Below are 72,089 nucleotides of genomic sequence, written 5' to 3' on the forward strand. Positions count from 1 at the left end.
ATTACTATTCTTCTGTTATTACTATTAACAGGAGGCTGTGGATGTAATAGGGACGCAGAAGATGTAGGTTTGATTCCTGGGTTGGAAGATCCCCTGGAGGAGGAAATGGCAACCCACTCCAGTATTCTTGCCTGGAGAATCCCCAGGACAGAGGAGCCTGGAGGGCTACAGTCCACGGGCTGCAAAGAGTCAGCCACAACTGAACTACTGAGCACGCATGCATGTAGATGTCACAGCAGGAGACACAGGTAGCTACTTTTTGCTTTGCCTATTATATTTATTTTGCATCCAGAGCCGGCAGCTTTGGATGCGCTGACAGCTCACCTAACTTGGGGTACTGGTCTCTGATCTTTGTATCTCTGTTGGTCCCTTCCTCCTCTTTCTTTGCTGGTTCCTCCTCATCTCACAGACCTCCAAACACTGAAGTGTCTCAAGGCTCCTCTTTTATTTTTTTATCCACCTTCAGTATGATCTCATTTGATCTCTTGGCTTTCAATATCATCCAGATGCTAACAACATCAACATTTGGATCTCCAGGCTGGATTTTAGCTCTGAATTCTATTGTATATTCAACTGCATACTTAAGACACATCTCTAATAGGATGTCTGTAATATGATGTATCTATTAATTGGGTACCTAAAAAGCATCTCCACTCTAACAAGTTGGTATTAAACTCATGATTCATGATCCCCTCCCCTGCAAACCATAACCACTGTTCCCATAGTCTTTCTCATTTTAGCAAAAAGCAATTCTTCCCAAGAGCTGCTCAAGAGGAGAAGCTCGAAGTCATGGATTCTTCTCTTTTCCTCATACCCCATGTCCAATTCACCAAGAAGTCCCATGGCTTGAACCTCTAAGAATCTTCCTCCTTCTTACCATCTCGACCACTACCATCATAGTTCAAGCCATGATCATCTCTCACATGGATTACTGTCATAGCCAATAAGAGACTACAATTGTTTTTCAGCATGTATGTCGTGTGATTCTTTTAAATGGAAGTCAGACCCTGTCACTCCTCTGTTCCATACCTTCCACATCTTGACATCTCACCTTCCATACAAAGCAGAGCCCCTCCATTGCTCTAAAAGACCTCACGTGATTGGCACCAGCCACTTTCAGACACCATCCCCTTCCACTGTACCTGCACCCATTCTGTTGTAGCCACACTGGTTTTCTTGCTGTTTCAAGTAGATCCTCTTCCTGCTTATGTCTTTGCACTATTGACTCTCTGCTTGAAAAGTGCTTCCTCCAGATACAAACAAAACTTGCCTTCTCATTTCTTTCATCCCAGGTTATCAGCAAGACCATCTTAAATATAAAACATAGCAACCACCCTCCTTACCCCTTCAGTCAACACCTCCTGTCCATGGCACTTATCAATATCTGACATATTATGGCTTTACTTGTTTATTTAAAGTAAATAAATGGAATGATGCTTTGGATTTCAAGTACTGAGAACAGAAGTGCCCCTTTAATTACCAATCTTACCTTCCCAAGGTGGTCTTTCCCCTTCTTGCATTTCCCAAATCCTACCTATTCTTCCAGACATAGCTGAAATCCAATTCTTATAAGTAAGACCTCTGACCTCCACTCCTGTCAGAGGTGTTAGGTCCTTTCTTAAATTCCCAGAGTTCCCACCATCCAGTCCTTGGTTCATTGTTTATGCAGTTTGGACACCTTTTCCACTGCTGCATGGAATAAGTATCTGAATATTTTACTGTTTGGCTTTGTATAAGCTTATATTTGAAATCCTCCACTGGATTAGACTATACACTGGTTTGGAGTGAAGAAACTAATCCCTTGGGTAACTCAAGGCCTTGACCATATCTGATACTCAATAAATGTGTATTTCTGTCAGATTTTATTAACTTGCCAATGAGAATAATAGACAAAAATCATGAATTCTACCCTGAGGAAGTATATTTACTCTGTATTCTTAGTATTTTTTTTATTTTCTTTAATTTCTTCCCCTCAAAGAAATTAGCTGTGAATTAGGTCTCCGATGGTGTCTGCAAAGACATTAGTAACATAAGCTCTTTTGTGTGGGTCTGGCTTAAAGATTTTCAGGGAGAAGAAATCAAGTTGAGAAGGAACAAAGAAGAATGTGTTTTGAGAGTCTTAAAGGGAAGTGGTCAAGAAAGTCAGTGTTTCAGGAACATATTTATGATATTTCCATTTATGGTAGGGTAGCAGCATAGTGAGTCCAGTAAAAGATGTGTTTGTAATTTGTCTCTTGGTAATTGACATACCTCCAGAGTGATTCTAAAAATGTTATGTTCCCATTTCATTTGGAATTAAATGTCATAATTGCCATGTGTTCATTCTAAGGCTGTTAGGATGTTGGAAATCAGAACAGAGATTCATGCGGGGTAAAGAGAGACCAACCCCTGATGTGGGCGGGTAGCCAGCCTCACAGGAAACCCATTTTGATCATTGTGCTGTGGAAGGTGAGGTGGAAGGAAGGGCTCTGGATGTGCAGAACTTGTGTCCGCCTTCCTTGAAGGCCATGGGCAGTGATAAAAGAATTACTCATCACAGAGCTCTGTTGAATTGTCCACTCAGGTCAGTAAATACTGCCATTTCCACTGGCTCAGTTTGTGGGAAAAAAGAAGACAGTCAAGAAAGAGGGAGAGAGTGGGTGGGAAGGGAATTTTGTAATTTGTTATAGCATATTCCCCTACCCCCAATATTTTATTGTGAAGATTTTGAAATATACAGAAAAGTGAATGAATTACACCGTGAACACCTATATGCCCACTTAAATTCTACAATGAACATTTTGTTAGAATTATTTTATTACCTATCTCTTCATCCCTCTATCAATCTGTCTCAAGAAGAGCATTCTATGAGTTTTGACAAAGGCTTTCACCTGTGTGACCCAAACCCTTATCCAGATATAAAATATAGTCTTCACCTCAGAAAGTTCCTCAGGCCTCTCTCCAGGGAGTCCCTGCTCCCACCTCACTCCCAGAGGCTACCGCTTTCCTCTATTTCTTTTTACCGTAAATTAGTTGAGTTTATTCTAGAACTTTTCGTGAGACTTCTTTCACTGAAATTTTGAAATTCATTCATATTGTTATGTATATCCATTTATTTTTTAAACTAAAATAATCTCTATTCATTTTCACATTTTCAGAGAATCAGGTTAGCAATATATTTAGAAAGTAGTAGGGAAAAAGGGAAAATGAAGGGTTTTTTTTTAGGAAAGAGTTGAAAAGGACCCTAATGACAGCTGTATTGGCCCTTAATTTTCCATATGAAGTGATAGAGGACCAGTGATGGCTCAGGGTTATGTAGACTAAGCTGAACAAGAACCCAAGTCTCTTGATTTGATGCTTGAAACAGTTCGGGAGCAGCTGAGTGGGGTGGTTGTTTTGAGCTGAAGCCATGTGAGACTCGAGAGTTTCAACAGAGATTTGCTTTAGAGGATGTGAAACTCCACTAACCTCATGTGACAAGAAATCCTCCGAGGCCTTGGTGTGGAGCCAGGGTGGGGAAGTCTGATGCGGCTTCGGGTTACCAGCTCCAAATCTGAACCACTGGCTGAGGGTGACTTTCTGATTTGCAGTAAAATGAGACATGGGACAGGGGAGCTTTTCCTTAGCAGCATACACAGGCAGGTTAATGCTAAAGGAACAAAAAGCCAAGAAAGGCGTCTTCAGCCACATTGTCCTCCCATAGGAAAGGACGTGGAGCTGAAAATAAAACATCGGGGGCAGGGGGTTGGCGGCGGGGTGGGGGGCGGGGGTGATACCATGCTACAGACAGAGCCTTTGTCTCCAATTCAGCCCAGAATGACAGTGACCTGGTGGTGCCTGCCTGCCAGCTGTTGGCTGGCCTTTGTGAAAGTCCCCGATGTCCAGGCCAATGCTTAGTGGGCAGGTATCCATAGCATGAAGCCAACTGGCACTGCCGCCACCTTTGTTGGTGAAATGAGCCCAGTGTCAGGGAACTAAGGCTGCTGGGCCACTCTGGCTACCAGCTGGCAGGTGCAAGCCCCAGGGGCAGGTGCCCTAGGGAGACAAGGCTGGTGTTGCCATGGTAACTGATCAAAAAAGGCCATTTCTCCTTCAAGGTCGGTTTGACCTCTTTTCTGCCTGGGGAATGTGGTGAGGAAGAAGAGACTGTGGCAACTCTGACTTGTGTGTGAATGCATTTCTCGTCTGTTTTGAATGCATTGCTTCTCATTGGATCTTATTAGTGTCGCCTGCTGGGCAAATCTGGGGACTGGTGGATCTCTTGGGGGATGTTGTCGTGGCCGGAGATCAGGTCACCAGAGAAGTCCCAGGAGAGACAGTCCAGTGTAAACCAAGCAAGACTGAACAAAGAATTCCAAAGGCGTTTCTGAAGGGCAGCCAGTCAGGTTGGACGGGTTCTTTGGGCTATTCCGGGATAAGAGATTAGTGCTGACTGTTTGCGGCTTGTCACCCTAGATGTCCTTTGGCCAGCCTGTCCTGGGCACAGGGGTGAAGGGACCCTTGTCAGCTTGCTGGGTGCCTCAGCAGTTTGACACAATGAGTTCATTGTAAAGAAGCAAACTTTCCTTAGCACCGGTGTCCTTCTCTCTGTAGCTCTTACATGCATGCCTTTACCTCAGGCAAACACAGATTCTGGCTTGGATAGAACAGTTTCGTTTAATGTTTGTATTTCTGTGTCTCAAACTCTGGTTCTGACTCAGGTCACTAGGTTGTGGCAGGAATTTTCCCATTTCCCATCTCGTGTGTGTGTTCACATGATGAGCTTCACTTTCCGTGCCCGTACTTAGGTTTCTATTAGGAGAAATAATAGTGTTATAATGGTGGTGGGGGGCTTCCTGAACTCCTGGAAATTTTTACTCCTGTCTTCCCACTGGGAGGCTGTCAAAATTATTCAGGTAGGGTGGCACTCTGACAGTAGGAAATGCTAGTGACTCTTGGTAAATCATGGGCTAATTGCTTGCAAATATAACCATGGAAATAAGCCTCTGTCTCCTAATGTGTGAAATGAAAAGATTAGATTGAAGGCTCTTTAAAACTTTGCCAGCTAGTTTTCTAAGATTTTTCATTTCAGCATGGAAAAGAAAAGCTCTGAATAGATTCAACAAGTAACAAGCTGACCTAACTTACAAATTTTTGCCCTAGGTCCTATATTTAGTAAATATTTATAATTCATCTATTAATATAGGCACTTGGGATACAGAAACAGGAAAGCAGCATTTTCTATCATTTTCTTTCTTGGAGGATCTCATGGTCTAATGGGGAGGGATAGCAGGAAGAAATTATTCTCAAATTTGGCAGAAGTTTGGGGACTTCCCTGGTGGTCTAGTGGTTAAGACACTGAGCTTCTAATACAACCCTGTTTTACAAGTTCGGTCCTTGGTGGAGAACTAAGATCTCACATGCTGCGTGGCGTGGCCAACACACACACACACACACACACACTGACTGGCAGTTTTCAAAATTCTGTTTGGAAAAGAGTTAGCTTTTGGTTTGGAAAAGCACTTTAATGGGCATGTTTAATGTGGAAAGATGAGCCCTTCCCTCTTCTTCTGAACTGGCAAGGTCAGGACAAAGGGATGTGAAACATTTGCCTTAGATGCGGAAAGAAGGGGATGCCAAAAAACTTAGTGATCAAGATAAATACTATTAGAATGTAACACTTAAAAAATAAAAAAGTCCATGATGAACAAAGGGTGCAAATTTTAAAGGAAGAGAGAATCTGATCCTGCAAGTGTATAATCTTATCTCATTTTCCTCACCCTAATTCTGGTCCTGGTTCCAATAAAACTTTTTATTTAGAAAGTAATCCAATTTGACTTTTTAAAACCATTGCAGTAAAATATCTCAAGATTTAGACAAGAGTGTTACAGAGTTTAGGGTTTTGGAGGTTTTTCATGAGAAGGAGAAGGCCCTTGAGGGCATGGGGTTCCTGGAAGATGGTGGTGAGCACAAATGAGAAATTCTTCATAGTAGAGAATGACTGATAAATATTTATGAAAGAATGTTTCGAAAGGATTTGACGTTGTTCCTTACACTGTGCTGCAACTACCCACTCTGTCCCCTACCCCTCAGTGAGATGTCTGACACATACAATAATCCACAGATTCATACTGCTTTGAGAAAGAGGAAGGAAGAAGGGTGGTGTCCAGCACGGGAGGAAGTGGTCTAGTGAGAGGAGGGCAGATGGAGGAACCAGGCAGGATGGAGTAAGGCCCAGCTCAGGAGAAGCTTCATCCCCTGAAATCCACTGGAGAGAAAATGGAAGGAGTCTGGACTTTGCAGATTCAGCCCATGCACTGAAATATTGCATGCTTTGCAATATAAAGGAAAGAGAAACCTCAGGTAACAGACACTGGGGCTACACCTGTAAATCAAAAATTGTGTGACTGTACTGGATCTTTGGTTTATCCCTCCAGGTCCACTCACCCAGGTCCACTCACCGTCTTTCTCTCTGCTTTCTTCCTGGGAGGCTTCCCTCTACGGGTCACGTTACAGGGCTTTCTTGCTCCTTGGCTTCCAGCTGGATTTGGCCCTTGACAAACACCAGTAGACTTTTGGAAGAAGCCAAGAGAGTGAATTTGCTCCTTTCCTGAGGGTTTGCTATAGGCTGGTTCCAATTCCTGCCAAGAATTCCTCTCATTCCTTTGCCAGGCTCTGAGAACCACTCCTTCCTGTTACCCTTTCAGGCTAGAGTTGGTACCAGCCCCTCCTGTTCCCTGGGGATGCACTATCTTTTGTGATTTCCTTCCATACTGCTTCTTTGTAATAAGCTGATACAGACCCTGACTGATACAGATGTGAGAAGTATTAAAAAGGGTTGTACAGAGTATTATAGTTTGGAGGTGGAAGAAGCAACCAGTTGCTCAGTGGGAGGAAGATGGGTGGGCACAGAGGGCTTCACAGGTGATGTCTGAGCTGAGTCTTATGGAATGAGATGTTTTCTCTGAATTAGGTTAAACCTCAGCCTGAAAACAGTCTTACATCTGTCAGGCAGGTGTTGGTGTATGCAAATCTCAGTGGTCTGCATGGTCTTAAAAGACAGTGATTATCCAGCGGGCTTAAAAAGCACAGAAAACTGAAGCAATAAAATAGCAAACACCCATATTCCTGTAACTCCTATTGATAATCTGGCATGCTTTCTTCCAGATTTTTTACAGAGTTGAAATCACACTCTGTATAGCATTTGGATCCTAGTTTTCTCTAACATTACATAATAAGCAATTTTCCTAAACTGAAAGGTGCTGAGAATACCTGCTCAGAGGCTGCTCCTTTTAGAGATAGCACAATAACCTTAAGGAACTGAATGCTATTACATCATATTGACATACTCTGACTTTTAATAAATAATGCTCCAGTAATTTTGCATTTTTATATCATTATTTCTTTTTGCATTTTTATGTCATTAAAACTTTTTACTAAATTAAAAAAAATGATACTAAAAAACCTGACTACAGGCATACCTGTACTTCAAGATGGCTGAATTACTGTAGTGTTTTGGTGGGTTGTTTTCTTTTTCATAATACTGAGGAAGATTGAGTTTTCTTTTGGTGGGTGAGGAAGAGAGGAAGTGGTAGCTGGGACTCCATTCTGAGGGTATGCCCAGGAACTTGGCCAGGTAAGGATTCCTTACGAATGGACATTAGCAGCAGTGACGCCCGAGTTAGACTTTATGATGTACTGTATAATTCCTTTCCAAGTTTTCCACACCTTCAGCATTAGTCCATGCAACATGGACTTCTGTTGACAGCGACTGGAGAGAAGAGGCAAGAACAGCAAGTGTGCAAAGGACAAAGGGTTGTAAAGAGTGGACAAGAGGGTCAGGGCTGATTGGGAGGATTCTGGACCAGGGGTTTGAGGAGAGAGGTGACGGGCTCTCCCCCAGGGGAAGCATCCTGTAGCTGATTTTCTGAAATATTGGGCTGGCCCTTCTGCAGTTCTAAGAACTATATCTGGATATCAAAAGAAAGAGCAACCCGAAAGCCGGATGGACTTGTTATATGTCATCCCGACAGGAGGCACTTAGTTGTTTAGTCATGGCTGGCTCTTTGTGACCCTTTGGACTGTACCCTGCCAGACTCCCCTGCCCATGGGATTCGATAGGCAAGAATACTGGAGTGGGTTGCCATGCACTCCAGTGGGTTGCCATGCACTCCATCCTCTGGGGATCTTCCTGACCCAGGGATCAAGCCTGTGTCTCCTGTGTCTTTGCAGGCGGATTCTGCATCAGGGAAGCCCAATAGAAAGTAACAGGGAAACAAAGGAGGGGATGGATGAGGAGATAGTGTGAGGAATGGATTTGGTGACATTGTGTGGGAAGACACTGGGTATTACAACTAGAAGAGGGAAGTAAGATTTTACCAGAAGAGTTGTCACAAAATGAGTGAGAAGAGTATCAGTATCAATCAGTTCACTTCAGTTCAGCTCAGTCAGTCGCTCAGTCGTGTCTGACTCTTTGCAACCCCATGAATCGCAGCACGCCAGGCCTCGCTGTCCATCACCATCTCCCGGAGTTCACTCAAACTCATGTCCATCGAGTCAGTGATGCCATCCAGCCATCTCATCCGCTGTCGTCCCCTTCTCCTCCTGCCCCGAATCCCTCCCAGCATCAGGGTCTTTTCCAGTGAGTAAACTCTTTGCATGAGGTGGCCAAAGTACTGGAGTTTCAGCTTTAGCATCATTCCTTCCAAAGAACACCCAGGACTGATCTCCTTTAGAATGGATTGGTTGGATTTCCTTGCAGTCCAAGGGACGCTCAAGAGTCTTCTCCAACACCACAGTTTAAAAGCATCAATTCTTTGGTGCTCAGCTTTCTTCACAGTCGAACTCTCACATCCTCACATGACCACAGGAAAAACCATAGCCTTGACTAGACGGACCTTTGTTCATAAAGTAATGTCTCTGCTTCTTAATATGCTATCTAGGTTGGTCATAACTTTCCTTCCAAGGAGTAAGCGTCTTTTAATTTCATGGCTGCAATCACCATCTGCAGTTATGTTGGAGCCCCAAAAAATGAAGTCTGACACTGTTTCCACTGTTTCCCCATCTATTTCCCATGAAGTGATGGGACCAGATGCCATGATTTTCGTTTTCTGAATGTTGAGCTTTAAGCCAACTTCTTCACTCTCCTCTTTCACTTTCATCAAGAGGCTTTTTAGTTCCTCTTCACTTTCTGCCATAAGGGTGGTGTCATCTGCGTATCTGAAGTTATTGATATTTCTCCCGGCAATCTTGATTCCAGCTTGTGCTTCTTCCAGCCCAGCATTTCTCATGATGCACTCTGCATAGAAGTTAAATAAGCAGGGTGACAATATATAGCCTTGACGTGCTCCTTTTCCTATTTGGAACCAGTCTGTTGTTCCATGTCCAGTTCTGACTGTTGCTTCCTGACCTGCACATAGGTTTCTCAAGAGGCAGGTCAGGTGATCTAATATTCCCATCTCTTTCAGAATTTCCCACAGTTTCTTGTGATCCACACAGTCAAAGGCTTTGGCATAGTCAAAAAGCAGAAATAGATCTTTTTCTGGAACTGTCTTGCTTTTTCAATTATCCAGCAGATGTTGGCAATTGGATCTCTGGTTCCTCTGCCAGTTCATGTATTGCTGAAGCCTGGCTTGGAGAATTTTGAGCATTACTTTACTAGCATGTAAGATGAGTGCAATTGTGTGGTAGTTTGAGCATTCTTTGGCATTGCCTTTCTTTGGGATTGGAATGAAAACTGACCTTTTCCAGTCCTGTGACCACTGCTGAGTTTTCCAGATTTGCTGGCATGTTGAGTGCAGCACTTTCAGAGCATCATCTTTTAGGATTTGAAATGGTTCATTCCATCACCTCCACTAGTTTTGTTTGTAGTGATGCTTTCTAAGGCCCACTTGACTTCACATTCCAGGATGTCTGTCTCTAGGTGAGTGATCACACCATCGTGATTATCTGGGTCATGAAGATCTTTTTTGTACAGTTCTTCCTGCCACCTCTTAATATCTTCTGCTCCTGTTAGGTCCATACCATTTCTGTCCTTTATTGAGCTCATCTTTGCATGAAATGTCCCCTTGGTATCTCTAATTTTCTTGAAGAGATCTCTAGTTTTTCTCATTCTGTTGTTTTCCTCTATTTCTTTGCATTGATCTCTGAGGAAGGCTTTCTTATGTCTTCTTGCTATTCTTTGGAACTCTGCATTCAGATGCTTATATCTTTCCTTTTCTCCTTTGCTTTTCGCTTCTCTTCTTTTCACAGCTATTTGTAAGGCCTCCCCAGACAGCCATTTTGCTTTTTTGCATTTCTTTTCCAAGGGGATGGTCTTGATCCCTGTCTACTATACAATGTCACGAACCACCTCCGTCCATCGTTCATCAGGCACTCTGTCTATCAGATCTAGTTCCTTAAACCTATTTCTCAGTTCTCCTGTATAATAATAAGGGATTTGATTTAGGTCATACCTGAATGGTCTAGTGGTTTTCCCCACTTTCTTCAATTGAAGTCTCAATTTGGCAATAAGGAGTTCATGATCTGAGCCACAGTCAGCTCCCAGTCTTGTTTTTGCTTATAGAGCTTCTCCATCTTTGGCTGCAAAGAATATAATCATTCTGATTTTGGTGTTGACCATCTGGTGATGTCCATGTGTAGAGTCTTCTCTTGTGTTGTTGGAAGAGGGTGTTTGCTATGACCAGTGCGTTCTCTTGGCAAAACTCTACTAGCCTTTGCCCTGCTTCATTCCATCCAAATTTGCCTGTTACCCCAGGTGTTTCTTGACTTCCTACTTTTGCATTCCAGTCCCCTATAATGAAAAGGACATCTTTTTTGGGTGTTAATTCTAAAATATCTTGTAGGTCTTCATAGAACCATTCAACTTCAGCTTCTTCAGCATTACTGGTTGGGGCATAGACTTGGATTACTGTGACATTGAATGGTTTGCCTTGGAAACAAACAGAGATCATTCTGTCGTTTTTGAGATTGCATCCAAGTACTGCATTTCAGACTCTTTTTTTGACCATGATGGCTACTCCATTTCTTCTAAGGGATTCCTGCCCACAGTAGTAGATATAATGGTCATCTGAGTTAAATTCACCCATTCCAGTCCATTTTAGTTTGCTGATTCCTAGAATGTCGGCATTCACTCTTACCAATTCCTGTTTGACCACTTCCAATTTGCCTTGATTCATGGACCTGACATTCCAGGTTCCTATGCAATAAAAGGCTGAGCGCCAAAGAACTGATGATTTTGAACAGTGGTGTTGGAGAAGACTCTTGAGAGTCCCTTGGACTGCAAGGAGATCCAACCAGTCCATTCTAAAGGAGATCAGCCCTGGGATTTCTTTGGAAGGAATGATGCTAAAGCTGAAACTCCAGTACTTTGGCCACCTCATGCGAAGAGTTGACTCATTGGAAAAGACTCTGATGCTGGGAGGGTTTGGGGGCAAGAGGCGAAGGGGACGACAGAGGATTAGAGGACTGGATGGCATCACTGACTCGATGGATGTGAGTCTGAGTGAACTCCGGGAGTTGGTGATGGACAGCGAGGCCTGGCGTGCTGCGATTCATGGGGTTGCAGAGTCGGACACGACTGAGCGACTGATCTGATCTGATGCAATATTGCTCTTTACAGCATTGGACCTTGCTTCTATCACCAGTCACATCCACAACTGGGTATTGTTTTTGCTTTGGCTCCATCCCTTCATTCTTTCTGGAGTTATTTCTCCACTGATCTCCAGTAGCATATTGGGCACCTACTGACCTGGGGAGTTCCTCTTTCAGTATCCTATCATTTTGCCTTTTCATACTGTTCACGGGGTTCTCAAGGCAAGAATACTGAAGTGGTTTGCCATTCCCTTCTCCAGTGGACCACATTCTGTCAGACCTCTCCACCGTGTCCCACCCGTCTTGGGTGGCCCCACATGGCATGGCTTAGTTTCACTGAGTTAGACAAGGCTGTGGTCTGTGTGATTAGATTGACTAATCAGTCAATCTAATCACACAGTATCAGTATCAGTTGATAAATTGAGCAGGGTTTGGAAAGGGAAAAAGGTAAGCTCTGTGTAGAAAGAAGTAAAGTTCCCTTGATAAAACTGAAATGTGGCAAGGTAAGCTATGATCCAACTTATTATTTGTAATAGGTGGTTATAGGAAAGGGATTAATATTTCAATGGACTTGACCTCCCAAAATAACAAAATTACTTGGGTTTGTTTCCCTTTGGGTCTTCACCCCATGATTGGACTCGTTCAAAACCTGAAGTTATCTGTGCATTTCTTTTTCAGTGAAAATTCTTTTCCATTAGAAACCTGAAATAAGTGACTTATTTATTCTCATGCTATTATCCAGCCATCTTTCAGCTCACACTCAGCCTCTGTTTGACATGAAGCTTGGGAATGGCTTAGAAAAAGCATCTGATTGAGACATTTTTCACACGACTTTGCCAGAAGGGGTTTCTGCATTCAGCCTGGGAGGCTTCCACCCTGAGAACTGCCTTAACTGAACATTCAAATATGATTGCAAGAACTTTGGATGTGGAATTCATAGTAGTTTCTGAAAATAATTTATAGAGTGGTTCTCTTTTTCCTTGGGAAATGAAAACATAGCACCTCTTAGGGAAAGGTTTGGAGAAATCTGGGAAAATGCAGGCATAATGTTTTGATGAGCCTTTTATTGTCATATCGATTGGATAAGCTTTGGTTTGGGAATCTATCTTAGAAAGAAGCATATCGGATTTTGGCAAGAAGGCTGTTTTAATAAAACATAATCTTTAAAGCTCAGAGACCCACTACTTAATGCCTAAGCTAGGTTAAAGGGCCATTGCTTCTGCTACATCCTTAGAATCTTATGTTTGCATAGTATAAAACCAGTACTGACCACCCCTATCCAAAATCAACTAAAGAAAAACATAAAAATACTTCCTTCTGTCTAATAGTACAGTATTCTTTTATGTGAGGTGTCTCTGGGCTGGAAAGCAGGAGTGAGTTCTCAGCATCCTGAAATCTATTTTTCTTGTATTAACACAGCATTGAAAGGTCTCTAACACTGAGTTCAGGACTATTCATCTGAGCTTGTCAGTGTTGCCTTCGCTTTTCTTAATAATTTGATTGCAAATAGAGGACACCCATTTGGATGTATGTAGATTACATACATTTGAGGATAAATTCTACTACTCTCACATAAATGCTACAATCTGAATCAATATTTCTAAAAGAAGTCCACATGTTAGATTGATGGACTGAGACAAAAAGGATAAAATTTTATAAGAAATGAACATTAGATCTTAGGTTGTGCTCTTGTTTGTGCTTAGTTGCTTAACTGTGTCCAAATCTTTGCCACCCCATGGACTGCAGCCCGCCAGGCTTTTCTGTCCATGGGGATTCTCCAGGCAAAAATACTGGAGCAGATTGCCATGGCCTCCTTCAGGGTATCTTCACAATCCAGGGATCGAACCAGGGTCTCCTGCATTGCAGGTGGATCCTTTACCATCTGAGTCATCAGGGAATCCCAGATCTTAGGTTAAAATCATTCAATTGACTGGAGATGACTGGCTTAACAGATGTCCATGGGAAAATTCTCATGAGTTTTATCCCCAGGAAGTTCAGTGGGAACTTGCAGTATCACATGACAAGCATCAACTCTTAGAGTGCATTCATGAGTTAGAATTCTCCTATCAAGGGTGGGCCTTTATTTTAACCCTGGCCAAACCTTGCCTGAATTCCGTGTCTTTAAAAGGGTCCAAGACAAAAATCGAGTGACTCTATCCTGTGGGAAACTGTTGCAGGAATTTCAGGAGCCATGATTTAGCCCAAAGAGGAAAACCTCAGGAGGAGTCCTGAATGATTGCTGTCTGGAAAGATTTATCAGAAAGGGTGAGGGTTTTCTGGAATTTGACAGTCTGGCCCTGGGCTAAGACTGGGATCAATGTCTGAAGATTGCCAGGGAAATCCTTTGAGGGTTAAAATAAAGGAAAATTCTCTGATGAATAAGATTTGTTCAAAAGTGAAATGCCCTGGCATGGAAAGAGGGAAGCCCCCTGGTCCTGCAGAATGAGGCCAGAGATGAACCTTCTGGCAAGGAGGTTGTGGGGAGATTGAAGCGTGAGGATGCATTAGGTTGCCTTTCAGAGTCCGTCCGTTGCTAAGTAGGCAAAGTTTGTCTCTGGAGCTGTCCCGTCTCCCCTTTATCCCAGCGGTTACTTTGGGAATGACAGGATCACCTGCATCCCACCACAGTATTGATGACGTATAAGACTTGAGGTTTTGAGAAATTGACACTTCAATAAATTTCCACCGAATAGTGTGGAGCACTTCGTTTCGTGCTGACTTGCTTTTCGGCTTCCCGGGTGGTGCTAGTGGTAAAGAACTTGCCTGCCAGTGCAGGAGAGTGGGTTTGATCCCTGGGTTGGGAAGATCTCCTGGAGAGGAAAATGGCAACCCACTCTAGTATTCTTGCCTAGAGAATCCCATGGACAGAGGAGCCCGGTGGGCTACAGTCCTGATGGTCATAAAGAGTCGGACATGACAGGAAGCAACTTAGGACAAATGGACACTTGCTTTAGCCTACAAACAAAGGCAGTGTTACAAGAATGGGAGATTTTTACATGCAAGAAGAAGCTCCCGGAGGGAGACATCTAGGCAGAGGTCAACTTGCCTAGATGAAAATATAAAACCACATCCTTATATTCCATGGAGGTAGGAAATTGCAGACAATGCATCCTCATCTGCCTACTCTGGACAGTGTGCTGCTCTGTTTCCTCAGGACAATAGCAGTCATTACCTAATGGGTGCTGGAGAAATAGATTGCTGTCTACCTTTCCTTTGCCTTGTTATGGGATCAATAAGATTAGTACAAACAGTAGCTGTGATCTTGGTGTTTGATAGAAATTTTTTAGCCACCTTTCCACTCTAGGTCATCTTAATCTCGCCTTCAAAGAGGGCTATAAAGATGGATTATTTGAACATAGCTGCAATCATAAACTCTCAGCTCATTCCTTGTCTCTCTTCTCTCTCTAAGCCAGCAAGGAGAGTGGAATAGGGAGGGTGTCTACCCTGCAAGAAGGCAGGATACCAAATATTTGCAGGGTGAAGCAACACCATCCCAGGAGATGGGAGAAAGGCCTGGAGGGGAGAGGAGAACTGAGGAGTATTTTTCTCTTCCATCTAGGAGGCTCCTGGGGACCTCTTTCTGAACCCAGCATCCATCCTGCTGGTCTCTTAGCAGAGATGTGCAGGGGTCCTTTAGAGGAATCCTGCAGCTGCTGGGGGCTTGCAGAAGATGGGCAGTGTGTCTCCCGGTCCTTGTTAGCCCCACAAATGGCCCATTGAGGGGGTGCAGGAGAAAGGAGAGGCATCCAGGGCTGGCCCCGGGGTCCCTCAATGGGGGCACTGTTCAGGCTTGGGTGGAAGCCAGCGCCGATACCACGCTGGTTGTTAAAGCCTCATTCTTTCCAAGGAGGCGGCTGGAAAGGCAGCAGAGCAGCTGAGGCTCCAGAAAAGGTGCTTCTCTTGTTCTTCCCAAGGCTGGCCTGACACACGAGAGGAAGCCACTTCCTTTTCAATTATTTCCTGTTGTTCATCACATTTACATCTCAAGCATTTTTCATCTTCCTTCTTACTCTCTGTTTTATTACTCAAGACCCCACACTGATGGCTTTTCCCCTTCTCCCCCCTAGTCTCAACTGAAACTTAGAAATGATGTAAAAAGTTTCTCTGTTTTGTACCAGTCTCCTTGGGCAGCCCATCAGGGAAGCACCCCCAGAATATCTCCAGTTTGGCTGTTAATCTTGAGCCCCAGAATAGCTCAAAGTCTCTTTCAAAATGAAGAGTATAGCTTTGGAGATAGCAAAGTCCTAGATGTCCGCTGCAGGAAATGTGCTGTTTTCCCAGCCCAACATCTCCATTTCTCTGTTTTAAAACACCACCTCAGTTTTCCTTTGAGAGCCACACTCAGCCCATGGATGTTGATGGGATTGATTTGACCATGAAGTTCCCTGGTTTCAGGGTGGGCACAGCACCCTGGCCTGATCTTCTATCCTCCTGGCTTTGTGTGGGGATAGCTGGGACCCAGACTGGGCTACAACAGAGTCAATCCTGAGCAGAAACATTTGGGAGAAGTATCAGGAAAGATAGTCTCCATTTCCACTGAGGTCCTGGCTATGTAGAGTCCAAGTTGGGAACTGTGGTGATCACCTTTGCTTTCATGTGGGAAGAGTCACTGTGAGAAATCCATAGGCTGCAGAGGAAAACTGGGCCAGAGTGACAGACCCCGGCTAACATGGAGAGTAGACTGGATTCAGCTATGCCTGAAGCCAGCATCCTGACCTATCAGTTATGCTGATCAGAACATTTATTTTTATTGCTTTGTCTCATTTGAGTTGAGTTTCTGTAAACTAGTTTCTGTTAACTCATTTAGTTGCAACTAAGAGAGTCCTAACCAATGCTAACTTTTTTTCTGCTTCCTATTCCTTGTTCTTAAATCTGTTTCTCACTTTTATTGTATAATCATAAGGGATTTGATTTAGGTCATACCTCAATGGTCTAGTGGTTTTCCCTACTTTCTTCAATTTAAGTCTGAATTTGGTAATATGGAGTTCATGATCTGAGCCACAGTCAGCTCCTGATCTTGTTTTTACTGACTGTATAGAGCTTCTCCATCTTTGGCTGCAAAGAATATAAACAATCTGATTTTGATATTGATTTAAGGGACTAGATCTGATAGAAAGAGTACCTGATGAACTATGGACGGAGGTCCATGATATTGTACGGGAGACAGGGATCAATCCATCCACAAGAAAAAGAAATACAAAAAAGAAAAATGGCTGTCTGAGAAGGCCTTACAAATAGCTGTGAAAAGAAGAGAAGTGAAAAGCAAAGGAGAAAAGGAAAGAGATACCCATTTGAATACAGAGTTCCTAAGAATAACAAGGAGAGATAAGAACGCCTTCTTCAATGATCAATGCAAAGAAATAGAGGAAAACAATAGAATGGGAAAGACTAGAGATCTCTTCAAGAAAATCAGAGATACTAAGGGAATATTTCATGCAAAGATGGGCTCAATAAAGGACAGAAATGGTATGGACCTAACAGGAGCAGAAGATATTAAGAAGAGGTGGCAAAAATACACAGAAGAACTGTACAAAAAAAGATCTTCATGACCCAGATAATCATGATGGTGTGATCACTCACCTAAGCCAGACATCCTGGAATGTGAAGTCAAATGGGCCTTAGTAAGCATCACTACAAACAAAGCCAGTGGAAGTGATGGAATTCCAGTTGACCTATTTCAAATCCTAAAAGATGATGCTCTGAAAGTGCTGCACTCAATATGCCAGTGAATTTGGAAAACTCAGCAGTGGTCACAGGACTGGAAAAGGTCAATTTTTATTCCAATCCCTAAGAAAGGCAACTCCAAGGAATGCTCAAACTACCGCACAATTGCACTCATCTCACACGGTAGTAAAGTAATTCTCAAAATTCTTCAAGCCAGGCTTCAACAATATGTGAACTGTGAACTTCCAGATGTTCAAGCTGGATTTAGAAAAGGCAGAGGAACCAGAGATCAAATTGCCAACATCTGCTGGATCATCGAAAAAGCAAGAGAGTTCCAGAGAAACATCTATTCCTGCTTTATCAACTATGCCAAAGCCTTTGACTGTGTGGACCACAACAAACTGGAAAATTCTTAAAGATATGAGAATACCAGACCACCTGACCTGCCTCTTGAGAAATCTGCACTTGGTATGCAAGTCAGGAAGCACCATTTAGAACTGGATATGGAGCAACAGACTGGTTCCAAACAGGAAAAGGAGTACATCAAGCCCATCTATTGTCACCCTGCTTATTTAACTTATATGCAGTTATAATATCATGAGAAATGCTGGACTGGATGAAGCACAGGCTGGATTCAAGATTGCCAGGAGAAATATTGATAACCTCAGATATGTAGATGATGACATCCTTATGGCAGAAAGTGAAGAAGAACTAAAGAGCCTCTTGATGAAAGTGAAAGAGGAGAGTGAGAAAGCTGGCTTAAAACTCAACATTCAGAAAACTAAGATCATGGCATCTGGTCCCCTCACTTCATGGGAAATGGGGAAACAGTGGCAGACTTTATTTTTCTGGGCTCCCAAATCACTGCAGATGGTGACTGCAGCCATGAAATTAAAAGATGCTTACTCCTTGGAAGGAAAGTTATGACCAACCTAGACAGCATATTACAAATCAGAGACATTACTTTGCCAACAAAGGTCCGTTTAGTCAAGGCTATGATTTTTTCAGTAGTCATGTATGGATGTGAGAGTTGGACTACAAAGAAAGCTGAGCACCCAAGAACTGATGCTTTTTGAACTGTGGTGTTGGAGAAGACTCTTGAGAGTCCCTTGGACTGCAAGGAGATCCAACCAGTCCATCCTAAAGGAAATCAGTCCTGAATATTCATTGGAAGGACTGATGTTGAAGCTGAAACTCCAATACTTTGACACCTGATGAGAAGAGCTGCCTCATTTGAAAAGACTCTGATCCTGGGAAAGATTGAAGGTGGGAGGAGAAGGGGACAACAGAGGATGAGGTGGTTGGATGGCATCACTGACTCAATGGACATGAGTTTGAGTAGAATCCGGGAGTTGGTGTTGGACAGGGAGGCCTGGTGTGCTGCAGTCCATGGGGTTGCAAAGAGTCAGACACGACTGAGCAACTGAACTGAACTGATTCCTTGCCCAGGCTACCCTTATTCAGTTCTTTGCTACAGTATCTTGCAAATTCCCCAAGCACTGTACCACCAGGGCTTCCCGGGTGGCCCTAGTGGTAAAGAACCCACCTGCCTGCAGATGCAGGAAATGTAAGAGAAGTGGATTTGATCCCTGAGTGGGAAAATCCCCTGGAAGAGGGCATGGCAACCCACTCCAATATTCTTGCCTGGAGAATCGCATGGACAGAGGAGCCTGGTGGGCTATAGTCCATAGGGTTGCACAGAGTCAGATACGACAAAAGTGACTTAGCACATGGTATGCACGTTCCAGTGCTACGATATACAAAAACTGTCCAAAATTTCAGCCTAGAAGAAAACAGGAAGACTCATTTATTTAGTTCTTCTTTGACTAGATGGGGTAATAGGTACTACTGGAATCTCCACCTATGTTTTGGGTCTGTGGTAAAAACCCCAGCTTTGCCCATCCATTCAGCAATCATTAATTCTGTCACTACCATATGCCACAGAATTGCTTTAAACACTTTACACAAGTAGGTGGTATGAGTGCAAAGAAGTAGAGTAGGCTTCATGATGAGAATCGACACTTGCTTGCATGGGGAACCTAAGGAGAGAGTGGCCAGTTCTTATGTTAGCAAGAAGAAGAAAGACTTCCAGGAACAGGTCATGCTTGAGCTGTATTTTCAAAGATGAATAGAGATTTTTTTAGCTTCAGTAAAAAAAAAGGTAAGGGAGAGGAAGACCAATCCAGCCCAAAAGAGAAATGTCAAATGTAAACCGTTACTTGACTTAAAAATCTACCACGTGAGAGAACAAAATGGTGGAGGAGTAGGTGGATGTGGAGTACATCTCTCTCCATGGATACGTCAGGAATACATCTTTAGACAGACGTGCATGCAGGACACCAGCTGAGAGCAGGCAGGAGTACCTGACCAGTACTTTGTTGGCAAAGTAATGTCTCTGCTTTTGAATATGCTGTCTAGGTTGGTCATAACTTTTCTTCCAAGGAGTAAGTGTCTTTTTATTTCATGGCTGCAGTAGCCATAATAGACATAAAAGGAGAAATTGACAAGAATGCAATAATAGTATGAGACTTTAAAACCCCACTCACACCGGGGGACAGATCATCAAAATAGACAGTTAATAAAGAAACACAAGTCTTAAATGATACATTAGATGAGATAAATCTCATTGATATCTTCAGGACATTCCATCCAAATTCAGAAGAATGTACCTTCTTCTCAAGAGCACATGGAACATTCTTCAGGATAGAGCACATTCGGGTCACAAATCAAACCTCAGTAAATTTAAGAAAATTGAAATCATATCAAGCATCTTCTCTGACCACAACGCTATGAGACTAGATATCAGTTACAAGAAAATAACTTTAAGAAACACAAACACATGGAGATTAAACAACATGTTTCTAAATAACCAACAAGGTGCTGAAGAAATGAAAAGGGAAATCAAAAAATTCCTAGAAACAAATGACAATGAAAACACGACAACGCAAAACTTGCGGGATGCAGCGAAAGCAGTTCTAAGACGGAAGTTTATAGCAATACAATCCTACCTCAAGAAAAACATCAAATAGACAACCTAACTTTACACCTAAAACAATTGGAAAAAGAAGAACAAAAAAAAACCCCAAATTAGTAGAAGGAAAGAAATCAAAATCAGAGATCTGAGCAGAGATAAATGAAAAAGAAATGAAACAATAGTAAAGATTAATAAAATTAAAAGCTGGTTCTTTGAGAAGATAAACAAAATTGACAAACCTTTAGCCAGACTCATCAAGAAAAAAAGAGAAAAGAATCAAATCAATAAAATTAGAAATAAAGAAGGACTATTAGAAATACAAAGGATTATAAGAGACTATTATGAACAATTGTATTGCAATAAAATGGATAACCTGGAAGAAATGGACAGATTCTTAGAAAAGTTCAATCTTCCAAGACTGAACCAGGAGGAAAAAGAAATTATGAACAACCCAATTACAAGCACTGAAACTGAAGCTGTGATCAAAAATCTCCCAAGAAACAAAAGCCCAGGACCAGATGGCTTCACGGGAGAATTCTATCAAACATTTAGAGAAGAGCTTGTGCCTAGCCTTCTAAAACTCTTTCAAAAAATTGCAAAGGAAGGAACACTTCCAAGCCTATGTTCATTGTAGCACTATTTACAATAGCTAGAACATGAAAGCAACCTAGATGTCCATTGACAGATGAATGGATAAAGAAGCAGTGGTATGTAAACACAATGGAATATTAGCCATAAAAAGGAACACACATGAGTCAGTTCTAATGAAGTGGCTGAACCTAGAGCCTATTATACAGAGTGAAGTAAGTCAGAAAGAGAAAGATAAATATCATGTTCTAATGCATATATACAGAATCTAGAAAAACGGTTGGAGAAGGCAATGGCAACCCCACTCCAGTACTCTTGCCTGGAAAATCCCATGGACAGAGGAACCTGGTGGGCTGCAGTCCACGGGGTCGCTGAGTCAGACACGACTGAGCGGCTTCACTTCCACTTTTCACTCTCATGCATTGGAGAAAGAAATGGCAACCCACTCCAGTGTTCTTGCCTAGAGAATCCCAGGGACGGGGAGCCTGGTGGGCTGCCGTCTATGGGGTCTCACAGGGTCGGACACGACTGAAGTGACTTAGCAGAGAAAAATGGTACTGAAGAATTTATTTACAGGGCAGCTATGGAGAAACATATACAGAGCATAGACTTATGGACATGGGGAGAGGGGAGGAGAGGGTGAGATGTATGGAAAGAGGAACATGGAAACTTATATTACCATATGTAAAATATATAGCCAACAGGAATTTGCTGTATGGCTCAGGAAACTCAAACAGGGGCTCTGTATCAGCCTGGAGGGGTGGGATGGGGAGGGAGATGGGAGAGAGGTTCAAAAGGGAGGGGATATATGTATACCTATGGCTGATTCATGTTGAGGATTGACAGAAAACAACAAAATTCTGTAAAGCAATTATCCTTCAATAAAAATAATAAATTAAAAAAAAAATCTACCAGGTTCAAGAAAGAGAAGGCAGTTCAGTCATCTGTGTTTAGCACATGCCTGACTGCTGTATTATACTGTGTAGAACACAGAAGTCTTTGGCCATACTCATCCCCTTCTTCCTTCCTTTCCAAAATTCAGAAAATACATGTAAATCTCTCTTGCTGGTGAGCAAGGCCATAGAGATCTTAGAGTTGGTTGTGGTGGATACACGTGGCATACCAATTCTGGTGTCCAGCTTCGAGTTAGTTGTGAGGGGACAGCGGTGTCAGTAGTAACAGCATCTCCCCGTGTTCAAGATCAGAGTTAAAACTGTATACCGTTGAGATAAATGGTCCAGTGATGCATCCTTGACTTCCTTGTCAGTCCTCCCAACAGTTTTGTAAGCACTCCATTCCCTTCACTAAATCCCTTTCAGTTGGAAATAACATTATGAATGTGTTCCGTTGTCTGGACTCTGACTGATGTGATTCCCCACGGTGAGGTAGGGAAGGGCCAAGATCCACTTTTCCTATGCTCCACTGCATCCCTAACAGCAAGCACAGATCAGGCAGGAGCAGGTTCTCAGTTTTTGACTAAGTGTATTGAAAGTTATGAGATGAATGTGGACATACATATGCATATACATATAGTTAAATAATTCAAAAGATGTCATAAGGCTGTGTATGGTCAAGAGCCACCTTTTCAGTAATGAGTGTTATATTGTCATAGACTAGTGGTTACTCTTGCCTACAGTGTCCATGGAAGATTCGATGCATGCTAAGTTGCTTCGGTTGTGTCCAACTCTGTGTGACCCTTTGGACTACAGCCTGCCAGGCTCCCATCCTTGGATTTCTCCAGGCAAGAGCACTGGAGTGGTTTGTCGGGTCCTCCTCCAGGGAAGATTCGACGGAGAAGTCTTAATATGGAGAGATTGGATTCTGAGGGATACGTAGAAATTGGATAGGAAAAAAAAAAAAGAGTGGGGCATTTTAGAATGAGTCCTTACTGCTAATATCACTATCCACTGATGACTAATATGTACTTGCTCCTGAAATGAGGATTAAGTTCCCTTTGAAATGCATATGGGGTTAAAAGTGAAGGGAAAAGGTCTTGGCATGATGTTCCTGGGTTTTGCCAAACCCTAATGTTGTGTTTGGAGCACTTCTCTGCCCTGTAGACCGCAAGAATTCCCCTGTCCCCATCCCATACCCACATCAAGCTTGTTTCTGAATCTTCTGGGAAGCCACACATTCAGCAGTCAGATGTCTGATCCCGCTTCAGAACAAGCTCGTGTTCAACCAGCAGAAATTTCCATTGGAAGCTTTTGCCCAGCATGTTGGCTAATAGCCTCTGGTCCCCCTGAGTTCCAGAAGTGGGTGAAAGGTCTGGCAGACAGATATCTATTCATCTTACAGAGATCACAAGGATAGTGACATGATTGACAACTTCTCTACCTGCCAGTCAAGCTGGTCAGTGTCATCAGAAGGCCACAAGGTTAAGGAGCTCTTCTTTACATGGGAAGCAACACAACCAACACAGGTTTCTCATTTCATGGTTTAGCTATAACACTAAGTAACTATTGCCTTTCAAAAACGGAATATAGGGAAATTTTGGAATTGTGTTAAGTAAACAAGCAAGAGTTTACAGTAATTTGCAGTCCAGACATCAGATTGACTGGGAATAATGGATCACAATAAACTGTGGGAAATTCTGAAAGAGATGAGAATACCAGACCACCTGACCTGCCTCTTGAGAAATCTGTATGCAGGTCAGGAAGCAACAGTTAGAACTGGACATGGAACAACAGACTGGTTCCAAATAGGAAAAGGAGCACGTCAAGGCTGTATATTGTCACCCTGCTTATTTAACTTCTATGCAGAGTACATTATGAGAAACGCTGGACTGGAAGAAACACAAGCTGGAATCAAGATTGCCGGGAGAAATAGCAATAACCTCAGATATGCAGATGACACCACCCTTATGGCAGAAAGTGAAGAGGAACTTAAAAGCCTCTTGATGAAAGTGAAAGTGGAGAGTGAAGAAGTTGGCTTAAAGCTCAACATTCAGAAAACGAAGATCATGGCATCCGGTCCCATCACTTCATGGCAAATAGATGGGGAAACAGCGGAAACAGTGTCAGACTTTATTTTTTGGGGCTCCAAAATCACTGCAGATGGTCACTGCAGCCATGAAATTAAAAGACGCTTACTCCTTGGAAGGAAAGTTATGACCAACCTAGATAGCATATTCAAAAGCAGAGACGTTACTTTGCCAACAAAGGTCCGTCTAGTCAAGGCTATGGTTTTTCCTGTGGTCATGTATGGATGTGAGAGTTGGACTGTGAAGAAGGCTGAGTGCCGAAAAATTGATGCTTTTGAACTGTGGTGTTGGAGAAGACTCTTGAGAGTCCCTTGGACTGCAAGGGGATCCAACCAGTCCATTCTGAAGGAGATCAGCCCTGGGATTTCTTTGGAAGGAATGATGCTAAAGCTGAAACTCCAGTACTTTGGCCACCTCATGCAAAGAGTTGACTCATTGGAAAAGACTCTGATGCTGGGAGGGATTGGGGGCAGGAGGAGAAGGGGACGACAGAGGATGAGATGGCTGGATGGCATCACTGACTCGATGGACGTGAGTCTGAGTGAACTCCGGGAGTTGGTGATGGACAGGGAGGCCTGGCGTGCTGCGATTCATGGGGTCACAGAGTCGGACATGACCGAGAGACTGAACTGAACTGAACTGAACTGAATCAAGTTAATCAGAGATGCGGTTGTTGTATAAGACTGACAACAAATGTCTGTAGAAGCTTTTCAAGGTTGCAAAACCTGTTCTTACATCACATTCAGGTTAACAAAAGGAGTTGATGAGTGAAGCAAAAGCTGTGTCTTCTCTACATCTTCTAAGAAGGCACCAGAACACTGAAGAAGATGAATAGCTGAGGGCTGGGCTGTTTCTCTGGACCCTCAAACTTTGTTTGACTGATGTGAATTCTCTCTCTCTCCTGTGTTGAAATGAAGTCACATTTGTATACCAATGGCTTAAAATTAGGAAACTCCTAATTATAGGGGAGAAATACGGGAATCCAAAACTGCCATATTTGTAAGACATTGCTTTGCTCTTTAAGCTAACCCGCCATTCTATTGGGCTATTGATTACATTTCTTAATCTCTCTAAACTTCAGTTTCCTCATCTGTAAAGTCCTTGTTGTAAGGTTAAATGAAAAAATATTGCTTAGCTCAGAACCTGACATGGAGTAGACCCTTAGTAAACATCAGTCACACTTAAGCTGTTATATCAACATATGGAAGGCTATCAGTTCAGAGAACTGTGGAGAGATGAATTGCTGAACCCTGATAGATTAGAGATCATAAATCTTGGAATGACTTCTGGTCTTGGCCCCTGGCTTGTTGTGTAACTTCAGTTACTTGTTAAGTCCAGGGATGGGGAGAGACAGGACTTGGCATGACAGCAGGTTATATGATAAGGGTTTGGAGGGGGTGTAATTGACCAGAAGCTCCATAGGACATAGGTAGATTGCTTACCAGAGTGACTCAGTCCGAAGCTGAGTAGGTTTGTAGGATCCATAATAGGGAGGTGGTGGCTTGAGCAACAGGCTTTGAGAAGAATAGGGACAAGCTAGTGTATGAATGGTATGATGAATATTCTCTGAACAGTATTTCCTGCAGTCTAGTAAAGGACTGGGGAGCCTGATGCGCTGCCGTCTGTGGGGTCGCACAGAGTCGGACAAGACTGAAGTGACTTAGCAGCAGCAGCAGCAGCAGCAGCAGCCCTCCCATGCAGAAGGCAATGGCACCCCACTCCAGTACTCTTGCCTGGAAAATCCCATGGATGGAGGAGCCTGGTAGGCTGCAGTCCATGGGGTCACTAAGAGTCGGACCCGACTGAGTGACTTCACTTTCACTTTTCACTTTCATGCATTGGAGAAGGAAATGGCAACCCACTCCAATATTCTTGCCTGGAGAATCCCAGGGACAGAGGAGCCTAGTGGGCTGCCGTCTATGGGGTCGAACAGAGTCGAACACGACTGAAGCGACTTAGCAGTAGCAGCAGCAGCAGTAAAGGGATGGAGAGATAGATTTGGGGAAGTGAGGGAGAGGGTAACTAACTCAAGCTTCCAGTAATTTGAGGGTTGTTCCAGGTTAAAAGACGCTTGTTCCTTGGAAGAAAAGGTATGATAAACCTAGTCAGCATGTTAAAAAAGCGGAGACATCACTTTGCCAACAAAGGTTAGTATAGTCAAAGCTATGGTTTTTCCAGTAGATAGATGTGAGAATTGAACCATAAAGAAGGGTGAACACGGAAGAATTGATACTTTTGAACTGTGGTCCTGGAGAAGACTCTTGACAGTCCTTGGACAGTAAGGAGAGCAAACTGGTCCATCCTAAAGGAATTCAACCTTGAATATTCATTGAAAGGACTGATGCTGAACCTGAAGCTCTAATACTTTGGCCACCTGATGCAAAGAGCCAACTCATTAGAAGAGACTATGATGATAGGAAAGACTGAGAGCAGGAGAAGAAGGGGGCAACAGAGGATGAAATGATTGGATGACATCACCAACTCAATGGACATGAACTTGGGCAAGCTCTGGGAGATGGTGAAGGACAGGAATGCCCAGCGTGCTGCAGTTCATGGGGTTGCAAAGAGTCTGACATGACTGAGTGACTGAACAACAACCACCAGGGTAAATGCTAAGACTACTGGGTGGAAGTCCTGGGGAGTCATTTTCAGCTCTGTTGTCAGTTGGGATGAGAGTGGTGGAACCTTCTGGAAATTAGCAGTGGACTGGGCTATTTTCTAATGCAAACTCGCTAGAACTTTTAAGTTGGGTAGGCTGGTTCCCAGGGAAGCTGAGGAAAGTTCCTGATTAGTAGCATTTGGGAGGGATTCTTAGTATAGACTTGTGGGTGGAAGTGATAGCCAAGGAAGACTTTCCCAGGAAAAGTGCCCAAGAAGGAGTAGACATTAGGCAGACCCAGTTTCAGATTTGGGTGGGAAGAAGAACCAGGAAGGAGAGAGAGCAGGATGAGAGCTGGGAACTGCAAGTGTAGCTGGCATGAGTGTGATGGAGAGTGATAGTGTGGACTGCAGATCTTTCAGGGCTTTTTGTATTATCTTCAGGAGATAGGACTTTATTCTGAGGGTATGGGAAGCCCCAGAAAGACTTTAAGCAGGGGAGTGACATGGACAGATAACATTATACAAGGATTACTCTCACTATTAAGAGCCTAAATAAAAAAAAGAAATCAGCCTTTACTGAGAACCCACAGTGAAACAGGTACTTCAGAAAAGTGGTATCATCCCCCACCCACAATCACCCTCTGAATGCATGTCATAATCAAGGGCATTGAGGATCAGAGAGGTTAAGTGATTGTCTCAACACTGTACAGTTATTAAGTGACTAAGACTCAAAAGAAAATGTATCTCATCTCAAAATCTATGGTTTGTTCCACTTCAGTAAAAATAGAAAAAATGGCTTTCTTGAAAACGTAATCAAATCTCAAATCCTAGAAAGAATATTACTTGTCTATTCTATTCTGTAAGACTGTGATACATATACACCCGAGGGTGCCTCAGTTCAGTTCAGTTCAGTTCAGTCGCTCAGTCGTGTCAGACTCTTTCCGACCCCAGAACAGCAGTGTGCCAGGCCTCCCTGTCTATCACCAACTCCCAGAGTTCACCCAAACTCTTGTCCATTGAGTCGATGATGCCATCCAGCCATCTCATTCTCTGTCGTCCCCGTCTCCTGCCCCCAATCCCTCCCAGTATCAGAGTCTTTTCCAATGAGTCAACTCTTCGCATGAGGTGGCCAAAGTACTGGAGTTTCAGCTTTAGCATCAGTCCTTCCAAAGAACACCGAGGACTGATCTCCTTAGAATGGATTGGTTGGATCTCCTTGCAGTCCAAGGGACTCTCAAGAGTCTTCTCCAACACCACAGTTCAAAAGCATCAATTTTTCGGCACTCAGCTTTCTTCACAGTCCAACTCTCACATCCATACATGACCACTGGAAAAACCATAGCCTTGACTAGATGGACCTTTGTTGGCAAAGTAATGTCTCTGCTTTTGAATATGCTATCTAGGTTGGTCATAACTTTCCTTCCAAGGAGTAAGTGTCTTTTAATTTCATGGCTGCAATCACCATCTGCAGTGATTTTGGAGCCCAGAAAAATAAAGTCTGACCCTGTTTCCACTGTTTCCCCATCTATTTCCCATGAAGTGATGGGACCAGATGCCTAGCTGTGAACAATTCCCCTTTCACATGACCTGCTGCTATAAGACCTTCTTTCTTCTGGCTGGTGATAGACAAGGGACTAACTGACACTCTTTCCCAGGAATTTGGGACTGGGATTCTGAGGCAGCCAGTTTGTCTTTCTTCTAGCTGGACACTTGGTTTACTAAGGTAAACCACATCCCCTCATATGGTGGAGAAGCAAAGGAAATGGGCAGTAGAGAGAGAAGAATGCAGATGTATAAGCAAAGAGGAGACACAGAGATGGTCCTCCCCAGACTTCCCAGTTCCTCTTACAGTCTGTCTAAATTTCCTGAGACCCCCAGTACCGTCATGACATACTTCTCTTGGTTTAAGCTAGCTGGAGTTAGTTTCTGTTCAAATGGGAAGAAATGGATTCATCAGAGTTCCTGAGAGAGCTGAGAAAGGCAGACAGTGAGAGAATGTGGACTCCGCTGCCTCAGGGGCTGAAAATGGTGGAGAGACCAGCTATGCCTTCTCATCGTGCCCAAGAGAGTTACTAACCTTGTGAAATTCCTGGGTTTATCATGAGACCAGAGAAGACAGTGGGGTCTGAGAACATCCTGGTGTGGTGTTCCATTGAAGCATTGCACAGGGAGGTTGTGGGGCCCAGGCAAAGAGGAGAATGAGGGATGGAGGCAGGACAATTGTGGGGAAGGGATGGACCTATTTCAAGCCTCAGAAGGCAGGTTTAAGCCAAGGTTAATAAGTCTAAGAGAGCAGAAAGGCTTGAGCAGATATCTGGTTTATAATTGAAGTCAGAGGCTTAACTAATATAATACTGCCAAGTTCTATTTATTTTAGTTTTTAAAGTTTATTTTTAATTGGAGGATAATTGCTTTACATGGAGAAGGCAATGGCACCCCACTCCAGTACCCTTGCCTGGAAAATCCCATGGATGGAGGAGCCTGGTAGGCTGCAGTCCATGGGGTCGCTAAGAGTCAGACATGACTGAGCGACTTCACTTTCACTTTTCACTTTCATGCATTGGAGAAGGAAATGGGAACCCACTCCAGTGTTCTTGCCTGGAGAATCCCAGGGACGGGGGAGCCTGGTGGGCTGCCGTCTATGGGGTCGCACAGAGTCGGACACGACTGAAGTGACTTAGCAGTAGCTTAGCAATCGATTTACAATGTTGTGTTGGTTTCTGTCATGCAACAACTTGAATCAGTCATAAGTATACATATGTCCCCTTCCTCTGGATATTCCCTCCCACCCCCCACCCCATCCCACCCCTCTAGGTTGTCACAAAGAACCAGGTTGAGCTCCCTGTGTTATATATACAGCAACTTCCCATTAGCTATCCATTTTACATATGGAAATGTATATATTTCAGTGTTGGTGGGATGAATTAAGATATTGGTATTTTATTTTATTTTTAAAGAAGCAGTGCATGAAAGTATTCTTGTAAAAATCTAAGTTATAAATATATGTGGAGTTAAAAAAAAGGAAAGCACCCCCATCTTCATCACCAAGTATTTAAGAGTGAAATTCCAGGTGGAAGCTGGCCAAGCCCTGAGGGCGAAGTGTCCCTGGCCGCAAGAAGCAGGTGAGAGATGAGCACGGTTCTTCCTCCTGGGGGATGCATTAGCAATGTTTATGGAAGGATTTGCTTTTAGTTAGCATCCAACAAGCATCAAAAAGGTTAAAAAAGGTGCATGTTCAGTTGTGTCTGACTTTTTGCGAGCCTATGGACTGTAACCTGTTGGGCTCCTCTGTCCATGGAATTTTCTGGGCAAGAATACTGGAGTGGGTTGCCATTTCCTACTCCAGGAGATCTTCCTTATCTAGGGATTGAACCTTTGTCTCTTGCGTCTTCTTCATTGGGAGGCAGATACTTTAACACTATGCCACCTGGGAAGCATATGTGAAGCATTATTTGCTATCTCATAAAATACTTTTGTTTATTTTTTGAGAGAAAGGTGCAGGGATTTCTTATATATTCCCTGCCCCGCCCCCCACCACACCTTCAAAGTCTCCTCCATTATCAACATCTCCCACCAGAGTGGTACATTTGTTACAACAGATGAACCTCCATTGAAACATCCTAGTCACCCACAGTCCATAGTTTAAATTCATTCCTGGTGGTGTAGATTCTAAGGTTTGTACAAACGTATAAGGACATGTATCCACCATTACAGGGTCATGCTCTGTGCTCCACCTTTTTCTGCCTATCCCCACTCCCAACCCTTAGCAACCACTGATCTTTTTACTTTCTCCATAATTTTGCCTTTTCCAAAACATCGTATAGTTGGAATCATATCCTGGAGCAGGATTCTCAGCCTCCTCATCTCTTCCCCACAGTGGTATAGACAAGAGAGAGAGGCCCCTGTGCCCACCAACCTCCGTGGTGCCCCGCTCCTGTCCCCACCCAGACTAGCCCCTGCTTCAAGGAAGCAGGTGGAGCTGCTGCTGCTGCTGCTAAGTCGCTTCAGTCGTGTCCGACTCTGAGACCCCATAGATGGCAGCCCACCAGGCTCCCCCGTCCCTGGGATTCTCTAGGCAAGAACACTAGAGTGGGTTACCATTTCCTTCTCCAATGCATGAAAGTGAAAAGTGAAAGTGAAGTCGCTCAGTCGGGTCCGACTCTTCGTGACCCCATGGACTGCAGCCTACCAGGCTCCTCCGTCCATAGGATTTTCCAGGCAAGAGTACTGGAGTGGGGTGCCATTGCCTTCTCCGCAGGTGGAGCTAGTGGCGGCTTATTCCCAAAATCCCACTTTGTTGCCTGGCAACCAAGCCTTTTTCAACTGTTTCTGAGTGAGTCATTGGGAAAGGGACCATCAGAAGTTTGAATTTTTGTCTTTTGACAACTATTCTGATATGGAGTTTTCTCTATACTGATATATTGATTATAGATATATCTCTATATGGAAGGTTTTCCTCAGTTTGAAGGACTGGCCAGTTGGGACTGGCTGGGTGAACCTTTTCATATTTTTCATGTTCATGGGATTTTCATGGCAAGAATACTGCAGTAGTTTGCCATTCCCTCCTCCATAAAGAGGCTGAGCACCGAAAAACTGATGCTTTCAAATTGTGCTAGAGAAGACTCTTGAGAGTCCTTTGGATTACATGGAGATCAAACCAGTCAGTCCCAGAGAAAATCAACTCTGAATCTTCATTGGAAGGACTGATGCCAAAGCTGAAGCTCCAATACTTTGGCCACCTGATGCGAAGAGTCAACTCCTTGGAAAAGATCCTGATGCTGGGAAAGATTGAAGGCAAAAGAAGACAGCAGCAGAGGATAAGATGGTGAGATAGCTTCACCAATTCAATGGACATGAGTTTGAGCAAACTCTGGGAGATAGCGAAGGACAGGGAAGCCAGGTGTGCTGAAGTCCATGGGGTCACAAAGAGTCGGACACAACTTAGCGACTGAACAATAACAACAGGTGGACCTTGTGTTTGTCTAGGGGAGATCTGGGGCATCAGAAAAGTGTTAGCAACCAGCACAGGAGGTATCGCCAGAGTTCAGTTTGTTTGTTTATTGACTTAAAAATGAATGTTTTAAAAACTAAGACAAACAAAAATTTTAGACAAATATAAATAAATAAAAGCCTCTCTCTTTCCTTGCCCCCAGTCCCAGTGAAAATTTATGTCCCCACTCCTAATTACGTGTCGAAATCCTAACCCCAACGGTGATGGTATTAGGAGGTGGGCCTTTGCAAGATACTTAAGTCATGAGGGAAGAGCCCTTATATTAGTGCTCTTACACAAGAGAGACTTCAGCCCCTTCCACTGTTGAGGACACAGCAAGAAGGAGGTACCAGCTATGAAGCAGGAAGAAGACTCTTACCAGAAGATGACTCTGCTGATGCCTTGGTATCCTTGGGGATGGAAATTGATGATCCTTGGGAGTGGAGGTTGATATTTCTATGCCTCTTACAGCAGGTTTTATTAGATAATATTTCTCACTGAAATGCAAAGAGGAAGGAAAATTTGCAAGATGTGAATGCTATGAGAATGAACTATTTGGAACCCTGGCCAAATTCCTGCATTTGACCTCTGTCCTTTGCTATTCAGAAGTTGGTTTTCCAGCTTTGGCTTCACCCTTCTTTTTTTTCCCCCAGGTATCTGACTCTTGGACATTTTGCATCTGACGCTCTTTTCTACCAGAGGAAAAAGAGGTTTATTACAAGCCAAGCTGTCTTGCCGTTTACTAACCACTGAAGATTTATTATGGCGACGCGCCAGTGCTAATGTACTCAATTCAAGGTTTGGGATTACATGTAAATCTGGGGTCAAGCTAACAACTGAGAATAGAGATGGGAATAAAGATGGGAGGGGAGGAGCAGGGTGTGGCAGAGCAGGGCAGTGGTGGGCGGTGGAGGATGGGAAATAAACAGAGGAGGCTGTGAGGTGACAGTCTTATGGGCTCAGCTGCTGGAATCACCCCTACTGTAGAAACAGTGAGAGTCCTAACAGAAGAGAGGCATTAGTCCCTAATAGCTGGCTGGTAGAATCTGTGAGGCAGTTAGTTACCCAGGCTGGAAATAGGGGGGTTAAAAAGTTGGGAGACGCGAATGAGGGAAAACTCTTGCCCTGCTGAAGAGGGTGGAGGGCTCAGCGCACGTCCTGGGGGTTGTTGTGAATGCAGACTTTCTCCAAGCTGATTAAATGGAATTAACTCCACAGCCTGGGATCTTACAACCTCCTGTTGCTCTCATCTGTCCAGACCCTTGTTCTACCTCTTCAGAGCCTCCTGGAACCCTGAGGAATTTATTAATGAGGTCCAATTACGGGAAATTTCAGGTTTTTAATAAACTTCGGATGCACAGCTGAAGGGCTCGGCCCAACCCCCCTGAGAAAATGTACATTACACAAGATTTCAGATGAACTGCACACTTGATCTCCCTACCGATTCTCCCATCCAGCCCTCTCTCCTCTTCCCATCATCCATAACATCTCCACCCTTGCTCTCCTGTTTCCTTCCCCTCTGGCTTCATCTTCCCTCCCCCAGGTTTCACAGAGCACTGTGGACTTCAGCTGCTCCTTATTTTAAAACCAGCAGAACACATAGAGCCCTGCTAACCGATGGACCTGGTTGGAGTCTGTCCAACCCTCCCAAGCTCTAATTTGTGGCTTTCTTTCCTAGGTGTACTGGAAAGACTTTTCCTGGCCATTTCCACCCTTGGTGACTGCTAGCAAACAATCTTTGTTTCCTCTTTGAGGATATTTTTGAAGACAGATTAGAGGCTTGGGGAAAAAAAAAAAAAAACACTCGGAATAACTCTTTAAACAGGTTTTCCAAACACTAGAGGAAGGAAACAAAGGAGGTGGGTGGGAGCATCAGCCCTGAATAATGTTCTATTCCTCATCCTGTGTTGCCTGGGGCCCTGCGCGGCTTGGGTTCTCCTCAGCCTGTGGAAACTTGGCGAACTTCCGGGGCTTGGTCTCTGCAGAGGCGGCTCTTCACCCTGGGAGAGACGGGCCCTCCACCAGCTGCTGTGGGAATGGCACATCTGGCATTCCGGCAGCCACTTCCTCTCCAGGGAGAAGCCTGGGCTCCACCCTGTGTGGTTTCACAAAGTGATGCTGGGGCTCCTGGGAAGGGCAGGAGCGGCTGTGAGCTGTGAACATCCTCCCAAACTCCTGTGGGGTCTGCAGGCTCCGCTCAGCTGATTAAACAGTTTGCATCTGGGGCAGACATTTAAAGGGACCATTGCATGGCATGGCCAGATTTTTCATAGAAAGTCCAGTTTAAAAAATAAAGAAAAAAGCAGCAGCATAGAGGTAGACTGGAATAGTGGTCTTCAGAGGTAGTAGCCTCTTAAAGCAGTCCCCATCCACTCTAGTTGGCAGGGATCTCTTCAATATACCTCCATTCTTTTGGTTGCAGGTGATGGGAAAACAACGTGGTCAGTATAGATTGAACAGATGAGGGCATTTACCAGCTCCTGAAATCACAGTGGAACTATAGCTCATGTGAAAGTCGCTCAGTCATGTCTGACTCTTTGCAACCCCATGGACTGTAGCCCGCCAGGATCCTCTGTCCATGGGATTCTCCAGGCAAGAATACTGGAGTGGGTTGCCATTTCCTTCTCCAAGGGATTGTCCCAACCCTGGGATCGAACCCAGGTCTCCTGCGTTGCAGGCCAATTCTTTACCATCTGAGCTACCAGGGAAGTACAGAAATATAGCTGGGTCTCAGGAATGAATGGAGACTGGGGTGTGCTAAATCGGGGCTGTACTGGTTCTCAAGAGCTGATCATTCAATTTTCAGGAATTTTGTGAGCACAAGCACTGTTAAAAATTAAATTATATAAACTCGTGAAAAAATTGAAATAAACACAAAGGTAGTAAATTGGTAAAACTCATCACTTTCTGATAATTTTACTGCTCTTTGCTATTATCTCTGCTCTTGACATTCCTTATATCTATTGTATGTGTCTGGTGGAAACACTATAGAAAGGTGAGCTATTGCTCATCCCTTTCCAACTCTGTTTTTCTGTGATGTTAATTTCGAAGCTTGAAATTGGCCATGGTGGAAGCCTTTGCGCCATAGAAATTCTCAAATGCTACAAATCTGGGCTTGATCTACTGCTTTGTTGTTTGTCTAGAATCTAGACTGAAGGATACGCAAATTAAATTTAAAAGTAAGTCACATTTGTAGTTGTTACATTGTGAATGGCATTCAAAAGAATGAGAATATAATTCCTTCCATTTTTGAAATCTATTCTCTGTGGTCTTTGATCTAGGACAGATCTGCACATAGCCACTTACTTGGAACATATATCATTAGTTGTGCCTAGCCGGTAGGAACTTTATTGTTTTTATTTATTTAAAATTTTTTAAAAGTTTATTATTATTATTTTTTGGCCATGCTGCGAGGCATGCAGGATCTTCATTCCCCCACCAGGGAAATTGAACTGGTGCCCCCAAGAGTGGACGCGCAGAGCAGTAACCACTGGGCAGCCAGGGAATTCCTAGAACTTTGTTTTTATTGCCTGTGTTTCACTTGGAGGAGAGACAACCATTATCCTCTCCACTGTACTGCATCGCTTTTCTTGGTGGTGGGAGAGAGATTTGTATTATCTTGGTGCCTCTCAAATCACATCATTATACTTGTATATAATACCACACCATTATATGTGTCTCTGTGTGTGTATGTGTGTTTATCCTCATTTGGGCTTCCCTGGTGGCTCAGACAGTAAAGAATCTGCCTGAAATGTGAGAGACCTGGGTTTGATCCTTGAGTCAGGAAGATCCCCTGGAAAAGGGAATGGCAACCCACTCCATTTTTCTTACCTAGAGAATTCCTTGGACAGAGAAACCTGGAAGGTTACAGTCCATGGGGTCGCAAAGAGTGAGACACGACTTTCACTTCCACTACTTTTCACATATGCTCATTTATACCATAAACATTTAAAATAAACTCATTTAATGCTTAAAACTAAATGCTTTTCTTAGAAGTGTATTGCTTTTCTTGTTGGTAAGAGAGAGACTTGCAGGTTATCTTAAAGAGAAAGTCAAAGTGTTAGTTGGTGACCCTCAAATTCCAAGCCAGTATCTATCTCCAAAGAGTCAGACAGCAAACTTGATGCGTGTATATTTGCTCTCCTTCAGAACCTTCAGCCTGCAGTCTTTATTATCACTATTTTCCACTGATGCTAGTAGACAGACTTCGCCCTCTTTCCCAACTTGGGTCACGAGGAGAGTAGTTAATGAAGTTCTTGTTCAGAATCCTGCTTACAGATAATATTATCTGTAAAGCTCCTTGATGGAGAGCGCTTCGGCTGGGATGGTGTGAGTTCTCCATGGATTGTCCCAGCTGGTGGGGTGAGGCAGGGCGAGGCGGGGCAGGGCGGGGGAGCTGATCCTACGCAGGTCAAGCAACCCAGGACTACTGAAGGGAAGGGGTCACTGAATCCATTACTCTGCAGAGATCAACCCAGTCAATCCTAAGGGAAATCAGTCCTGAATATTCACTGGAAGGACTGATGCTGAACCTGAAGCTCCAATTCTTTGGCCACCTGATACAAAGCGCCAACTCATTAGAAAAGACCCTAATGCTGGTAAAGATTGAAGGCAGGAGAAGGGAATGACAGAGGATGGGATGGTTGGATGGTATCACCACCTCAATTGACATGAATTTGAGCAAGCTCCGGGAGAGGGTGAAGGACAGGGAACCTGGCATGCTGCAGTCAATGGGGTCACAAAGAGAAGGACACGACTGATCAACTGAACAATTACAACTCTGCCTCCACACTGTTTCACTGAAACCATTTAAAGGGCAGCATACAAATGAAAGACTTTAAAAAAACACAATTGTGTTGAAGTATACTGAGTGACTTCACTTTCACTTTTCACTCTCATGCATTGGAGAAGGAAATGGCAACCCACTCCAGTGTTCTTGCCCGGAGAATCCCAAGGACGGGGGAGCCTGGTGGCTGCCATCTATGGGGTCACACAGAGTCGGACACGACTGAAGTGACTTAACAGCATACATTCCAAACTTTATCTCACTCTTTCCTTCTTCTTACTCAGTTTTCCAGGCATATGCAAAAAAAAAAAAAAAAAAATCATTTTGTTTTAGATATTGAAGCTTGCTAAAACTCTCCATCTTCTCTTCTGAGTAAGACTTTTTTTTTTAAATAAAAATGTTTTAAATATCTCCCACAATGATTTCAAGGCATCACTTTTCAGACATTTGGTTTTTGGTTTTACGACAAGTTGCTCAATTGTGTCTGACTCTTTGTGACCCCATGGACTGCAGCATGCCAGGCTTCCCTGTCTATCATAAACTCCTAGACCTTACTCAAACTCATGTCCATCAAGTCAGTGATGCCATCCAACCATCTCGTCCTCTGTTGTCCCCTTCTCCTCCCACCTTCAATCTTTCCCAGCATCAGGTGGGAAATTTTCAAATGAGTCAGTTCTTTGCATCAGGTGGCCAAAATATTGGAGCTTCAGGTTCAGCATCAGTCCTTCCAATGAATATTCATTTCCTTTAGGATTGACTGGTTGGATCTCCTTGCAGTCCAAGGGACTCTCAAGAGTCTTCCCCAATACCGCAGTTCAAAGCATCAGTTCTTTGGCATTCAACTTTCTTTATAGTCCAACTCTCACATCCATTCATGACTACTGGAAAAATCATAGCTTTGATTAGATGGACCTTTGTTGGCAAAGTAATGTCTCTGTCTATGCTGTCTAGGTTTGTCATAGCTTTTCTTCCAAAGAGCAAGCGTCTTTTAATTTCATGGCTATAGTCACCATCTGCAGTGATTTTGGAGTCGAAGAAAAGAAAATCTGTCACTGTTTCCAGTGTTTCCCCATCTATGGGCCATGAAGTGATGGGACCAAATGCCATGATCATTGTTTTTTGAATGTTGAGTTTTAAGCCAGCTTTTTCACTGTCCTCTTTCACTTTCATCAAGAGGCTCTTCAGTTCCTCTTTGCTTTCTGCCATAAGTGTGGTGTCATCTGCATATCTGAGGTTATTGGTGTTTCTCCTGGCAGTCTTGATTCCAGCTTGTGCATCATCCAGCCTGGCATTTTGCATGATGTACTCTGCATATAGGTTAAATAAGCAAGGTGAAAATGTATAACTGTGATGTACTACTTTCCCAATTTGGAACCAATCCATTGTTCCATGTCCGGTTGCTTCTTGACTTGCATACACGTTTCTCAGGAGGCAGATCAGGTGGTCTGGTATTCCCATCTCTTTAAGAATTTTCCACAGTTTATTGTGATCCACACAGTCAAAGGCTTTGGTATAGTCAATAAAGCAGAGATAGATGTCTTTCTGGAACTCTCTTGCTTTTTGTATGATCCAACAGATGTTGGCAATTTGATCTCTGGTTTCTCTGCCTTTTCTAAATTCAGCTTAAACATCTGGAAGCTCTAGGTTCACGTACTGTTGAAGCCTCCTTTGGAGAATTTTGAGCCTTACTTTGCCAGTGTGTAAGATGAGCGCAATTGTGTAGTAGTTTGAGCATTCTTTGGTGTTGCCTTTCTTTGGGATTGGAATGAAAACTGACCTTGTCCAGTCCTGTGGCCATTGCTCAGTTTTCCAAGTTTGCTGGCATATTGAGTGCAGAACTTTCACGGCATCTTCTTTTAGGATTTTCAATAGCTCAGCTGGAATTCCATCACCTCCACTAGCTTTGTTTGTAGTGATGCTTCCTAACCCCCCCATTGACTTTGCATTCCAGGATGGCCTGGCTCTAGGTGAGTGTTCATGCCACCGTGGTTATCTGGGTCATTAAGATCTTTTGTGTATAGAACTTCCGTGTATTCTTGCCACCTTTTCTTAATATCTTCCACTTCTCTTAGGTCCATACCGTCTCTATCCTTTATTGTACCCAGCTTTGCATGAAATGTTCCCTTGATATCTCTAATTTTCTTAAAGAGATCTCTAGTCTTTCCCATTCTATTGTTTTCCTCTATTTCATTGCATTGATTACTGAATAAGGCTTTCTTATCTCTCCTTGCTATTCTTTGGAACTCTGCATTCAGATGAGTATATCTTTCCTTTTCTCCTTTGCTTTTAGCTTCTCTTCTTTCCTCAGCTATTTGTAAGGCCTCCTCAGACAACCATTTTGCCTTTCTGCATTTCTTTTTCTTGGGGATGGTCTTGATCACTGCCTCCGGTACAATGTCATGAACCTCTGTCCTTTCAGCTTTTGTGACAAAGGGCAGCTCTAATTTTTCTAAAGTTTTAAAAAAAATGATTTGGCCTCAGTGAAATTTTTGTACTTTCTTGCTTGCTGATTTCTCTGAATTTTAGAAAGTTTGTGGTCAGTGCTCCATGGTTTGTTTCTGTTTGTTTCTTGTGTGGAGAGTTCTTTTCTACCCTCAAGCAAAGTATAAGTTATGGAAAGCAAGGATAATAATGTTACTTTTCTGTCCCTTAACATCTGCCAAAGTGCCAGAAAAGTAGTTAACATTCAAAGTGACCTTGTTGATTTGCCGGCTTATTGGCTGCCAGCTGTTAGAACTCTTCTTCTTCTAGTGTCTGGACACTTCTGACATGCCACTTTTCATGAACTGACAATGGGGGAAATCAAATGAAGAAACTTATTAGGATTGTCAACAAAGTAATGGTGTCTTAGCTCTGAGTGATACTCTGAAGTATCTCTTCTGAATGAAATTCTTGACTGTTATATATGAATGTTTAACATCTGTTTTATCTACTCACAAGTTCCCTCAACTCCTGTCCTTACTATTTGGTCATTACCATTGTGGACAAAGAATGTTACCTGCCATTCCAGTAAACATGAATGTTGCCAACCATTAAGATACAAAAAAGAAAAAGTAAGAAAAAGACTTCTTTAGTCTACTGCTTAAAACTCCATGCTTCCACTGCAGGGGGCAAAGGTTTGATCTCTGGCCTGGGAAGTAAGATCTCACGTGCTTTTGGTGTGGCCAAAAGTTTAAAAAAAAAATTAGCTACTGCAGCTTCCAGCCCTCCCCACCCACACCAGCGTGCCATGAGGGGAGTTCAGGATGGAGAAAAACCAGAGTGCTGGCCCTATATAGTAAAGATGTCTTCAGAGGAATAATTTCAATGAGCCCAGACTCTTGCAACTTCCCATACATAGAAAAGCACTAAAATCTTTAACTTGAGATGTCTGCTTTTTTTGTGATTAGCAGTCATCTTTTGATATTTGACTACAGGTTTGTTTGTTTGTTTCAGCAAAAACTCCTATGTATCCTGGTTTTCCCCTAACATCTTTGAAACAGGTACTCAGAGCTAATGAGGCTGTCTCCTGGCCTATAGTACTCAGTAATGTCCCTGATTAAAACATTCTCAACTTTTAGGTTGTATGTTTTGTCAGTTGACACCATGTTTTGAATTTGCTGAGGTTCTAAGTAAGAAATGTTACTATCATGGGCTTCTAAGTAAATTTATCAAATTAAAAAAATTTTTTTAAATCCATGGATTAAGGATGACTTTTTACTTTATAACTCATGACTAATGAATAGTTTGGCTGAGTTATGATTTCAGTAGAGTTCAGTACAGTTCAGTTGCTCAGTCATGTCTGACTCTTTGTGACCCCATGGAATACAGCACACCAGGCCTCCCTGTCCATCACCAACTCCCAGAGTTTACTCAAACTCATGTTCATTGAGTTGGTGATGCCATCCAACCATCTTATCCTCTGTCGTCCCCTTCTCCTACCCTCAATCTTTCCCAGCATCAGGGTCTTTTCCAATGAATCATTTCTTTGTATCAGGTGGCCAAAGTATTGGAGTTTCAGCTTCAGCATCAGTCCTTCTAACGAATATTCAGGACTGATTTCCTTTAGGATGGACTGGTTTGATCTCTTTGCAGTCCAAGGGACTCTCAAGAGTCTTCTCCAATACCACAGCTCAAAAGCATCAATTCTTTGGCGCTCAGCTTTCTTTCTAGTCTCACATCCAAACATGACTACTGGAAAAACCATAGCTTTGATTAGATGGACCTTTGTTTGTAAAGTAATGTCTCTGCTTTGTTGGTCATAACTTTTCTTCCAAGGAGCAAACATCTTTTAATTTCATGGCTACAGTCACCATCTGCAGTGATTTTGGAGCCCAAGAAAATAAAGTCTGCCACTATTTCCACTGTTTCCCCATCTATTTGCCATGAAATGATGGGACCAGATGCCATGATCTTAGTTTTCTGAATGTTGAGCTTTAGGCCAACTTTTTCACTGTCCTCTTTCAATTTCATCAAGAAGCTCTTTAGTTCTTCTTCACTTTCTGCCATAAGGATGGTGTCATCTGCATATCTGAGGTTATTAATATTTCTCCCAGCAATCTTGATTCCAGCTTGTGCTTCTTCCAGCCCAGCATTTCTCATGTATTCTGCATAGAAGTTAAATAAGCAGGGTGACAATATACAGCCTTGATGTACTCCTTTTCCTGTTTGGAACCAGTCTGTTGTTCCATGTCCAGTTCTAACTGTTGCTTCCTGACCTGCATACAGGTTTCTCAAGAGGCAGGTCAGGTGGTCTGGTATTCCCATCTCTTTAAAAATTTTCCAGAGTTTGTTGTGGTCCACACAAAGGCTTTGACATAGTCAATAAACAGTAATAGATGTTTTTCGGGAACTTTCTTGCTTTTTTGATGATTCAGAGGATATTGACAATTTGATCTCTGATTCCTCTGCCTTTTCCAAATTCAGCTTGAACATCTGGAAGTTCACAGTTCACGTACTGTTGAAGCTTGGCTTGGAGAATTTTGAGCGGTATTTTACTAGCATGTGAGATGAGTACAATTGTGTGGTAGTTTGAGCATTCTTTGGCATTGCCTTTTTTTGGGATTGGAATGAAAACTGACCTTTTCCAGTCCTGTGGCCGCTGCTGAGTTTTCCAAATTTGCTGGCATATTGAATGTAACACTTTATAATTCAAGGTGCACTGTTTTGTTTTCAAATAGTTGAAAGGACTAAAGCATTTGCCTTCTAAAAATAATCCAAAAAACCCCCATAAAGCATGGTAATACATTCAAGTGTCTAACAAGACCATTTTAAAAGAATTTTTTTTCAATAAATCTCTGTAACTAATAACTTCATATTTGGTATTTAACAAGATGATAAAGTTCATGACAGTATGCTCCTTTGTTTATAAATATAGGATATGATGGGATTTGGAAAATTAACCCAAGTGTACTGAAACAGCACTTCAATAGATCTTTCATACCCATGAATTAGCATTTATGTGAGATAATATTGGACTTGTGCTTATGGAAAACCCAAGTTGGCCTGGGTAGTGTGGGCACTGGATATAGACTTCTTTCACAGCAGGACAACTACACTAGCATTTACTAAGTGCCTACTCTGAGCAGTATTACCATAAAGCTATTAATCAGATAAAATATTGGTTTCAAAGATCCATTGAAATTAGGATATAAAGGAAGATATGACTTTAATACCAATTGTGTGCGTGCATGTATGTGTGTGTGCTCAGTTGTGTCGACTCTTTGCGACCCCATGGACTGGAGCCTGCCAGGCTTCTCTGTCCATGGACTCTTCCAGGCAAGAATACTGGAGTGAGTTGCCATTTCCTACTCCAGGGGATCTTCCCAACCCAGGGATTGAACCTGAATCTCTTGCATCTCAGATTATTTTTTTAATAACCACTGCACCACTTGGGAAGCCCCCTTATACCAATAAAGTGTAAGTGTTAGTCACTTAGTCATGTCCGACTCTTTACAACCCTATGGAATGTAGCCCACCAGGCTCCTCTGTCCCTGGAATTCTCCAGACCAGAATACTGGAATGGATCGCCATGCCCTTCTCCAGGTGATCTTCCCAACCCAGGGATGAAACCTGGGTTTCCCACATTGAAGGCAGAATCTTGACCATCTGAGCCACCAGGAAAGCCCCAGTAAGGAAGTATTTATTGAGTATTTACTGTGTACCAAGAACTGTAATATCACTTACACTTGTGATTATAGATGAGCAAGCTGAAGCTCAGAGAGGTTAAGATGATTTGTTTAAAGCCAGGGTTTGTAGTCAGGTCTAACTCCAAATCTGAGCTTTCATTTGCATCTGATTGCCTCCGATGTGACTGAAACCACTATTTCTTGTTCTGATAGGATACTTCTCCCCTTCATTCATTGGGGATGAGATTATGATCTGGGAAGGAGTGTCACTCACAGATACATTGGGTGGAGAGTGAAGAGCTCAGACCTTAGCAAAGGCCAAAATATCCTGTGGATGGGAATTGTAGTTCCTTGACTTACAGGAATTTTGAGTGAATTGGCATTGGTATTTGTAAGAAGTGCTTTGAGCTTTTCAGATGAAAGGCTTTAGGTAAGTATTAAATGTGGCTATTAGAGACTGGCATGGAATTTTATATGAAGGAGAGTGCTTACTAATTAAAAGATAGCTACTCATTTGGAGATTTGTTTTCTAGTTTAATCTCTTATTGGTTCTATAATAAGGGCTAGAAAAGTGCCTAAAGTTTTACTACAAAGACTCAAAAGCTAAGTTTGCATGTCCTGGATGATAGACTTAAGGTGCTTAAAATAATAATAATAATAGTAATTATAATAAATCCTGTTTACACCTTGTCTTTGCTTGAAGGGCTCCAGAGTCTCTACAAATTTTAGCCTTTAGTAACTATATTTGTTCACTGGCCTATGACTTATCTGAACATCTGAGAACACTTTAGCAATAATAGGAACTGACAGGACCACAGAATTAATTTGACATCATCTCCATTTGGGGAATACCTGTTGGGGAGAAGAGAGGAAAGCTGAATCTTTTTTATGTAGCTTGGGTGGCCACAAATCTTCTAACTCCTTTTATCTTCCTAGCCAATCACGGATCAGCCCTGGAGGGTATTATTATAAAGTCCCCCAGGTTAATGTTTCCCTTTGTCTATTGTTTATTTTTAAATGACCCAGGCAGTGGCTCAGAAAGGAATGCAATTCTCATAAAACATTTTCCCACATTAAACAATTAAAAATTATTTGGAGGTTGGGGAAGAGAGAGAGGGAAAGCTAGAGAAGGAACTTGGAGTTTTAGAGAAACTACTGTAAAAACTTGATTGGTATTTTTCTTTTGTGGTTATAAATAGAAAGTCAAGGACATGTTAAATGCCATGGCCAAGGTTATAGAGTAGATGGGAGTCACTGAACAGGGACAGATATGGACTGATTGGGTCATGATGTGCAATAGTACCTGCTTTGTTAAAAGCCATAGTTTGATATTTATTCTGAGACCCTAGCTTCAAAGACTACCCATAGATACCATCTGCCAGCCTCTTCTTTCTCTCAGCTGTTTCCACTCCTTCTTTTAATTCTCACTTTCACTATTCAAAAAGGCAGAGGGCTCCTCAGTTACCTCCCCATGCTATTAATTAATGTAATGATTAATTACTGCACACATCAAATTAATTAATTGATTAATGTAATGTAGCTGCTGTAATAATCTCACCCCAAATGTATACTGGCTTAAACCCAATAGACTTGTTCTCTTGCTGATGTGAAGTCTGAAACAGACATCCTGATTGATAAGGTTGCAAACTCCAAGCAGTGATGCAGAACTTGAGCAACTTTGTCTTGTGGCTTCACCATCTTCAACATGTGGCTTCCAAAGTCACTGGGCATGAGTACCCATCCTCTAGATTGGGAACTAGCATGGAGGAACACAGCTGGAAGGTCTTCATGTGCCTGGTCTAGGAAAGACCAACATCATTTTGTTTTTCATTAGTTTGGCTACAATTTGGTACATGGCCATACCCATTTGCAAGGGAGTCTAGAGAATGTAGTGTGTTGCATGTTTAGGAAGAAGAAATGGTATTGTTATCTGACTAGAGTGCCTGGCTTAGGCACTTTCTCTTGCTTTAATTCTGGGGTTTCTTTTCATCTTTTTTTCTTAACAGTCTATAAAATGTCACACTGATGACATTATGCTAATTAGATCAGATGAACATGAAGTAGCATCAGCCATCACCCCAAATGGGCTTTAGGCTGATTCTGCCCCTTAATCTCCAGATGAAACATAAGCTTCGGTGTATGATCTCTCAAACCCTCTCAAGCTGTCTCACTCCAGTTCTGGGCCCTCAGCCACCATTTAAGGAATACCACTTGCAAAACACTCATGAACTTGCAGAGAAATTTCTCATGTAAGAATCTCATAAGCAATCTGTTGGGTTGTTTGTTTTTAAATTTTTTGGCCACACTATGAGGCATGTGGGCTCTTAGTTCCCTAACCAGGGATCAAACCCATGCCCTCTGCATTGGAAGTGCAGTCTTAAGCACTGGGCCATCAGGGAAATCCTGTAAACAGTCTGAAAGATAGGCATCATTCATGCCTTTTCACCCATATGGAAACAGATCCAGGGAGAAAAGTGACCTTCCCCAAGTCACACAGAAAATACAGGATAAAGACTTCAGCTCAAGTTTATATAGAATAAAGGCTTCAACTCAAAGCCTATCACTCCTGTGAGTTTTTTAGAGCCCTGTTTTTTCCAGCTAAACCATCAGTTGCAAGTACTTAATCCTTCTGTCTTCATTTCCCCCACGGCTCCAGCCTTTTCCCTCCTCTGTTGTTTCTGGCAAAAACTTAGAGCTTCTTCATGCCCTGCCGTCATATCTTGAAATTCAAGACTTCGCCGGATGGAATGGAATGCCCGTGGAACAAGCGTATGCCGCAAGGCTGAAACTGAAAAGATTTGTTGACTGGTTACTTATTTCTTTTTCTCTAATGTAGGAAAAGTAATGTGTGTGCAGATTGTGGAACTATGGGCATTACATAAATAAGCAGAAAGAGAGATAAATTTAAAAAAATTATCTTACCACTCAGCTAACAGTTTTTGAGTCCCAGCTAGAAAAACTTTCATCTGGAGTTGTGAACAAGTTAAAGAATAAATGAGAGCCTCTGCTCTCAAGGAACTGTAGAATAACAAGGGAGATAAATCTAAGGTCTAGATAACGATGATAAAACATGGAAAATGATAGTGCCAGCAGGAAGCAAGAGATTCACTAGTTACTTCAAATGATGACTAATAGTATACTCAGCTGGAGAGGCCGAAGACTGAGTCAGTGAAGGAAGTGAAAAATCTGAACTAGTCTTTACATTCATTAAAATAATTATTAACTTGACAATTAATCTAAGCACAACCTACTGGCCTACTGCTAGTTATATGTCAAAGAACATAATATGTGCAGTCCTCCTCTTGAGAGAGTTTATTATCTAGTAAGAAGGAAAGCCACCCCACCAGTGACTACACTGTAAGTATTAATGACAGTAAGGATAAACATTATAAAGTATAAGGTGTAGAAGAAGGAAGAATAGGGAGATACAGCATGGTTTGCACCAAAGGAGTAAGATTTGAATATACTCAGAGGGGGTGTTGAAGAAGACATCAAGATGGAAGGAGGAAAGTTATGAAACTACACAGTTAGACAGTGTCAGCTAGGGTGGAGCGGACAGGAGGACAAGCATTAATACTAGCCTCCCCTATCCCAGAGGCTCCTCGGATGTCTGGAATCTGAATTTGATTTGTTAGAAAGTGAGGAAACCCATGAAGGTTGAGGCAATCAAGGAGAACATGTGTGACCCATACTAGAATGAAACCACATAAGGAGAAATGACACAGCCCTTGTTTTGTCCATCAGATCACTCTGGTCCATGTGAGAGGCAAGACAAGAGAAGATCAGCGGCAGAGCAGGTGGACTCATGGTACCTTTCCGTGGAAATCCTCTCTATGATCCATGACTGAAAGTCCTGTCTATTTGCTCAACTCACAACGACAAGTGCTAGAAGCAGGAGCTTTGAAAGTGGGTCAGGAAAGAGCGGGAGGGATGTATCTTCACATCCGTGTAAATCTGCAGATGAAAGGGGAGTGCTTCCCAGCGCATCCCAGGGCAGTGCAAGGAACAGCCAAGAGGAACACTGCTGTTTGTTTTACATCTTGGACAGGACAGAAAGGAGACCTTTCTCTGGACCCTGAATGTTTTTCTTTCTTTGTCTTCCTCAGGTGGAGCAGTTTGGCTGGGCCCACCTGGCTCTGTTCCGCCACAGTGGATATAGCAATTTTGAAGTGAGACTATTTACTCAGTGCAGAGAGGCATGCCCCACCAGAGGGAACATCAGCAGGTCTCCCTGCACAGTTAGTTCTTCCTGAACATCTTCTTTAGCAAGATTACACCTGGCACACAGATCCTATCTACTTGCTGCATTCCACCATCCAGATGGTTAACAATAAAAGCAATTATTATGCAGCCGTTAATCTTGTCAGTTACATTTTAACCCAGGCAGTGTGTAAATGGAAGCTCTATCTGCTTCTATATTTTTCCTTTTCTTTCTCTGCCTCCTTTTCCCCCGGAAAATAAAAAGTGATTGCATGCTATCATTTTCTCAACACCATCACCACTTCCATTTTTCCATTTATGGAAACAATCACACCAATATGGAAATTTCTTTAACATAAACATTGATTTTATCTTTCATGGTTTTGTGATTTCTAATGCATACAACACTCTAGAGGGTGACCAGAAAACCGATTTTCTCCTCTTTTTTATAAATATATGATTCCTTTTTCATTTTAAGCTCTCCAGCTGAAGGACCAAATTACTATAAAATACCATCCTGAGTACAATAATCAGTAGAGCAGGCATGTTATTAATGCATGTTTTGTAGAATGTCTGTTTATAAGCAACTATTTCCCATTCATCTTTGTCTAGATAGATGCCACCTAAAGACGGCCTTGTACATTTGAAAACCAGTAGCAGTTACCTTTTTGGTTAAAGCTGATTAAAGAAAAAAAATGTGAAGAACAGTTCAAGAAGCAATTAGACGTAGAGCTGTTCAGGGCAGACGGTGAAGGGGTCAGAGGTTTTCTTCATTGCCTCTTGCCTTTCTTTTTCTTCCTTCAGTGCCCTTGACCTCTCTTTCCCCTCCTCTTTTTCCAAAACCAGTTCTAGGAAATGACCCATATCAGTTATTTATCCCTTTATGTGAATTAATGAGTCCAGAGAATGCTTAGTCCTGCTTTGTTTACCCTGAAAGCCTTATCTTTACTTATGGAATGAAAGGAATTTCAGGTATTAAATCACAACTCAAAGTTCAAGTTTTCAAGTTCTGTTCACACAGAGGTCTGAAAAAACAATTTCTTATTGGAAACAGGGCAGCTTTTAGCAGGCTCCCATCCCAGACTTTAGAGGTGACTGCTCTCTGCCTTCCCCTTTGTGGAACCACTCTCAGAGAAGAGGGTAGGAGGTTGGGGTGGGGAGGACGAATAGCACAGGGAGATTTCTAACATGCTGTTAGAAATAAGGTGTTTGGAAAAAAAAAAAAAGAAATAAGGTGTTTGGGACCGTTTCCGGTGAAGCCTCATGAGTTGTCAGTGAAGCAGGAACGTGAAAAAGATCTGTCACGGACCCTTTTTGTCTTTGGGACACAGCAAGAAAATCTCCAGGAGGTGTCCTTGTTCAGGGCAGCCCTGCTACCTCATTCTGGCAAGAAACCCATAGTGAGATCTCGCTTACCTAAATTACCACATTGTTTCCAGAGAGTTGGGAAATTTTCGTGTTGCTGGGCATGAACCTGCAAGCTCATTTTCTCAGATTTGGTCTTGCTCATAGGGTAATACAGTGCGCTTTCTAGAAAAGGGCTACACTTGATGTTTTGTCTCAGTTCTGTCTCTAAACGTGAAAGTGTTAGTTGCTCAGTCGTGTCCGACTCTTTGTGACCCTGTGGATTGTAGCCTGCCAGGTTCCTCAATCCATGGGATTCTCCAGGCAAGAATACTGGAGTGGGTAGCCATTCCCTTCTCCAGGGGATCTTCCTAATCCAGGGATTGAAACTGGGTCTCCCCATTTCAGATTCTTTACCATCTGAGCCACCATGGAAGCTAAGGCTAAGCGTAGTCTAAGGCATTTATATTGGGAGCTCAGTTTTGGTAAAATGGAGTTGACTAGTGAATTACTGAGGTTTCTTTCACCTCCTCCAATAATCTGATGATCTCTAAAGTAAAATTAATTGGTGTAACTTGATATAATGTTATAACAAAATGCTTAGGGTTAGAACTCTGGTAAAATATTAGAAGCCAAAGATGTAAGGGATAGGGGCCATTTTCCATTGATTGTTGCCTCTCAAACTAAAGTGATTCCAGGGTAAAGAGAAGAAACAGAAGCTATTGGTGGCAAATTAATACTAGCTGCATCAGGAATAAGATTGTTCAGAGAAATACTTTTACAAAGGGTGGGAAAGAACAGATCAAATCTGGGAAAGTAAGGGAGAGGCCAGTTTCTTTTAACAACAGTGGTTTGAGCTGACAAACAGCACAAGCTCTTCTTTGGTGAAATGATTAAACTGAGACATGTGAGAGTTCCCTGAAAAACCAAGTCATAAGTCAGCACCAATCAGATGGTGCTGAGTATTCATGAGTATTTATTTCATGGCTGATCAACTGTTTGAAAAGTACTCTTAGCAGTCTAGATCTTCAGGTTAATGGCACTGGATCTCATGAAGAAGTGGAAGGATCATAGAGAGAAATTTAGAGAAAGCTAATGATTTCAGAGTATATAAGGATTTTGGTCTTCAGTACCATCATGGATACATTCTTTAGTAGCGCCTCAGGCTAAAGAATGGTGTTAGTGAATCCGAGGTCCAGTGTGGAGGTCCATGGGCCAGTCATATCTTATTCAGTAAGGATTGACTAAATCTCCTGTGTCCTTAGGATTTTCCCAGGGAAGACAGAATGAAAGACAAGATACATTCACAGCATTGGAGGAATGCAGAATTTAGAAGAGACTGCAAAAAGACACTTAGAGTGGGTAACAGGCTTGGAAAATTTTACCCTTACAGTTAAAGACTGTATCAGCCTTGATAAGCCACCTCAAGAATACAAATTACAGGAGAGACTGAATGGGTCTGTTGGGTCACAGTCAACTTGTCATCACTCCAGAGCTTGTGTATTTGAGGGGTGGGGTTGTTTGGTGACATCAGTCCATACGTAAAGACTCATGCATATTCTAGTCAGAATGTTGATGGCTATTTTTTTCTCATTAATGAAGATAAAGATTTAGTGATGAAATGACTCTAGCAACTGGGTCCAAGTTCCTCCAACTTCTAAAATGACCAAATAAAGATGAGAAAGGGATTCTATGACTAAAAGTGACAGAAATCTGTTGATCTGCCAATATTTATTGAAAATCTATTCTGTGAAAGGCCATATGCCAGTTTTTTGGATTCCTTCTATGCTCTCGACTCTTATAATCCTGAGATTTTTGAGCCGTGTATTCCGATGCTCAGAAAGATCTGCCCATGGGCTGTAGCATAGAGTTGCATTGGCTTTTCAAGCACAAGCTGGTTTTAGAAGTCAGACAATTGATGGAAACTTGCATCCCCTCTCAGTGCCCCCTTACCAGCAGGCAGGGCTGGTTTTTTTTTTTTTTTTTTTTTGCCAACCTGGAGTTCTGTAGTTAGCAACTTCAGAAGGTGTAAGTGTATTTGGAATATCTCCTTCTCTTTTTCCTTCCTATCATCTTTATAGGTGAACACTTGTAAACACACACACACACACACAAAAGAAAATCCTTGTATTTTACAAGTATGTTTAAAAACTATTAATAGTTTATTAAGTTCTTTTTTAAAACATTTTAAAACATTATGACCAAGTTTCATTTATTCCAAGAATACATAAATTATCACATTAACCAAAAAAAAAAAAAGAGAGAGAGAGAGAGAGATAAAAAATCCATATGATCATAAGAATAAATGTGGGGAAAATTGACAGAAAAAAATAGCACCTATTCTTGATATAAACTCCTCGGGAAATGAGAAATAGAAAGGAAGTCCTTAACTTGATAAACAGCATGTACAAAAACTACAGCAACATCATGCTTTGTGGGGAAACATTGAGTGTCTTGGGTTAGGGTCCTCAGAATTAGAGATTGAGATAGGGAATCCTGAATGAGAGTTTTCAGGAGAAACTTGACAGAAAGGGAAGGAAACAGGATAGGCAGGGGAAAAGGTTGGACAAAGATGTTCTTTCAGCTAATGCTAGCCTCAGCTCGTGAACAGGGAACTCTGAAACACCAATAGCACCACAGAGTTAGGTTGAGGTAAGGAGGCAGGTCTTCTTGGTCCCCCGTATCTGTGAGTCTTTGGCTGCAGCCCACTTGAGGGCTAGGCATAACCTCCCACATATTTGTGTCCAAGTGGTTGCCACTTGTCAAGGACAATTCTCAAGAGCAAAGTGCAGCTGTGAGCTGATAGCAGCCTTTCCCCCTCCAGCACATGGGAGAAGGTGCTCCTGCCCAGTAAATGGGGTCTGGGTGGAGCACCAACAGAGTTTACTCGATTGACTTTTTATATTAAAGATAATTTCATCCACCTGAAGCTAGGAAAACCTTAATTTTAACTATTTCTGGGGTTCTGCTTGTTTCTCAGGTTAGTATCTTTTTCTGTCTTTAGAACTTCCCTAAACATTTTCTGTAGTGTAGTTCTGCTGGTAACAAACTTAATTTTTCCATATTTGAAGAAGTCTTCCTCTTTCATTTTTGAAGTAAGTTTTCACTGGGTATAAATTTTGGGTTAATTGTCCCCCTGCAACCCCCATCCCCTAGCCCAGCTCAGTATCTTAGAGGTATCTCTCTTCTGGCTTGTATAGTTTCAGATAAGAAGCTTTCTGGTATTCTTATCTTTTCTCTTCTGTATGGACGGTTTCCTTTTTCTTTGACTGTCTTCAAAATTTTCTCTTTATATTTAGTTTTAATCCACTTGATTATGATGGGTCTAGATGTGTGTGGGTGGTATGGGTTTTCCTTCTCTTTCTCTTCTTTACTTTGTTATTTTAATATGTATTTTGGTGGCAATCCTCTGAGCTTCTTAGACCTGTTGCTTATATATTTCATGATCTGGAGGGAAATTCTCAGTCTTTATCTCTTCAAATATTTCTTATACCTTACACAAGTTAGACCCATAGTTCCGATGGCTCTATAATTTTTGCTTTTCTTCACTCACTTTTTGTCTCTTTGTTTTTGTTTGGGTAGTTAACCATTTTTTTTAAAGTATAATTGACATACAATATTATATTCATTTCAGGTGTACAATATAATGATTTGATATTTGAATATATTTAGAAATGACCACACATGGTTACAGTGTTTCATTTTCTTGTGATGAGAGTTTTAGGTCTATTCTGTTTGTAACTTTCAATGCAAACAGTATTATTATTTTTTCTTTTTTTAAAATATTGAAGTGTAGTTGATTAACAGTGATGTGTTAGTTTCAAATATACAGCAAAGTGATTTCATATATATATATATATATGCATGACACGTTCTTTTTCAGATCATTTTCCATTACAAGTTATTACAAGATATTGTGTATAGTTTGTGTGCTCTACAGTAGGTCCTTGTTGCTTACTTATTTTATATATAGTAGTGTGTATATGTTAATCTCGAACTCCTAATTTCTATCTCCCCCCACTCCACTATCCCCTTTGGTAACTACAAGTTTATTTTCTATGTCTGTGAGTCTATTTCTGTTCCGTAAATAAGTTCATTTGTATCACTTTTTGATTCCATATATAAGTGATACCATATGATATTTGTCTTTGTCTGATTTACTTCACTTAGTATGATAACCTCTAGGTTCATCCATGTTGTTGCAGATGGCATTATTTCATTCTTTTATAACGGCTGAGTGATACTCCATTGTATATTTGTACTGCATCTTCTTTATCTGTTCATCTGTCAGTGGACATTTAGGTTGCTTCTATGTCTTGGCTGTTATAAATAGTGCTGCAGTGAACACTGGGGAGCATGCATGTATCTTTTCGAATTGTGGTTTTCTCTGGATATATGCCACAGCGTGGGATTCCTGGATCATATGGTAGCTCTATTTTTTAGTGTTTTAAGTAACCTCCATACTGTTCTCTATAGTGGCTATACCAATTTACATTTCCACCAACAAGTGTAGGAGAGTCCCCTTTCCCTCACAGCCTCTCCAGGATGTACTGTTCGTAGACTTTGATGATGGCCATTCTTACAAGTGTGAGGAAATACCTCACAGTGGTTTTGTTTAGCATTTCTCTAATGTTAGGCATCTATTGATGTGCTTTTTGGTCATTTGAATGCCTTCTTTGGAGAAACGTCTATTTAGATCTTCTGCTTATTTTTTGATTGGGTTGTTTGTTTTTTGATATTGAGCTCTGTGAACTTTTTGTGTATTTTGGAGATTAATCTTGTTGTTTGCTTCATTTGCACATATTTTCTCCCAGTCCTTCGGTTGTTTTTTTTATTTTTGTTAATGGTTTCCTTTGTTATGCAAGAGTTTTAAATTTTAGTTAGGCCCCATTTGTTTATTTTTATAGGTTTTTTGTTTGTTTGTTTTTATTTCCACTGCCCTAGGAGATGAATCTAAAAAGATATTGCTGCAATTTTTGTCAGAGTGTTCTGCTTATGTTTTCCTCTAGGAGTTTTATAGTAGCTGATCTTACATTTACATCATAAATCCATTTTTGAGTTTGCCTTTATATATGGTGTTAGAGAATGTTCTAATTTCACTTTTCTATGTGTATTAATAGCTGTCCAGTTTTCCCAGCACCACTTATTGAGGAAACTGTCTTTTCTTCATTGTATATTCTTTGCCTCCTTTATTGTAGATAATTGACCATAAGGGCATGGGCTTATTTATGGGCTTTCTATCCCATTAAAATGATCTATATATCTGTTTTTATGCCAGTACCATACTACAAACAGTATTATTAATTACAACTGGCATGCTGTTTGTCTTATATCTACAAGGGTATTTTTTCCTTTTCAAAAATTTCACATATAAAAGAGATCATATGGGATTTGTATTTGTCTGTCTGACTTCTTTCACTTAGCATAATGCCCTCATGGTTCAACAAAATTTTGCAAATGGAAAAGTTTCATTCTTTTTTAATGACCTAATAATATTCCATTTTATAAATTTGGGGAATTTTTAATGACTATTTTTATAAGTTTACTAATGTTTTTTCCACTTAGTTCCTTTGGTTTATTGAGTTTATTAATCATCCAGTTAAAGGCATTCTTTTTCTGTTATTATTATTTTTTATTTTTAGCATTTTCATTTTTTCCCCCTATAGTATTGATTGCTCTGCTTAAGATTTCCATCTGGATTTTCATGCTGTCCACCTTTTCTAGTAGAACCTTTAAAGATATTAATTAGTGATTTTAAATTACTTCTCTGATAGTTGCAACATCTGGTTCATCTCTAAGTCTCTTCTGTTGGCTGCTTTGTGTTTTGAAAATGAGTTGTTATCCTTAATATTTCGGTGTATTTTCTAATTTTGATTGATTGCCTGATATAACAGATCTGAGGTAAATATTTGTATGACTAGAAATGGACATGACACTTCCTTTGTTAGGCCATCAGTGGGGGAAGAGGGTGATAGTGTTATTCAGTCTAATCAGGAGTTGATTTTGTGTTTTGTTTTGTTTTGTTTTGCTATAGTTACCATGGGGAAGCAGTGGAAACAGTGGCAGACTTTATTTTCTTGGGCTCCAAAATCACTGTAGATGGTGACTGCAGCCATGAAATTAAAAGACACTTGCTCTTCGGAAGAAAAGCTATGACCAACCTAGTCAGCATATTAAAAAGCAGAGACATTACTTTGCCAACAAAGGTCTATCTAGTCAAAGCTATGGTTTTTCCAGTAGTCATGTATGGATGTGGGAATTGGACCATAAAGAAGGCTGAACACTGAAGAACTGATGCTTTTGAACTGTGGTGATGGAGAACACTCTTGAGCGTCCTTTGGAGACGCTCCAAGAAGATCCAACCAGTCAATACTAAAGGAAATCAGCCCTGAATATTCATTGAAAGGACTGATGCTGAAGCTGAGCCTTTAGTACTCTGGCCTCCTGATGGAAGAACTGACTCATTTGAAAAGACCCTGATGCTGGGAAGGATTGAAGGCAGGAGGAGAAGGAGATGAAAGAGGATGAGATGGTTGGATGGCATCACCAACTCAATGGACTGGAGTTTGAACAAGCTCTGGGAGATAGCAAAGGACAGGGAAGCCTGGAGTGCTACAGTCCATGGGGTCACAAAAAGTTGGACATGACTGAGTGACTGAACAACAACAACAACGTAGTTACCTTCAATATATCACTAGCTTCAAATTCCTCTACTACTTTGCGGTGGAGGTTGAATTACTGGAAGAGTTTTTCAATGTTCTTGCTCCATCTGCAGCTTTAAACCTTCCTGTATCTCAGAGGCTTTTCTCTCTGCTCCTGATCTTCAACCAAGAGTAGACTCTGCTTCTTGTTATTTGGTGCCTGTTAGTCTGGTTGTCGGAGAAGGCAATGGCACCCCACTCCAGTACTCTTGCCTGGAAAATCCCATGGATGGAGGAGCCTGGTGGGCTGCAGTCCATGGGGTCGCACAGAGTCAGATACTCCAGCAGCAGCCTGGTTGTAGGAGCAAGCAATTTCTTTGTTGTCCTGGTTCAGTTTTTGTTTTGGAGAAGTCCTGTGGCCCCTGTACCTTGGTGGGGGTGGAGGTGAGGTGTCTTTAAAAAAAAACAAAAAACCTTTCCATGTGGAAAATATGTTCAAACTGATTTAACAAGTGAAATCTTCGACACTGAAGCCAAAGGAGCTTCCAGCATTAGCACTGTGGTGAGACCAGTAAAAAGACTTCTTCAATAGGCAGTCTCTCTCCTTTTGTTCATTTTGCTGTTGTGTAAATGTGAAGCAACAGTGTGGGGCAATGATACAAAAGTCCAAGGAAGACCATTACATATAAAATAATACAAATGGTACTGCTGCAGTTGTGGGACCCAGTGGTACTGGATGAGGAAATATTCTAGATCAATGTTGGTACTTTCGGGAATTTGGTTTGAGGTTAAAGTGCACAGGGCCATTTCTGTGGCCAACAGACCTCTGGCCAACAGACTTCTAGTTTTCTTGGAGAGGAGGGATTAATAGTAGATAGCAAAGATGGGCAAAAAGAGGTACGGAACATCTTTCATGTTGGTGATGCGGTCTACCCTATTAATCAATATGTTGCAATCAGAGAGAACTCTCTAGTCTGTCTTTCTTTTAATTATTTCATGATCCAGCTTAATGGAGGAAAGTACCATGTCTGTTTGCCTCTTCATGGAATAGGAGCTCTTTTACTCTTTTATAGAGCTGTGTTGTGATGTCATTAATATTATATTTTTAGTGCTTTGTCATAATAGGAAATTATTGGAAGCAGCCTAAATGCTTGAAAATAGAGGTTTAGTTAGAAATGTAATATTCTGTATCTTCTAACATGTAAGAAGAATTATTAATGACTTGGGAAAGTACTCATTGCGTAAGATTAATTGAAACAAAAAGTTCAAAAAATGTGTATATGCAGTTGTTTCTTAACTGTGAAGAAAAGATAAAGTTTGTTTAAGGAAAAGGCTAGAATGAATCTACCAGAAAAAATTAAAGTCATAAATTCTGAGTAGTGAGATTATGGGTGATTTCCCTTCTTATCATCTTAATCTTCTTAATGTCCCAGATTTTCTTTTAATGAGCAAATACTACTTTTAAAAACAAAAAAAGAAAAAAGTAATAATGTAAATGTGACATTTAGCAATTACTAAGGACTAGAACAAATGGCATTATTTGTTATTTAGTGATTATCTTCATGGGAAAGCCCTTAATGTTTGTACAGGTATGAGAGAAAGCATACTATTTTTGCTTCAAATGTTTTCATAGCTGTTTTACATAATGACATTAACCACATGATTCATCAATTTTGGATCCTGTTGCTATCTTCAAAGTACACCATTTATACCTTTTACATATACAAAGAAGGAATTAAATGCTTTCTGTGTTTATGTCTTACCTTTCTCTTCTTTGGTTAGAGGCCAACTCTGTGTGATTTAAATAATACATGTATTTCTGTTTTTAATAATTTAGGCATTAGGAAGCTCTTCTTTCCATCCAGACTAAATACCTTCAACTCTTTCTTAGGTGGAAAAGCAGAACAACCAAATGCCATTTCCTAATGGGAAATGTTTCTAGTGAGCCCCAAAGAGTATTATAGAGACTTTTCTTAGATTTTGGAGACACAAGTCATCAGTAGCTCTAGAAGAATTTTTCTTTTTTTAGGGAAAGCTCTAGAAACAACTCACAATAAACTGGAAAATTCTGAAAGAGATGGGAATACCAGACCACCTGACCTGCCTCTTGAGAAACCTATATGCAGGTCAGGAAGCAACAGTTAGAACTGGACATGGAACAACAGACTGGTTCCAAACAGGAAAAGGAGTACATCAAGGCTATATATTGTCACCCTGCTTATTTAACTTATATATAGAGTACATCATGAGAAACACTGGACTGGAGGAAGCACAAGCTGGAATCAAGATTGCCGGGATAAATATCAATAACCTCAGATATGCAGATGACACCACCCTTATGGCAGAAAGTGAAGAGGAACTAAAAAGCCTCTTGATGAAAGTGAAAGAAGAGAGTGAAAAAATTGGCTTAAAGCTCAACATTCAGAAAACGAAGATCATGGCGTCTGGTCCCATCACTTCATGGGGAAACAGTGGAAACAGTGTCAGACTTTATTTTTGGGCTCCAAAATCACTGCAGATGGTGATTGCAGCCATGAAATTAAAAGACGCTTACTCCTTGGAAGGAAAGTTATGACCAACCTAGATAGCATATTCAAAAGCAGAGACATTACTTTGCCAACAAGGGTCCGTCTAGTCAAGGCTATGGTTTTTCCGGTGGTCAAGTATGGATGTGAAAGTTGGACTGTGAAGAAAGCTGAGCACCGAAGAATTGATGCTTTTGAACTGTGGTGTTGGAGAAGACTCTTGAGAGTCCCTTGGACTGCAAGGAGATCCAACCAGTCCATTCTAAAGGAGATCATTCCTGTGTGTTCATTGGAAGGACTGATGCTAAAGCTGAAACTCAAATACTTTGGTCATCTCATGCGAAGAGTTGACTTATTGGAAAAGACTCTGATGCTTGGAGGGATTGGGGGAAGGAGGAGAAGGGGATGATAGAGGATGAGATGGCTGGATGGCATCACTGACTTGATGGACATGAGTTTGAACTCCGGGAGTTGGTGACAGATAGGGAGGCCTGGCGTGCTGCGATTCATGGAGTCTCAAAGAGTCAGACATGACTGAGCAACTGAACTGAACTAGAAACAACTAACACAGTGCCTGACTTGTAGGAGGTTCTTAACAAATACTGTTACTATTATTGACATTGATTTTAAAAAACCACTACTAAATTATTGTGTCTGTGGACACAGATGTGTACATAGAACATAATGATGTCCTATAGGAGATTTGATTTGGGCAGTCTACTTTTTGCAAGAAACAGATCAAGGATTTCTGCATTACTTTTAAAAATTAAATTATTAAATAAATTATTTAATTACTAAAATTCAAAGGTTTATTTACCTTTGTTTTTCCAAATTCTGATAATTATCTTTGTTTCATTAGGGCTTTTTTCCCTCCTGAGATTTTTATCTTGATTTTCCATTTTGAACATATTCCTATTTCCTCATTTTGCTTGACTCTGTGTTGGTTTCTCTGTAGTAGACAAAACAGCACCTCTCCCAGTCTGGAAGGAGTAGGAAACGAACCTCATCATTCAACACTGCCCTAGCTCTTGGTTGTCTCTCAAATCTTTGTGATGGTCCAAGCCAATTATTTCATTTTTAATGGCCTCCAGTAGTTGAGGTTGTGCCAAAACCTGTCAGTGTAACAAACAGGAGCATCTAGATTCACGCACCTAGATTCAGGCTGACGGAAATCCAGACCCTTGGGTAGCAGCTTTTAAAATATGCAAATATATATACAGTCCTGCGGGCCCCCCAAGCATAAGCCCCCAGGCCATCTGGAAGGTGATCTGGAAGGTACCTTCAAGGGGCTCCAGACAGTGGAGTGTATAAGCTCCCTTCAAAGAGATGTCAGCAAGCTGTAGGAAGGCATAGGGAGAACAAAGATGGCGCTCACAGCCTCTCCTCTGCGAGAACTGAGAGGCACTCTACAGGCCTCTTGTTGTGTGGCAAAAAGGAAGTTTGCGCCTCAGGTCAATGGTCCAGGCTAAGCAAATGGGCTTCCCTCACCAAAAGACCGGGCTGCTGTTTCAGTTAGCAGCCTGAACTGTGCCCTGAGGTGGTAGCCTGCCAAGAACTGTCTTTCCGTTTGTTGCAAGCCTCTGGGACCCAGAAAAGCAAGCCCACCGTGGCCACCAAAACCAGGTAGTCGGAGTGTCCCCTGCCCAGCAGATGCAAAACCTGGGCCCTAGACATTGTAAATATTCCCCTCCTAGAGCTATTCACGGCCTGGAGTGTGGACATGGCGCCCACGCTGGAACTGGAATTAGAGAGGGAGTGTATAAACGCCCACAGAAAAAAAGAGGACAAAAAGAAAGAAAAAAAGCCTTGTATTAAAACAACAACAACAAACAAACAAAAGTTGGTGTTCCCTGACTAGCGTGAGGATTGAAGATGGCGCCCCACAGCCATGAATTCCATGATTGCCCTTCAGGCGAGATTAGCAAAGGGGCCTCATTCACCACAATGTGAACGCCTCTGGATCAGCCCTAGGGTGAGTGAGCCCACAGCCAGCCCCTTCAGGGTGCTTTCTCAGATTTCTGTTACCTGGTGGGCCTTGGGGCACCTTTGGTTTTCAAAGCTAAATGTTTTGGGGCTTGTCTCTCAGGTACTTGTCTTAAAAGTTGGGGTAACTGCTGTGGGGTTCAAACAGTTCCCTCCTCAGGGAGAAGCTCTGGGTTTTGAGTTCCCTCCTGACTGTGGGTTGCCTCACAGCTGGTGGGATTTTGGTGAGATTATGTCCCAGACTTTTCTACCCCTTCCATATGGGTATTCCATCCGATTGTTTGCCTGATGCATAGAATCAGTCAGTTTTTAGTGTCTCCCCAACCACTGCTCCCCCAGGCACTTGTTCTATACTTAGCTGCAAATTCATTATGTCTGTGAGTGGATGTGAGCCCAGGATCCTCCCCGGTTGCCATCTTGAACAGAAACCTGTGTTTCTAATACCTATTTCATATACTGGAAGGACATAAACTTTAGACATCATTCATTTGACTTGAGAATATTATAGGAAGAAAATGAGAGATGCATGGAGATTCATGATCCCTTTTATTTTTCCCCCCTTAGTCAAGGGATCGAATCCTGTATGCCACATTGTTAATTTCCCCTTATGCAACAAAATTTGAGGAATAACCTCCTTAAAACCTGTTTGTTTTTTTCTAATAACTTTGGTAGGCTGAGTTTCCCCAGTATCATAAACTGTTTCTTAAGAATTCCTGTGCATTAATTTTTGTGGGACACACTATTAGAAACAAAAGAAAAATATTTTCTGGATAGAGTCAGCCTTGCATCACAGATAACAGTTGGTCCAAGTCAAGTTCTAATTGAAGGCATTTCTGCATGACTAAAAATAGTGCAAAAATGCACTTTTTCCCCCAAATTTATTTGCTTTTTGGTAGGAATTGTGGTATGTTGGTAAGTAAGTTAATTGCTGCCAAGACTTAAAAGTTTTAAAAGGAAAAAGACAGTATTTATTACCTGGGAGTTTACAAGTCCATCCATGCTTCTGTACGGTGGGAGAATTTAATATGTTCTAGTTGTGACTGAATTATGGAACAGATAAGTGACCAAGTGCCCTGCATTCATTTTTTTCCGGGGGAAGCTTCTTCCTACTTCCAAGGAAAGTCTGGATGATCTCTCTGCAGAAATCTCCCTACTTCCATTCTTGCCTTCTTGGGGCGCGTTCTCTCCACAGAAGATAAAGTAAGGCTTTAGAAAGAGAAAAAAAAAAAAGGATGATTTCACTCTCTTGTTTAAAATTGTCCCAGAGTTACTCACAAGGCTTAGAATAAAATCCAGAGTCTTTACCCTAGCCCTCAGAAAGCCCCATAACCCATTGTTTGACATTCGCTTGGTCATCTTCTGCTGTTTACTCTCATCTGCTGTGCTGTAGTCTCAGTGGCCTTCCAGTGATTGAATTTGTTCCTGCCTTAGGTCCTTGTCTCTACCTACTCTTTCCATCAGCAATGTTCTTGCTGCCTCTCTTTTCTTAGCTGCTTCCTTCCTTCAATCAGATTTCACTTCCTCAGAGATGCCTCTTCTGATTATCTATTTTACAAGATGAGCTGGTAGCCACTTTATCCTTCTATTTCTTTCAAAAATTATTTATTTGCTTATTTATTTAGCTGTGCCGGGTCTTAGTCACAGCACATGGGATCTTCAATCTTCATTGCTGCATGTGGGTCTTTTTTTAGTGGCAGCATGTGAACGCTTAGTTTTATGTGGAGTCTAGTTCCCTGACCAGGGGTTGAACCTAGGACCCTTACATTGAGAGAGTGGACAGCCACTGGACCCCCATGGAAGTCCCTATCCCTTTGTTTTTAATCTCTGCATAATCAGTTCAGTTCAGTCCAGTTGCTCAGTCATGTCCAACTCTGCAACCCCATGAACTGCAGCATGCTAGGCCTCCCTGTCCATCACCAACTGCCAGAGTCTACCCAAACCCATGTCCATTGAGTCAGTGATGCCATCCAACCATCTCATCCTCTGTCATCCCCTTCTCCTCCTGCCCTCAATCTTTCCCAGCATCACTGAGTCAGCTCTTTGCATCAGGTGGCCAAAATACTGGAGTTTCAGCTTCAACATCAGTCCTTCCAAAGAACACCCAGGACTGATCTCCTCTAGAATGGACTGGTTGGATCTCCTTGCAGTCCAAGGGACTCTCAAAAGTCTTCTCCAACACCACAGTTCAAAAGCATCAGTTCTTCAGCATTCAGCTTTCTTTATAGTCCAACTCTCACATCCATACATGACTACTGAAAAAACCGTAGCCTTGACTAGATAGACCTTTGTTGACAAAGTAATGTCTCTGCATAATACTTTTTACTATAAGCTACTTCTCTTGTTTGTTTGTTTATTGTTAACCTCCCCTTCCTGCCTGGAATAAAAGGTTCTTGGGTATAGGGACTTTGTCTAGTCTTATGAATCTCTAATCCTACTGCCGAGTACAGTGCCAGGCACATAGAAGTGCTAAGTTGCTTCAGTCGTATCTGACTCTTTGCGACCCTAAGGCCCTCTAAAAATGTGGAATAAATAATGTTCAATGAAGGGAACAGTAAGGTCATAGAATACCATTATGAGGATTAAATAAGATAATGTCTATAAAGTGCTTAAAGTAGGAAAGTGATATATAATATACTTAGCAGGATTTTCTTTGCTTGTTTGTTTCAGCCGTGCCATGTGATATGCAGGATTTTAGTTCCCTGACCAGGGATCAAACCTGTGCCCCCTACATTGGGAGCTTAGAGTCTTGGCCTCTGGACCACAAGCAAAGACCCAAAAGTGATATATAATATAGTCAATAAGTGATAACTACTGTTGTTGTAATTATATTTTGTAATTTCTTCAGTTATTTCTCCTCTGATCTTTATAATTGGGAAGTTCCCTGCAATCCAACTCTTTTGCCCACAGTGGTCTAATTTTCTTCTTTGTTGGCCACAGAGAATTGTACTCACGAGGTATTACAAAATAGCAAGTTTAGCCCTTGGCATTCACCTTTTAAATTAAATCATTCCTTCTTATTAAGTTAAATAATTCTAATTCCATGTATCTTTTCTTATACTTGGAGAAATGACTTAAGAAAATCCTTGTGTTGTCCTTGTCAGAGCCCTGTGCCAAGGCTACTGAATGGAGCCATCACCACATACTAATTAGAAAATTCCTGTACAGCTCTCATTTGTCCAGACATAAAAGAAGTTGCCCACAGAATTTTCCCTTGAAAGTGACAATTTCGCAATAGTAGTTCCACCTACTCTTAAGGGGCAGGAGTTCCTTGAATAGACATTCTTATATGCATTTTGAAAAAGACAAATGAGATAAATAAGGGGCCTGGTCTTTATTCAACTCTAAGTTTATGAACTATTTTTAGAGAGCTCCTTCCATAGCACCTGAGGTTCCCGTCATAAGACCATAATAATTGAAGTTAGAATCTGTGAAATTATTTCATATCCAAAGTGAATACTGTTATATTCCAAAGGGAATTAGAAGTGATCTGGTCTGGGTATTTCAGCACATGCAGAAGGTTCTGATTTTCTGGGTTCCTTTGTGTTTCATTTAGACCCTAAGGATGGAAAGCACTATGACTATTTAATCTTTCTTTTGATTCTTTGTGCAGGATTCTATCTAAGGACTCTTAATTTTCATAGCAAACTGGTTATTTCATTACAAAAGAAAAAATGATGTACAAATATTTCCTCAATACATCAGAGGAATTGGTGGGATTTTGAAACTATCTGAACAGTTTATGTTATAGAATTGCAGAATACGAAAGGAATTTGTCAGTTCACTCTGGGTGTGGCCAAGCTTACTCATATTTGGCTGTTTTCCTAAATTATTTCTCAATATGGAATGTACATTTGAAGAAAAGAGACAAAATAAGAGCATGTAAAGACATTACAAATGCCGATTTATCCCTTTGTATGTACACTTTTCCCTCCTTCATAATAAAGTCAATTGTGCTTTTTCTTTTTACTCCTGGTAGAAATTGTTATATTAAGGCCATCCTAAATCTGAAATACCATACAGCAGAGGTCCCCAACTTCTAGGATCTAATGCCTGATGATCTGAGGTGAAGCTGATATAATAATAATTGAAATCAAATGCACAATAAATGTAAGGCACTTGAATCACCCCAACACCTTCCCCCCACCCTCATCCATGGAAAAGTTGTCTTCCACGGAACCAGTCTGGTCCCTGGTACCAAAAAGGTTGGGGACTTCTGCTATAGAGCATTCATGACTGCAATCTAGCATTGCTGTCTTGTTATAGGAATTTAAATTACATTAAAGGCAATAAAAGAACAATATTAATACTGTGAAGCACCAAAATCAGTGACATAAAGGATAGGATTGAGAAAAATCACAGAAGTGGCTAAGGAAAAGGCCGAAGTTTCAAGAGATTAGAAATTAAGTTATGGATATGAAGAATAGCCAGTGGGGATCCAAGACACAGAAAAAAACTATTCATGGACAAGAAAAGAGAAAAAAAAAAGATTCAAAGATATACTAGAAGAAAACTTTCTTAAAATTAAAGAAGATCTGAGTCCTTAGATTTAAAGCATTTATGGTGGTCCAGGAAAAATTAATAAATTATAACCACATTTCAAAATGCATTCTGGTGAAGTTAAGTAAAGGAAAACAAAATTCTACAATGTCCACAAACAGAAACAGGTCACTGTTATTCCTATTCTCTCGCCATTTCCATAAACTTGTAACTACAAAAACAAAAGCAGTCAAATGGTTCTGACTAATTTCTGATTCTTCAGAAGCATTTTCTGATGGAAGACAATGAATACCATCTGTAGAATGTTATCGGGGAAAGAATGTTGAGTGTCACCCAGCTGAGGCATCATTCTCATGTGAGGCCAGTACCAAAATATTCTCAGGAATGGAATTATTCACAAACTCTTCCTGGAAAATTTCTTGAAAATGTAACTCAGCCAATCAGAATAAAAATAATAATAGTGTAAAAAGAGACTAGGGTGTTAGTCACTCAGTCGTGTCCAACTCTTTGGGACCACAAGAGCCATAGCCCACCAGGCTCCTGCATCCATGGGATTCTGCGGGCAAGAATACTGGAGTGTGTTCCCATTCCCTTCCCCAGGGGATCTTCCCAACCCATGGATTGAACTGTTTCATTATCAGATTCCTTACCATCTGAGCCACCAGTCGCTCAGTCGTGTCTGACTCTTTGTGACCCCATGGACTGTAGCCTATCAGGCTCCTCTGTCCATGGGATTTTCCAGGCCAAGAATACTGCAGTGGATTGCCATTTCCTTCTCCAGGAGATCTTCCCGACCCAGGGATTGAACCCGGGTCTCCTGCATTGTAGGCAGACGCTTTACTGTCTGAGCCACCAGGGAAGTCCATAAAAAGAGAAAAAGAAACCAAATTCATAGATGAAGTAAAAAAAAAAACTGGGGGGAAAAACACAATTGATTTAGCTTTAAAAGTAAGGGCAACATTTTAAATTGCAAGTATAGAAAATCTTGTACTGACACCTGCAATAAATAAATACTTATTTATTAATTTTTTGGCTGTACTGTGTGGCTTGTGAGATCTTAGTTTCCTGACCAGGGTTTGAATCTGGGCCCATGGCAGTGAAAGCATGGAGTCCTAACCACTGGACTGCCAGTATATTCCCTAAATGAATATAAAGTATGATTCAGCTGTTGGTAAACTAAGAATAATTAGAAGCCAGAAACAGAAGAAAGAGTGATTCCACAGGAGGATGTGACCTTGGAGTAGTGTGTCTGTCTGGTACAACATCTCCTTATGCTGATCCCTGGTGGATTTTGCCTAGATTTTAATGGGCCAGATGTTCTCAAGGGGAGCAAAAACTGGAGCTTAATCAAGATAAGGATAAATTGAAGAGTTCTGCATAAATCGGAGACTCCTAAAAGATGTCATCTTCATTAGGTATAAGATCAAAGACAAGGAAGAACTATTTAATTAAAAGTATGGGTACCATTGGTTATCCTTATGATGGATTTAAAAATGGAAAATGCTTTCCTCTTCAAAGAGATTCATGACTTAGAAATGAAAAGGCAAAATTTAAGAGCTTTCAGTAAAAATACAGACTATATGACTTCAGAATAGAGAAAGATTTCACATACAAGACAAAAAAAAAAACTAACAATAAAGGTAAAGATTAATACATGTATAATTATAATTTATATACAATTTAACATAATTATTATATTAAACATATATATTGATATGGGCTTCTCTGGTGGCTCAGACAGTAAAGAATCTGCCTGCAATGCAGGTGACCTGGGTTGGATCCCTGGGTTGGGAAGATCCTTTGGAGAAGGGAATGGCAATTCATTCCAATATTCTAGCCTGGAGAATCCATGGACAGTGGAGCCTTGGGGGCTACAGTCCATAGGGTCACAGAGTCGGACATGACTGAGCAACTAATACACACATACAATTTAACATTATTATATTAAACATATATATTGATACATTGTTTAGGGAAATACACATGTGGTAAAACTATGAAGGAAAGCAAAAGAATGTTTAATGCTTATTTGGTGTAGCATTACCTCAGCACTGGGGACCAGGAAGGGGAACACAGGGCCCTCAAAGCTCAGGGTATAGTAGAGGGGGCCTGGGTGTCATTTTATTATTCTTCATATATATAAATATGTATATATGTGCATATACTTTTATGTCTGTCTTATCTGTATCTGTGAGCTAACTGGGATCAACTGGGCAGTTCTTGCTTGGGGTCATTCATGTCGTTGCAGGTAGATGTTGGCTGGGGTGGCCCATTCAAGGTGGCTTTCCCATGTGGTCAGCAGCTGGTACTGGCTATTGTTTGGGAGTCCAGCTGGGACTGCCTACCAGGATGTCCACATGTGACTTCTCATGAGGTTTGCGCTTCTCTTAAGTGTGGAGGCTAGTACACGAATGAGCGTTCTTTAAGTCTCAGGGTATTGTCAGGCTCTAATGAACTAGCCTCAAAAGTCATATGACTTCGTTTCTGCTGTATCTATTGTCCAGCTTGGAGAAGGAAATGGCAGCCCACTCCAGTGTTCTTGCCTGGAGAATCCCAGGGACGGGGGAGCCTGGTGGGCTGCCGTCTATGGGGTCGCACAGAGTTGGACACGACTGAAGCGGCTTAGCAGCAGCAGCAGCAGCAGCATTGTCCAGCTAATCACTAAGGCCAGCTTCAAAGAGAGAATCGGGATACACATCTTGATGGGAGAGGCAGTATGTGCATGCAGGAAGGGAAGGCATTGGTGGCAGCCATCTTCCATTTTGGGGGGGTATTTGCCACCCCACCTACCTGTTGCCTGCTTATTGAACCACTCAGGGGACAGCCACTCTGTCCCCAGGAAAGGTGCAAATCTGCTCTATTAGATCTTGACTTTAAGATCTAAAAGTCAAGTGGCCATATAATGTGTGCTTCTGTTTTTTTTTTTTTTAATTGTCATTTCTTTTTCAAAACCAGCTTACTTCTGGCAATCTATAGCGATTTACTTTTACAAATGACTGGCTTTGATATTCATCCTTGAACTCATCTGGACAGTGGAGGTGGCTTTGAGGAATGATAGCCAGCATCTGTTCCCCCTCACCCCCAACCCCTTTTTGAATTGTACCTTGCCGTTCTTGAATTACAGAAGATTTCACCATGTTCACACGCAGGGTTGTGTGGGTGGTTGGAGGGGCTGTCACTACACTGGGAAAATGCTTTGAATTTGAAAGAATTTTGCATTTATTTGAGGGCTTTTGTGAGTTTGAGCAGTCCAAAGTGTCCTTGTGTACAAGCCCTGCCTTTGCTTAACTCCTATTATTATCTTGCCTTGGAAGGTCATGCCAACTGCTTAATTACATGGAGAGTTATGAAACAGCTAGGGCACCAGCACATTATTCAAGTGTGGGTTCCTAAAGGAAAATAAACTCTTCTTCCTGCACTGAGGACAGCTGCCAATAAACCAGGCATGTTTGTGTGTTCGTGGCCACATGTATACCTTCCTTGTATAAAGGGATTCCGTGGCTGGCAAAAATCCTGGATTCACCTTTCCTGACAGCACCAGTAGTTACAGTATAATAGAACGGTTTTAATTCAGAACAAGATTAAATCTGAGTACTTTGAGTCAGACTTCTCCTTGCATTGAATGTAAACAATAAAACCTCTTTATGAAGGCTTTCCTACTTTACTCAGAAGTAGGCTAATTCATTTCACATATACCTGTAATCAAACATCAGGCTTAATAAAAGTGTATGTTTATTAAAGAGATGATTATGTAGGTTAAGTTTCCCATAGTCCACCTGCCCCTCAACTATCAACCTTCAGAAGAAAACTAAGAAAGCCCATGTTCCGAGAGGTTCAACTAGTTAGATTCCTGTTTTGGACCAACTCTCACCTTGGGAACACATAGATTTGGCATTTCAAGCATTGCCTTTGTTTTACATGTGTTTAGGCAGAAGAACGTGCTAATTCTAAAAGAACTCTTTGCAAAAGTAGATGCTGAAAGAGAAACAGAGCAGAAGCAGATCCTTTGAGAAAGAGCTCCTCTCCTGAAGAAGTATTTTTCACAAGGCACTGAGATAGCCAGGAATTCTTGCTCCTGCAGGAAACAGCTTGCCCCGTTGCATAGGGTGGGGCCCTCTCTTATTTCTCTAAACACTTTCGGAGGAAAAAAAGAAAAAAAATCAGGCTCAAATGCCAAAAGACTACTTTAACCCTCCAATCCCAGAGCCCAAGGTCAACCAGAGGTCACACATGCAGTGCTTAAGTCAAAAGGTTGGCATGCTTTCCAGGCAGTATCTGTTCCTTCTGAAATCTATAGCAAAAATTGAAGCCATGGAAACGCTCCTCACTCATTTTAAGTCAGAGCTACCTGTGATTTATTAAGTGGTATGAGGTGCTGGTCAGGGCGTGAAGTTAAATATTAAAAAAGAAAATCAAACTTCTGCTCCCACCTCTACCCCTCCTTCTTGAAAACTAATTTAGGCCATATCCAAGTTTTTATAAAGACATTCCTAATACCATTGTGCTGTAAATCCTGTCTGATCCAACCTTCAAATATTTATGTAAACTGAAATATGTCTGAAAAGAAGTCAAAACAAAACAAATATGTTCCTCATCTCGTTACACAGGTCCCTCCTCCCTCATTTACATTCAAGTGTAAACCTCTCCAACTGGTTCCCAGCTGTTAGGGCTGGTTAATTAGTGATAATTGCAGAGACTATTTCTTTGAATGTGCTGATGGCCTTATGTCTTGCAACCAATTTAGCCTGGAGTTTTCAGCATGTGTGAAATGCTTTGGTAGCAGTTTTTAAAAATTATTACAGATAAGGGCAGTTGGTTTAGTCTCCGTACAACGTGCCCTAGCAATAATGAGTGCTTTTAATACAGCTACAGGTTGGTCACGATATGTTGTTCCTTAAGCTGTGAATTTGGGTTTTACTGTCATTAGAGTGAGCTGTTTCTCCTGGGATCATTTTGGGTGAAGTGCTTTAACTCCGTTCCAGATGCAGTTTGCTAATGATAATTTGCGTCACTTGCAAGTTGTAGCAACCTCAGGATCTCATGGTCTATCTTTTGGCTCCTGATACCATGTAATTAGAGAGAGTGGAAAACAGGAAAGAATTTTAAAGTGACTGTACTCACATTACAGTTCTGAAACCCAGGGAAAGAAAGAGGAACCATTATTTGTATTAACGAAGGAATACTCTTTGGAAGTTACCTGGTAACCTTTTTTTTAACTTTTTATCTTATATTGGAGTATAGCCTATTAACCTCCAGTGTTCTTGCCTGGAGAATCCCAGGATGGGGGAGCCTGGTGCGCTGCAGTCTATGGGGTTGCACAGAGTTGGACACGACTGAAGCGACTTAGCAGCAGCAGCAGCATAGCCTATTAACGATGTTCTGATGGTTTCAGGTGGGCAGCAAAGGGACTCAGCCGTACATATACATGTATCCATTCTCTTCCAAACTCCGTTCCCACCCAGGCTGCCACATAACATTGAGCAGAGTTCCCCGTGCTATACAGTAGGACCTCGGGTAACCTTTTGATATAGGAATTAAAAATGAAAGTTAATGGTTTTTGCCCTCACAAAATTGATTTGTTTATGCAGTTTTTATTGATTCATCCAACATTTATTGAATACACTGTGCTATGTTTAGAGAGATGAGAACAAAAAAGAGTGGGTGGGGCACAGATCCTGCTTCAGGGGGTCACTCACATATGGTATCTTATTTGAGAATTACTGTAATCCTGTGGGGTATGCAGAGCCTGTGTTCATCACCCCACTTTATAGGTGAGGAACTTGAAGCTTGGAGAGGTCAAGTGACTTGCCCAGGATGACATACCTAGTGAGAGCCAAGATGAGGCACCAAGGCTCTGACTCCAAGTCTAGTCTTTTTTCCTTGTGTGTATTGAGGTCTTAATGGTAGGGAAGTAGGGAAAATGCAAATAGGCCTGTGAAAACAAAACAGCACAGCTACATGTCACCTACCTGTTTAGAGTTGCACACACCAGAACTAGATCTTCTGGGCAGTGAATAGTGCAGATAAATAGGGAGAACTCTGGGGTGCTGGGAGTCCCTGCAGGCTTCACCCTGAAGCACATTCCATGTCTCTGCTACCTCCTTATCTGCGCCCAGACTCCAGGACCCTGATGTCAGCAGGGAGAGTAGCCCCTTCTGTCTTTGCCATGCCCCATCTAAACTGTACTGAACAAAGCTTTGAAGAGACTAGAGTCTGTGTGAGCAGGATACTACAGATGAAGTGAATGGCATGTGACACCTAAAGTCTCACAGGAGGATGATGGCAAATGATTTTCTTGTCTTGAGCAGAGATCTGGAGTGAAGCAAGAGATGGCAGTTTTAGGAGTATTGGGCCAGAGTGGTAGCGCTGGTGGTGACAGCTCTGTGACCAGGATCAGGCCTTACTGGGCATATGACTTCTGCAGACAGTACTTAGGTTTGATGCTCTGCTGTCATCATCTTGAAATTTTTTAATAATTTTTGAATAAGGGGCCAACATTTTCATTTTGTACTTGTTGCTGTTCAGTCTCTCTAAGTCATGTCCAGCTCTTTGTGAATCCATGAACTACAGCACGCCAGCTTCCTTGTCCTTTGCTCAAACCCATGTCCGTTGAGTCAGTGGTGCCATCCAACCATCTCATCCTCTGTTGTCCCCTTCTCCTCCTGCCCTCAATCTTTCCCAGCATTAGGGTCTTTTCAACTGAGTCAGCTCTTTGCATCAGGTGGCCAAAATATTGGAGTTTCAGCTTCAACATCAGTCCTTCCAATGAACACCTAGGACTGATCTCCTTTAGAATGGACTGGTTGGATCTCCTTGCAGTCCAAGGGACTGTCAAGAGTCTTCTCCAACACCACAGTTCAAAAGCATCAATTCTTCGGTGCTCAGCTTTCTTCACAGTCCAACTCTCACATCCATACATGACCACTGGAAAAACCATAGCCTTGACTAGACAGACCTTTGTTGGCAAAGTAATGTCTCTGCTTTTGAATATGCTATCTAGGTTGGTCATAACTTTCCTTCCAAGGAGTAAGCGTCTTTTAATTTCATGGCTTCAGTCACCATCTGCAGTGATTTTGGAGCCCCCCAAAAATAAAGTCTGACGCTGTTTCCCCTGTTTCCCCATCTATTTCCATGAAGTGATGGGACCAGGGCCATGGTCCATTATCTTAGTTTTCTGAATGTTGAGCTTCAAGCCAACTTTTTCACTCTCCACTTTCACATTCATCAAGAGGCTTTTTAGTTCCTCTTCACTTTCTGCCATAAGGATGAAGTGAAGTGAGCCCTGCAAATTCTGAAGTCTGTCCTGACCACATGTTTTACTTCATTGTTTATGCTCCTTTAGTGTTTGAATATTAGGCAGTATTAGTACTATTGAGTATCAAACCCGTTGGAGTATTGGTATTGAAATTTAGTAGAGACCACATATACTCTTCAGGTTGCACGTTGAACCCACTAGAGAAGGTGAGGATGAAAGAGGGAAGAGGGACATATTTTTCTTACACATCAGGTAACAGAAAATAACCTTAGCCTGGTGGAATAACAGAAGGGAAAGTACTAAAAGTACTCAATTACTGGTTTTGTTTAAACCTAGTAAGCTGTAGCAGTGAGTCTCTGTGTAGCGAGAAGAGAAACACACTGAATTGAGTTATTTGACCTATGCTTTTCTTACAGCGTGTTCAATATCCAGTATAAATAGAGACTTCTTATCTTGAATCCCTTGAATTTCTGAGATATCAGAGGAGTTGCATAGAATGGAATGCAAGAGATATTTGGCTTAAGAGTTCTATAGAATAGACTTTTAGATCAAGATACTTGTAGAGACAATCTGAGAGATTTATTCAGATACTTGGAACTTGAGTGGTAGGGCAGATATTTGTTTAACTTCAATTAATAGGCAACAGAAATTGATTCAAGTTTGTAAATTTTCTTAGGGAAGTGCTGGCTGATGATTATGATGATAGAGAAATAAATAACAGCAATTGCAACAACAGTCACAGGTTCTATTTAGTGAGTGTTTTCACAGGATAAGATGGTTGGATGGCATCATTGACTCACTGGACAAGAGTTTGAACAGACTCCAGGAGATAGTGAAGGACAGGGAAGTTTGGCATGCTGCAGTCCATGAGGTCACACAGGGTCGGACACGACTTAGTGCCTGAACAACAACAACTTACCGAAGGACTTTTCAAGTATTAACTCACTTAGAGCTTATTATTGTTATGAGGTTGCCACTTATATTATTCTAATCTGACAAATGAGGAAACTGGCACCGTAGAGTCAAAGAACTTTGCTCAAGGATTCACAATTGGAATGCTTTGCTGTTGGATTTTAACTGGCTGTCTGGCTCCAGCACTAATTTCAACTGAGCTGTTTTGCCTCCTAATGTATTTCTGTTAATGCTCCTCCCAACAAATGAAAATATACATAAAAAGACATTTTGCTGTGGTTTCAACTCTTAGAACCTAAGTCTTCATCAGCACTTGCCCCACCACTAATTCTAACACAGTTGGTTCAGGGGAGGGTTGAAACAAAGTAAATTTGGGTACTTGCTGATGTGGATTCTGATTGTAATGAGCAACTTGTGAGAAGGAGGGCAGGACCAAATGGGGAACTGTAAAATGTGGTCATCGTTTTTGTCATTGACTCTTCTCCCTGT

At 41.8% G+C, this 72,089-nt stretch overlaps 1 long non-coding RNA gene across 1 annotated transcript; it reads left to right on the forward strand.

Moving 5' to 3' along the window:
• The first annotated feature begins 5,896 nt into the window (after positions 1 to 5,896).
• On the forward strand, positions 5,897 to 54,113 carry LOC133233561 (uncharacterized). The gene is made up of 3 exons (XR_009731754.1): positions 5,897 to 6,321; positions 32,004 to 32,148; positions 53,822 to 54,113. It is a non-coding gene; the product is annotated as an uncharacterized LOC133233561 (long non-coding RNA).
• The last annotated feature ends 17,976 nt before the right edge of the window (positions 54,114 to 72,089 follow it).

The sequence above is a fragment of the Bos javanicus genome, chromosome 20 (genome assembly GCF_032452875.1).
Source record: "Bos javanicus breed banteng chromosome 20, ARS-OSU_banteng_1.0, whole genome shotgun sequence".
Classification (NCBI taxonomy): Eukaryota; Metazoa; Chordata; class Mammalia; order Artiodactyla; family Bovidae; genus Bos; species Bos javanicus.